The sequence below is a fragment of the Hippocampus bargibanti genome, linkage group LG05, assembly GCF_051943395.1.
Source record: "Hippocampus bargibanti isolate YZ-2025 linkage group LG05, ASM5194339v1, whole genome shotgun sequence".
Taxonomy (NCBI): Eukaryota; Metazoa; Chordata; class Actinopteri; order Syngnathiformes; family Syngnathidae; genus Hippocampus; species Hippocampus bargibanti.
In genome coordinates, this window is record NC_142738.1 from 28,782,333 (window position 1) to 28,850,896 (window position 68,564).

Consider the following 68,564-nt stretch of genomic DNA (forward strand, 5'->3'; position numbering starts at 1 on the left):
TTCTTTAACTTGGAAAAATCTAAATCTAAAAAACAAACCATTGACACATTAAAAATTGAAAACACAATTGTTTCAGACTACCACAAAATCTCCTCTTTCTGCTCAAAATTCTATGGTAACCTATACACTTCTAACCATATGCAAGCAGAGCCAGTGTCAATTTTAGAATCCATTACGTCCAATAAAACTATTAATATTTATGAGAAAAACGATGTGATCAACCAATCAATCTAATTGAAGTGCAGGATGCAACTAAGCAGCTCAAGATGAATAAAATCTTCTGGAGACGATGGGCTTACTTCAGAATTGTATACAACATTTTCTGACCCTTTGGCTCCTTTCCTGCTCAATGTTTTTTTTCTGAAAGCATCTCAAAAGGCTCCCTCCCCTGTTCACTCTCTCAAGGTCTTATATCTCTCATTCCAAAACCAAAAAAAGACACATCATCTCAAGACGAAAGATAAGGAAGGCTTCTACAAAGAAGTTATCGATGCCTTTCTTCAGAAGGAGCGGCGCTGGACTTCATTTACAAGTAAAGGTAACACGATAACGTTTTTTTTTTTTAATTATTTTTATCTATGCTACAGTTTGTATATATAAAAAATATTGACATGCCATTTTAAACAAAACACGTTAACTGTTGCCAATCAAATGGTGAATAAGCTACTCTGTAGAGTTCATATGTTTGTAAATCTGACTATGATGACGTCTGTGCCTCACCAGCCATGAACCTCACCGCACGTCACTGGTCCCAAATATACCATGGGAAAAGGTTTGGCCCCTTCCATATACATTTTTCATCACAAACAAACAAAGAGAAATAACCTACAAACTTTTGCACCATTGCTATCCTGTTAAACATAAGATACGGTCCCTACAGGATATATCTTGCACATTTTGTGAAGCTGAGCCTGAAACTGCAACTCACCTCTTCTGGGCTTGCCCCGAAACTACTCGCTTCTGGAAACACTTTGTCAAATATGTTCAATGTAAAATCATTTCTCTGTTCATATTTCATTACAAAGACATGCTGTTTGGATATTACAACAAGACTAACGATAAATATTTAATTATTTATTTTTCTTGCCAAACATCATATTCATAAATCTGAATTTTGTGGGAGGAAACCCCTATTTGTAATATTTCAAAATGAAATGAAACTATATCAGAAAACAATTCAACCATCTGCCAATCCAAACACTATCAAAACACATGATTTGTTGATGAAATATGGCACAGGATGATGTGCTTGCCGAATCACCTGGTGTTCCCCCCTCTTTTTTGTCAATTTCACTATGTTGTGCAGACTCAATGAAATGTTAAAACCCCTGGCACTCCACCCCGCTCTTTCTCTCTCTCTTCCTTCTATTTTTTTTACTTTTCTCTTCTTTTTCCTTTTTGTATAATTATTATCTGTCAGTAACTCCTGTGCGATCAGGTATTGTCTCTTACGCGATTATGTCACCTAATGTATGTTGCCAACTGTTTACAAAATGTTAAGTATGCAGAAAGATTTGTTGAGACACACCTCTGATTTACTTCTAGAAGCTCCACGAGCTATTCAAAACCAGTGGTTTTGTTTGCTTTTGTTGTGTTGTGTTTGCAGTGTTGTTTGTTTCCATTACTTTGTTTGTTCGCATGCCATTTGAAAAAAATAAAATAAAATAACAAATCAGCGTCTTTGAGGGAACTCACGATGCTATTACTCAATTAGCCACTAGAGAGCAGTAGGCGAGATTACCACGTGTAAAAATACATCCAAACGTTTTCAAAAATGGCAACAATCGGCAAAAAAGGAAAATTGACTGCGAGTGACGACGCTTCGTGATATGCATACTTGAAATGAACCAAGAGATGCTAAGAAATTGAAATTAAAATAAAGAGCAAACGGCAGACTAAAATGCATTTCAATAGTTTTCCCATTTGTCATTAATGAACTAACCAATTTAATTAATTAATTAATTAATGTATTCATTCATTATTCGTTGTATCCCCATTTGGGTCACGGGGGGTGCTGGACATTTTATTTTATTTGCGACAAACAATCAGATCTGGCCTGAGTGAAGGTTCTTTGGTAAGGTCAGTGGAGTTTTCCAGGGGGAAAATTAGCACCAACAAACTGACAAAACAACCAGGACCACTTCTCTTCTTCTAAAAAGTCCACAGTGAAGCAATTAAAGATTTATCAAGAAAAACACACACACACACACACACACACACACACATACATCATTCGTAGAGCACGGAAATGGGACTCTTCCCAATCGGTTCTCATTGACCAATTAGGTGTGACACCGCAGGTTGTTGTCCAAGACCTTTTGTCTCTCAACAAAAGTGCCTCTTCATGGCTGGCTGAATGTCGGTCATACTGTCTGGCTTTGGAACCGACCCAGGAAATGTGTTGAATGCAGGATGAAACACAGAGGGCGAGACAAAGGAAAAGCTCAGTGGGTCATAAAAGAGAACACAAATTGCTCTAAATTATTTTCCTCTATTCCAAACACTCAAAATCAGGGGTGGGCAATACGTGGCTCGCAAGCTTTCACATGACAAGCGTAGAAAATTACTTGGCGGCGGCGCTACGATTCAAACAACAGCACTGAGATAATATAAGATAAGAAAACCTTTATTGGTGTCACAAGGAAGACATTTCCAATTCACAACAGAAAAGTTACGAAAGGAATATTTAGAAGAAGAAAATATAGGAGCTCCTGTAAAGGCAGCACCATCTTGAAGTCATAATAACAAAATATTACAACAAGACATCGGAAAAAAGTACAGCAGAATTTACAATGTCAGCCTATCATTAATCTCATAACTTGATGTGGGGTGTGTCAGGAAAGGGATCTGCATCAATGAACCTACATATAAACGCTCCCCACCTTACGAACGAGGTACGTTCCAAGCGGTCATTCGTAAGGTGTATTTGTTCGAAAGTTGCTTCAGTGCTATATTTTGTATGGAAGGTAGGTCTAAGTCAAACACTGAACGGGGAAGTATAAAACACAGATGCTCTAACAGTCGTAAAATGAATTCACACCTACTAGCCTGCCACTGGAGGTTCAATGACATTTCTACATGGCTGTCATCGAATCCATCCTGTGTTCTTCTATCACCGTTTGGATCGGGGCTGCCACAAAAATGGTGGTCTTCAATGGACAGTTAGGATGGCAGAAAAATCATTGGCATGACCTTACCCACTCTCGAGGAGGTGCACACTGCAAGAATCCAAACAAGGGCACTGAAAATCTTACTGGACCCTGCGCACCCTGCACACCACCTTTTCCAGCCACTGCCCTCAGGCAGGAACTACCGATCCATGCACACCAAATCGAGCAGCAATTAAACAGCTTCTTCCCCCAAGCCATTAACTCTCCAAACAGTAACCCTGTCAAGTTGTGTTGGTTTTTTGAGCTCTCCCCCTAACTTGAAAAGGGTTTTGACTGTGTTGACCGGGATTACACTGGGACTTCACTCTTTAACTCCAATGATGAGACAGATTTCTCCTTTCTTCTTCCTCTTTTAATTTGGACGTAATCGTCTCTTTTCTCATTGAAAAGACAATTGCAGATTGCAAGGTGAAAAACCTTTGAAGAAGGTAAAACACAAACGGCAATTAGGTTTACATTTTGAAGGCAGTCTCTTAACAGGCTGGTTTTGACATTAAACCACCAAATCAAATCATCAAATAAACGGTCACAATAACAGGTTCTCTCACCGTCAGCCACCCTGGTCTTTACACAGTTGAACTCCACTGCACCAGGCAAACTCCTAGAGCAGTACTTGAACCGAACGCTGAGCAGTGTAGCAACTGACTATTTTAAGGAGTGGTTTCTTCTGGTGAGAGCCTTCCTGATTACTGAATGGCTTTCACCTGCTGGCACATTTGTTTTTATTCCAGTTCTCTCCTCTGGGGCGAAAAATGGTGCCAAACTCATCTTTAGGGTGCTCACACTTTTACACCATACGAGCTACTTATAAAAATTACCAAGTCAAAATGATCTACCCACGACAAAAATGCAAAACATAATTATTTTCAAATGTTTTAAGGATTCTTTGTATGTACAATGTATGTTGATGTACCTTGCATAACTCATCTCATCTTCCGTACCGCTTATTCCTCATTAGGGTCGCGGGGGTTGCTGGAGCCTATCTCAGCTGTCTTCGGGCACGAGGCGGGGAACACCCTGAATTGGTTGCCAGCCAATCGCAGGGCACACAAAGACATACAACAGTCACTCTCACACTCACACCTAGGGACAATTTGGAGTGGTCAATCTGCATGCATGTTTTTGGAGTGTGGGAGGAAACCGGAGGACCCGGAGAAAACCCACGCGGGTCCGGGGAGAACATGCAAACTCCACACAGGGATGCCGGACCGGGACGCAAACCGGCGACCTCTGCACTGTGAAGCCGGTGTGCTAACCACTCGACTACCGGGCCACCCCTTGCATAACTGAATAAGCCAATATTGCACAACACACATAATAACTACATATACATAACATAATAAATAACTATTAACATTTTTTGTAATTACCTGAGTTTACTTTGATGACTTGCACTGAATTGAATCAGCCAGGGATGCATAGTCCGGACCGTAGCTGCTGACAGCCAGCCTCAAGCACATTTCCAAATGTTCATCATTCATGGTGGAACGGTATTTGGATCCGCTTTCTCACTCATTTTGATCACCATATGTTTTAGGAAGGGCTTAAAATCTGAGGTAATTCGCTGACTAGCTTGTAAATTTTGCTGCGTTTAGCGCCGTTGTTTACGCATGCACGGCGACCTAAAGGTAAAAATTCAGTTCTGAATGGTTGCCCTGTATGTCAATCAAGTGACGGGACGTTTGATAGGCTGACAAATGTTTTTTTACTGTCACGCTGCGATCGACCAGTACTACCTCCGCGATCGACCAGTAGATCGCGATGGACGTAATGAGCACCCCTGGACTACAGCTTCGGCCATATTTGTAGTTTACCAAGACACTCAACTTTGGACTGCAGCTTTGGCCATATTTGTAGTTTGCCAAGACAAACCCAAATAGAACTGTATAGTGCCTCAATTTTTCTTATGATGATGATACGAGTGCAGCGTGTTCTACCGGAGACAAATTCCTTGTGTGTTCTACATACTTGGCAATAAAGATGATTCTGATTCTGTAGTACAACGACACATATCCTTGGGTTTTCAGGAAGCCATTTCTGAAGCTGCTGGCAGCCATTACTTTTTGTGATGCATGGAGTCCTTCTGGATCGTCCACTGGGAACAGGGATTGCCTCTCCACCCACATACTCTACACAGCCAATCGTAAACGAGCTTGGCACCTCCTCCTCATAGCCTCAACTGGGACGCAGCCAATTGTAAGCGAGCTCAGTGGATTGGGGCCTGAACTCATTGGCAACACTTCAGCATAGCTAGGCGCTGATTGGCCAGCCTTGTTGTCTGTCGCGTAAACATCCAGCCCCTGAAACCTCAAATGAGTCTGTGTGCGTGCGCAAAGCACAGTACGCAGCCAATCACAAGCAAGCTCGGCCGGAAAAGTACAAAATCTAACTTGCAGCATCTCCGTCAACCACAATGTCAAGGACAAGTTCTACAGAGCTCCGGACACAATCCTGCACAAAACTCCGGCCACGGATAAGCTCGCAGTCATGGGAGATGGGCATGGAACACCTTGATGTCATTGACCAACCTGGAGTGGGAAAGAGGAACATCAACGGCCTTCGGCTCCTCTCCCTCTGTGCAGAACATCAGCTGGTATTTAACTAAAACCCTCTTCCAAATGAAAAACAGGGTTAAGACCACCTGGAAGCACCCCCGTTCCAAATATTGGCATTTCCTTGACTATGTGATTGTTCACCAAAAGGACATACAGGATGTCGTCATCACCCATGCCATGCCTGGACCTGTGTTGGACCACCTTATGGTCAGATCCAAATTCCTTAGGAGTATTAAAGGTTTTCTGATTTCTTTCTGATGAGGGTACATCCCCGTCCTTGAAGGGCCGCTCCCAACAAAAGGCTCCGCTGTGCAGGATTGAACAGCCCCACCATCAAAGCCAATCTTTAACGTTTTCTTGCTGAAAACCACGACAAGATCCCCAGGACCCGGTTTACTGACTATTTACAGCCTCGGAAGTGCTTGGCCAGTCAAGGAGACGACACCAGGATTGGTTCGATTCAAATTTAGATGAGATACGGACTCTTCTAAAAGCAAAACATGAGTCCCACAAAACTGTCCTGTCCCACATCTCTCACCGAGAAAGCACTCTTTACTGCAGCAAGGGCCTTTGTAACTGGCAGGTATCTTGTCATTGGTTGCCATGACAACAAAAATATAATTTATTTGGACTTGTTGTTCTGTAAAAGTGTTTAACGTTTCTATGCGAACCTTTATATGTGTATGTTTCTTAAAAACGTCTTCGATACTTTATATAGTTTTGTCATTATCACTTCCGCTTCTGTGTCATGTGTCTTCGATTAACGAGAGCAAGGCGAGACAGACAGAATGTGACTGATGCTAGAGAGAGACAGAAGCAGAGCAACTGCTAGATAGAGAACAACAGTCTAAAGTCTATGTCAACGTTTATCTACTTTCGGTTAATACGGTGCACACGGTACTTTATTAATTTCCTTATTGACTGAATGTTTTGTCGAACTTATTGTAATGTCATTTCAATGTCCTTTTTAGTTTTCACAGTGTTCCAAGTGTTTCAAAATAAACGTTATGACATCAGTACGAAGTGTCATCCTTGACCGGGGTAGATACAGCCTTCATTGAGCTTCGCAAAGCCTTTGACAACATGAAACTGTGAGTTGCTGTGGAAACACCTCTCCAAACTTGGGGTACCACCCAAGTTTCTCTGCATCCTCCAGCAGCTGCATGATGCGATGCAAGCCAGAGTACTCTTCAGATAACTTCTGTCAGAGCTGTTCAAGGTGAACGCTGGGGTGAAACAGGGCTGTGTGTTGGCTCCAGTGCTCTTTAACATCCTCCTCTCTGCCGTCACATGCCTATATCTCCAAGGGATCAGACATGAAGATGGTATCTGAGTGGATTACCGCCTCAATGGAAACCTCTTCAACATCAGACGGCTCCAGGCCCACACAAATACTCTATGCCAATCCAGTCCACTCTATGCAAGTCCAATCAAGTCCAACAAATGGCGTTGTTGGCCCCTCAATCCCCCTCCTCACCCCTCTACAAACCCCCCCACACCCCAACCTCCCCATCCTTGGAGCAAGCGTCGTCATTTAAATGATGGACAGCTACGTGTGTGTGTGTGTGTGTGTGTGTGTGTGTGTGTGTGTGTGTGTGTGTGCTTGTGCGCACATGTATGCGTGTGTGTATTAAATTTTGACAGGAAGAGGTAGGGAAAAATGAAAAGACAGATAAAGTTGTGAAAAGTTTAACTTTATTCATACATATGTGTGCGAGTCATTTCCCCTCCAAAAACAAATGGTGGTCTTTTTAAATACAGTATATACAGTAAAGTCTCGTTATATCGATATTCAAGGGAGTCCGAAAAAATATCGATATAACCGGGACTATCGATATATCCGACCCTGTTTGCATGTAATTTTCTCCGTGCGTGCATAGAAATAGTATCGATATAACCGGGACTATCGATATATCCGATATCGATATAAAGAGACTTTACTGTATATATTTTGTATTTGATAACTAAATGGCCAACTCTATACATATAAGACACTTGATCAGTTATCATTGATCAGTTATCGAATGTTAATAATAAAAGCCAGAGCTGTCACTGCGTTGATCCAAAGCAATGGTAGGGAGGGAGTTACATTATCCAAAGACTTAAGACTGAAGTGGTCACTTATACTTCATTTGTCCAATTGATTTAGAAAAAAATGCTCAACTCAAGGAACTTTGATGCAGTTTAGCTTTTACATTTTTATTTTGGCTTAGCATGCAACATTTGTGTAGTGAAGCTTCATTTCATGGAGAATAACTTGTAGCTCAGCTCCCGATATTTTCCCAAATGCGTGCCCAACTGTACAGATTTTCATCGTTTTGTTGTTTGTTTTCTCTAAAATATCTCTCAGTATGCATGTTCTGGCATCTGTTTGTAATAAATGCACAAGATCTGATATCAGAAGCCCCATAAAATTATTGATTAAAAAGGTATTTGAACAACTGACACTAGTCATATCTCACCCTTGTTTAGTCTGTTTCTATTGATCTTTGTAGAGTTTTAACTGAAAATATATCTAACAGGTATGACTTATGTCAGTTGTTCTTTTTGTCCTCATGTCTTACATTAAATAAGTAAAACTACCTGAGTAGTTCAACTTCAAGGCAAATGCTATAATGCCATAAATGTGGGATGACACGAAACTGCTCCAAAATGTGTCATCTGATGTCTTTACTTTGATGGTCACCTGCACATTTTTCAGACTTTAAAATAATGAGCTTGGATTTTTTCAGAGTACTGTACCATATTTTCCAGTGTATAAGGCGCACCCAAAAGCCTTATACACTAATACGCCGTTGCGCCTTTATGTAAAGTAATGTTGTGCCACAACAGGTATCGCAATTACTGTCAGCAGCCACCGACTCAATTTCTCCCTGTAGAAGAAGTTGGGTGTGGTTCATGCTGGGGGATATATATATATATATATATATATATATATATATATATATAACAGGATTTCATTTCATTTCAGTAATCTCTTAAAACTACTTTGCAGTATGGAATTATTTTCTAGATTTTGCCATAATCGTCCATTTTTGGCACAATGATTAGAAATGGGAAAGTGTGCGTTTTTTTTCCCTAGTTTTTTTTAATTAGTGTGTCAAGAAACACAATACCTTTAATTGTGAAAATTTTAAGGCCAAAATATTCCATGAAAACCTTCTTTAAAAGATAAACATATTAAAGAAGGAAGATTGGTAATATCTGAAAATTCTATTGATTATTGTATTGTGATATTATAACATATTAAGTAACTGACATTCCCTTTATTGCAGCAATGGATAAATAATGTAACCACAGCCTGTACTGTAGTGCCGTATAATGCGGTGTGCCTTATACAGGTAACATCCGACTTACGACCGGCGTGACATATGACCACCCGTACTTACGACGATGACCGCCAGACCCTATGTTTTTTATTTTAATTCTACACCTGGCACTGCAACGCACTAGCAGCCTGGCAATGCATACGACAATTTTGGCCAGCCAGCCAGCATCTCACTCTCGCACAGCAATTGACCGTGTGATGGCACCGGAGGGGCGAGTGTCCACCTACGCGGCCAGGACTAGAGCCGAGGCGGGTCGGGCGTCAGCGCTCGGGATTGCCGCGACGAAAACGCCACGGCGGGCCCACAGCCGGAGCCGCCGCCTCTTTGAGACAGTTTGTTCCGCTTCGGGGCAAGGTGGCGGGTCAGGCGCGTCTGTGCCGCAGACGGCCTCGGAGAGCGGGGTAAGGCCGAGGAGAGGGCAACCGGTAGAACATCGGCAACTCAGACCCACGCCAGCCCGCCCCTGTGACATCCAAATCAGGTCGTTTGCAAATCATTTAGCTCCGAATCTCTATTCAACATTTTGAACGGATTTTGACTTACGACCGCTTGGTCGGAATGGAACCCAGTCGTAAGTCGGATGTTACCTGTACAATATATGGAAGACTTTTTTAAACAACTCACTCGATGAGGGTTCGCTTTTTAGTCCTATGCCTCTTATACACCGGAAAATATGGTATGTCTTTTCCCATTTTTGGACAATTGTTACATATTACCAAACAGTGGCTGATGAAACGAGCAGCATTTTTCTCTTTCAAGGAAGCTAGGTGACAGTGATACCATCGGAAATACACGAAAAGAAAGAGCACATGGTGGGGTTTCTCAATTTTACATGTTCTGATCCAAGTGGACAGATTTTAAATCTGCAGGACACTTGATGGTGAAAACGGTGTGAGATGTGTTTTGTCGTTGCACCAGTTTGGCAACGGCATCACCCAGATCAAGGTGATTCAGGTATCCAGGGGGCATTGTCTCTGTTGTAGCAACACCTGTGTCAATCTTTATCTGCCAAGACAAAAAAAGACAATTTTCATCACACACGACAAAAGAAGAATGCAACACATGAATTATTGACTGGAAATAAATAAAGGGTATTGGGAGAACGTTTTGATCGGGATGATCACTGGGATTTACTTAGCCTATGTTTACTGAATGGCCAATTTACTAATTTGGCATGTTTGTTTAAACTGATGTTTTTGGATTGGATTTGCCTTGGGATCTGGATTCGCCCTTATTAGTCTCACATTGGAGAAATTTAAATTTCACAGCAGCAAAGTGATTTTTACGTACTCATTCACATTACACAAAGAAACACAACTTCTAATTTGAACAATATGCATCCATGAAGTGACACGCAGGCACTATACTAACAAACAAATAAATAAACAAACTGTTTTTATTTGAGAAACTTAATTTAAGCAGCTCGTCAGTTATACCACTAAATTGCTATATTGAAATGCCATCTGTCCTATTTGAATTGAAAAAACTGAATTGATCAAATTGAAATGCCCAAAAGTACTCTGTTATATTTTTTTTCTGTGAGGCTATGAATGTCTCACTTGGTAGAGTTTGCAGGGTGAGTCTTGATACTCTTCTCGTAGGACATGGCAGAAGGCCAAGGTACTGGCAGCTCCTACAGTCAAGAAACCAGTACCATGCATCAGAAGCTTTTCTCCTGCTCCCCCTATGATGCAGAACATACATTTGCATGTAAAACAATGTGCTCAGGAGATCCAGCTCGGGAGTGATAACATTGTTGACATAGACTGTAATCACAAGACTTTTGGAGTACATCATTTTTTACAAGGTGGCATTTCAGATTAAGAAAAGTGGGCATCATACATTTACCTCTTAGTTATTGTCTTCATTTATCTGGAAATTGTTTCTTTCTATCCTTCAGCACTTGCAAGCTAATCTATACATTGATGATGCAACAACCAGAGCCATTGGCACTGCTCACAGTATCGAGTTCAACGGTACTTGAACACAGACGTGCCACAACTCATAAAACTATCTTTTAATCTAATAAGATACTCCCTTATAAAACAAGCATTCTCACCTGTGATAAATGTGTAGCTACATTTGGAATCATCTCTCACCAAAGGATAGAAGGCCTTCCATGACACAAATGTACTAAAAAGTAAAGATTCCATAACCTAGACATTCACAAAGAAAAATTAGACATTTGTTATGACGTAAGAATGCCCAACAATAATATTAAATCTCAAACATCCGATAGACATGTCACGTTTTGCGAGGTGGTGATGGCGGGTGCGAATCCCAAAAAGCAGGCAGGAGGGAGCAGGAGGTTGTTTGACAAATTGTATTAAAATAAAGGTCAGCAGGAACAAAATGTAAAACATCAAAATGATCTGAACAGAAAAAAGTATCAAAAGAAAACCAAGTGTAAAAGTCCGCCAAGGTTAAACAAACACATGCACAGCATACAATGCATGCAATTGCAGACAAAGCATGCAACAAACAATGAACCGACCCCGGATGGTCGTGCCGGGAGTCCTTTTAAGTGTCACTGATTAAAACGACCAGCAGCTGCGAGGCTGCAGGCAGGGCTGACGTCGCTACCCGTTGGTCGCCAATCCGAATGTGGCAGTCCGCCACTGATCGGGACGACCAGCACCTGTGCAGGTGCAGGTGGGGCCGACAGCGCCACCCGTTGGTCGCCAACCAGATCATGACAAGACAAGGGTTGCCCAACCCTTTTTGACTGAAACTTTTTAAGTAGCCAACCTGCTGCAATGGACCTTTTTTTTTTTACAATATATACAATAATCAATCATAGGGGTCGGGTGCAGTGTGACCTGGGTGGCAAACAAAGGCCGACAATCAGGCGGTCCAGTCCTCGGCTATAGAAGCTAGCTATAGGGATGTGGAATGTCACCTCTCAAGCAGGTTTGGGCAACCTCATTGCGCCCCGGGTCAGTGTCTGTACAATGGGGTTCACACTGGTAGACGAGGCAGTTAACCTCTGTCTGCCTTTCGGTGGAGTGGATGGGTCCTGATTATTTTTTTGTGTGTACCTACCCAACAGCAGCTCAGTGTATCCACTGTTTTAGAGTATGCAGAGGGTGTGTTGGAGAGTACCCCTGCTGGAGACTCCCTTATTTTGTTGGGGGACTTTAATGCTCACGTGGGGAATGATAGTGAGACCTGGAAGGGTGTAATTAGAAGGAACGCCCCCTGCCCCACCCTCCGATCAGAAATGGACCTCTGTGCTCATCACGGATTCTCCAGAACGAACACCTTGTTCAGATATAAGGGCGTCCATATGAGCACTTGGCAGCGGGACACCCATTGGGCGCAGTTCCATGATTGACTTTGAGGTTATATCATCAGATTTGCGGTAGCATCATTTGCACACTCGGCTGAATAGAGGGGCGAAGCTGTCGACTAAACACCACCTGATGGTGAGTAGGCTCCGATGATGATGGAAGATTCCAGTCCGACCTCGCAGCCCCGAACGTGTTGTGAGGTTATTTTGGGAGTGTCTGGCGGATCCCCTGTCAGACCACCTCCAGTAGAGCTTTCCCCATGTCCTGGGGGAGGTGCGGAACATTGAGTCCCAACGAATCATGTTCCATGCCTCTATTGTTGAGACGACCAATCTCAATTGTGGCCATGAGGTGTGTTTCAACTACAGAGGGATCACACTCCTCGGCCTCGCAGCTAAAGTCTATTGAGGGGTGATAGAGCGGAGTGTTAGTTGGGAAGTCAACCCTTAGATTGAGGAGCAGTCTGGTTTTCATCCTGGCTGTGGAAAAGTGGAACAGCTCTACACAGTTAGCAGAATCCCTGAGGGTATGGAAACTTGCTGTCAAGATGCCAAAAGAAATGTGATATAATTTTGTTTTTGGTGGATTTTGGATAGAAGAAAGGTGCGAATTTCTCTCCATCCAAAACAGTAGTGTCAGGCGACCACTAATTGTTTCCGAACAGGTAACTGCAACCATCTGGAAATTGCCAATTGTCAGTTGGATGCGATTGGCCGGAAACCACCTTTAAAGTCGGAATGAGGAAGTCACTGCGAGGGAGAAGGGATAGTCTGGAGGGCGGTGCTATCCGTGGTCTGCTGAAAACTATCATCTGTTGCGACTTCAAATAAAGAAAGCTAGAAATCTCTTTGCTGGATCTAGCGGAATTAACTTTTTATCCTTTTACCACCGGGCTTGCTGTCTCGCCGCATAACACTCGCCTATCTAGTCTCCATGTGCTTCTTGGACTTTTAGACGGCATGTGGCTCTGTCCCTCAGGGAGTTGTGTGGGGGGTGGTTTGTGGGTACAAGGTAACCCTAAAAGGGGCTGTTCGGTTCCAATAACAGCAAAGTCAGCGTTTGGGTTGCAATCGCAGCAATAAGTCGGAAGTGTTTCCAGTGAGGGTTTTTTGTCTTTTTTTTCGTCGCAGATTCTGCTCTTAACCCTTATGGACAGAATTTATAGGCACAGCTAAAGCATTGAGCGGTCCGCTTTGGAGGCCTGAGTCTTGCTTCTCCGATTTTTGCAGATCATGTGGTACTGTTGACTTCTTCAAGCAGGGCTCTCCAACCCCCACTTGTAGCATTTTGCATCCAAATGTGAAGAGGTTGGGATGAAAATTAGCATCTTCATATCTGAAACAATGGTCCGCAGTCGGAAAAGGGTGGAGTTGCATCTCCGGGCCGAGGAGGACATCTTTCCCCAAGTGGAAGAGTTTAAGTACCTTGAGGTTTTGTTCACAAGTGAGGGCAGGAGGGAGTGAGAGACCGATAGGTGTATCCGTGCAGTGTCTGCTGTGATGTGGACTCCGTATCGGAATATCGTGGTAAAGAAGGAGCTGAGCCAAAGGGCAAAGTTCTCACTTGATTGGTCGATCTACGTTCCTACCCTCATCTATGGTCACGGGCTAGGGGTTGTGACTGAAAGACCGAGATGCCAAATTTCAATCTGACTGTATAATTTTGTATTACCTCACTTTATGTGCTGCTCTATCCAATATCATGACAGATTGGATTGGATTGGATATGCCTTTATTAGTCTCACAGTGGATTGAATTGGTGAACGGGCTTTAGCGTACATTAATGCAAAATATAATTGGATTTTGTTCAATCATTCATGCCAGACATGCATGTGTCCACTCCAGTGCCAGGGTTTTTGTCATTGTCACTTGAATTCCAGGACCTGCAGAATATTGAGTTTTAGGAGTACATAAATATTCAGTACAGCGTTAGAAACCTTAGACTCTCTTCTTTGATCAGAAAAAAAGAGTTAATTCCTAAATTATATGGGTCTGGAGTTATTTGATCTTGTTGTCCAAAATACAAATCAATACATACATATTGTTTATATGGGGGTTAAACAACAGCTGACGCTGGAACAAAGCGCTAACATGGAAAGAACGGAAATACTGCCCCTTGTGGAAAATAAAAAAAACATTACCAGAGACCATGGTCAGCTCTTTAGAGGCACCCGAGCATGATAAAACAAACCCCCAATAAACACAGGAATGGCGCTCTACGTCATATTTTCAATTCACAAATACATTCGTGAATGGCAGGGAATGAGTTAATAACTTCTTCTTTTCCTTTCGGCTTTTCCCTCCAAGGGGTCGCCATAGTGAATCAGTGTCCTCCATCTTCAGAGGTTTGATTCACATGTTTGTTTTGGCCAAGCTTTTATGTCGGATGCCCTTCCTGAACTAAATAATACTAATACTAATACTAATACTAATACTAATACTAATACTACTACTACTACTACTAATAATAATAATAATAACAACAATAAAAAAGCCATCCATAACCTTGCCCCTCCCTATCTTTCTGACCTGCTTCAAATCTCTGTTCCCTCTCGGTCCCTCAGATCTTCATCCTCCCTTCACCTCTATGTGCCCTCTGCCCGTCTCACCACGATGGGAGGCAGAGCTTTCAGCCGCTCTGCTCCCAAACTCTGGAATTCTCTTCCACCCAATATCCGCAATATTGACTCCCTCCCTATTTTCAAGGCTCACCTTAAAACCCACTTGTTTAAAATTGATTTCAATGTATAGTTCTATCTGCTATTTTATTATGTATCATTTTACTTATGGTTTTATTGTTATGTGCTTTGTTTTATTGTTTTTGTTGTAAAGTGTCCTTGGGTGTTTTGAAAGGCGCTTGAAATAAAATGTATTATTATTACCCCATGGACACAGGAAAATATTTTAATGACATGTTCACTGAGCAGACCATGATGAACCACTCAAAAGCAATTGACTGGTTAAACATTCCTGCTATCGAAAATACAATTAATACTCTGAAATAGTCACAAATATAGTTTTTTAAGCACTTTCACTGCGTGTACATACCCAGTGTAGCTCTTTGAGGGTCTGGTTATGTGGAGGGCCTCCCTGCCACCAACTGAACCCCAAAGAGGAAATGACATCTGTTATCTTCCCCACCTTTTTGAGAAGGTCTTGTTTCGCCTGCTCCACTCCAACCTCTGAGCCTGACAGACAAATTCAGAGCATTTTTATAGAATAGTAGTCCTCATGGGGTACAGTGATTTGAACAACTCCAGAACACTTTCACACGCTTTGGATTATGCTAACAACCAGAGCTGTAACAAAGAGAGGCTGGAAAAAAAGATACAAAGACTACATCCCCCATTTTTTAGCTCGGGTTCTATACCAAAGGCCAGAATGCTTGAGGGTGCAGTATCCTTGCAATTCACAGCACGGCACTTTTCTGGACTGAAATATCCAATGTTGTTCCCAGGATCTGTTGCAACCACTCATCTATCTAGTTTGGGGGTCACTGCCCCGACTGCTTTCTCGTGTTCCTTCTTTCTGATGTTTCACTTGGGACCGCTACATCCACTACAACGCGTTTCCTCTGCCTTATATCTATGAGCACGATATCTGGTTGTTCGCCATTACATTGTCAATCTGGATCTGGAAGTCCCACAAGATCTTTGCTCGGTCATATTCCACCACCTTTGGAGATATTTCCCATTTTGACCTTGGGGTTTCCATTCCAGACTCTCGCACGGATGTTTTGGCAGACTATGCCAGCAACATGGTTATGGCGTTCCATGTTAGCTTTCCCTACCACCATCTTACACCCTGCAATTATGTGTTTGATTATATCTGGTCCCTCTTTGCACAACCTACACCTTGGATCTTGTCTGGTGTCTTATATCTGGGCCTCTATCGGTCTGGTGTTCAGGGCCTGCACCTGAGAACCCAGATGTGCTGTTGTTTAGACCAGCCCTCTCGAGCCAGTGATAGGACTTCTTGAGATCAGCCATTTTTGTTGTGGTTCGGTGGTGCATCCTGTGTAAGGACTTGTCCTCCCATCATGGTCCCTACTCCAGCACCTCTTGTGGCGACACTTGCAGCTCGGCTACGACGAGGCCACCGGCTTCTCGCTCCGCTGCCTGGGCAAGAACGGCGTGTTCGTGGACGGAGTGCTCCAGCGGAAAGTCTTCCCCGACAGTGAGCTCCGCCCGTAGCCTTGTAGCTTAGCATTCGAGGCTAACAAACGTGATAGTTGACATTTCCCGAACATTCTCGTTCATGTGTACATTGAAAGTTATGTCGGTTTTGACACCGCCCTACCCACTTTCAAGGACTTGTACACTGCAAGAATCCAAACTAGGGCGCGGAAAATCCGACTGGATCCTCCGCACCCTGCCCACCACCTTTTCCAGCTACTTACCTCAGGCAGGCGCTATCGATCCATGCGCACCAAACCCAGCAGACATTTAAACAGCTTCTTTCCCCAAGCCATTAACTCTTTGAACAGTAGCCCAAATGGAACTGTATAGTGCCTCATTGCAATTTTTTGATGATGATACTAGTGCAGCGTGTTCTACCGGAAACAAATTCCTTGTGTGTTCTACATACTTGGCAATAAAGATGATTCTGATTCGGACGCTGATTTATCGTTGGGAGTTATTTTGAGTACTTTTCATGCTATTCGTGCTTTTTTGTGTATTTTTTATGACTGTTATAAATGTTGTGAAGCACTTTGTGGTTTTACCTGTTATTAGTGCTATATAAATAATGCTTACTTACTTTCTCACCTATTCCCCATTGTCGAAGACATTCTCTTAGACTTAGAACAGACGTGTGCATTTGTGAACAGCAGTACGGTTTCATGCCAAAAAAAGAGTATGACAGATGGAATGTTTGCTTTTGCGGATAAAGAAGTAGAGAGAAGGTCAGAGGGAACGGCATTGTGTCTTAGTAGATCTGGAGAAAGCGGATGACAGGGTGCCCAGAGAAGAACAGAGAATTGCATGAGGAAGTCTGAGGTGACAGACAATAATGTCAAGACATGTACAATGACTGTAAAACAGTTGTGAGGTGTTCAGTCAGTGTGACGGATGAATTAATGGTGGAGGTGGGACTTCACCAGGGGTCAGTTTTGAGCCCCTTCTGATTCGCTATAGTGAGGGACAGGCTGACAGACAAAGTTAGAAAGAAATCTCCATGGACGATGATGTTTGCAGATGACATGGTGATCTGTCGCGAGAGCAGGGGACATCTGGAAGAGAAACAAGAGAGGTGGAGTTTTGCCCTGGAAAGGAGAGTAATGAAGATCAGTCGCAGGGAAGAGGCAATACATGTGTATGAATGATAAGGACCTAATATGTTTGTGTAAGGTCTCAGTCGTACAGGAGTGGTCCATCGATGAAAAGGTTTCTTCAGCCGTCATCTGTACTTTTTTGAAGGTGTCGGACGTTTCGCATCTTATCCAAGATGCTTCTTCAGCGAATTAAAGTCTTACTGGTAGTATCGGCCCTAAATATATATCTCTAATGTCCAGACATGGCGGCGCCGGACACTGCTATGATAGGTCCCTACTCTCAGGTTGGGAGGAGCAGAGGACCACTCCCTGCAGCCCCACCGATTGTTCCTACATTCCTGACTAACGACTGGCCTGATTGCCCCACTCCCTCCGGAATCCCCTCATCAGCATTATTAATGTTGCCCAACCTGTTGCAATTGGCTGGCAATGAGTCTAGCCCAGGCATGGGCAAATTACGGCCCGCGGGCCACATGCTGCCCGTTAGGCTTTTTAATCCGGCCCGCCGAACCTGCCCAAATTATAGTAAAAACAGCGTCTGAAACTCATGACAAAAAGTTAGCGGACAACAGGGCAGATAACTGAAAAGTTGCCTGCTCCATCTTTCACAACCTGAAGCACAATGAGACAACTAATCACATTAAAAAACATTGTCAACATTGTACCTACTACAAATGCTACCTTGCTTAATTTACGGTAAATGCGCATGGCTAGATTTTGCTGCAGTAGTCGATTGTCATTGTGGTGCACAATGCAACGTTTGCATTGCTTCCTACAACATTATAAACATTATAAATTTGAGTTGGTTAAGCTTAAATATGAAACCTAATTTTAATTTAAAAATTAAGAAAACATTAGAGTAAACTGAAAGTACATCTTTTAAGTTCAGGCAAACTCATAACATTTAAGCTCAATCAAACTCATAACTTTTAAGTTCAGACAAACTCAGAAAATTTATTTACACTACTCAAACATTTTGAGTAAACTACTTGAACATTTTGAGTTAACTGTACTCAATCATTTTGAGTTAACTCTACTCAAACATTTTGAGTTAACTGTACTCAAAAATTTTGACGTAATCAGTTGCCATATAAATTTTGAGTACTTTCAACTTGTTGGGTTTTACAGTGTAGTTGTCTTGGTGCAACACACAACGATTCACCATGGCGTTATTTATGTGTTTGCCTTCTAATTTCGCCATCAACACGAAGTTTTCAGACCAAACAAAGTACCCAAAATGCATTGTGTGTCCCTTTCTCGGTCAGTGGCGGTCCAAACGTGACGTCACATGGGGATCGTCATCAACTCAAAAACAAGACTTAGTGAATATTCAGCACAAGTCTTAGAACGTAAACTATAGCTATATGCTGTGGAATCTTTGTAAAATACGCTCAGTCAAAGTCATTTGAAGTGATTTTATAAATTATGGACATAACTTGTCGGGAGGCATCGGTTGTCCTTTAATGCTTTAGGTTTAGTATTTCCGGCCCAAACACTCCCTCCAAATGCTCCTGGCCAGGCCCCTCTGTCAATTTTTAGAACCCAATGCGGCCCGCGAGCCCACCGACTGCCAAAAGGCTCTATCATTTTCGCGACCCCTTCTTGAGGGTATGCGGATTAGATAATCGATGGATGAATAGATGGATGGATTGTACTCTTCTTAAGTACTTAAAGGACAACCGACATCACTTTTTTGTTTCCTAACTGACATCAGAAAAACGTTTTATAGCATCTAAAATACCCAAAACACGCAGGATGATATTTTTTATCAAATGCAAAACACCAATAAAAATGACTTAAAGTGTCCAAAATCTGCAAACAAATTGAGCTGCTAATTGAGAATTTTCAGAAAGTCCCGCCCCCAGTTCGTGACGTCACGTCAAGATGTCTTGCCTTCCTCGAGAATCAAAACAATGGCTTCAGATTCGGATAATATGCTTTCTTGTTACACATCCAGTTATGAATATGATTCAAAGAGTTCTAACGAGGAAAATATAAATGTTTGCAATCGATTAAAGAAGGTCTTCCGGGTCATTTTGAGGCAACAAGACTGATGTGTAGCGTCACAGAAAATGCAGATGGCACCAGAGAATTGCAGAAAATTGCGCCCAAGCTCCGTTGGAAATGGGTTTATTTTTCAGCTTGGAATTTTTGTCAAAGAATATCAAAGAGTTGTCTTGGTGTAACATACAACAATTCACCATTGCGTTATTTATGTTTTCCTTCTAATTTCACCATCAACACGGATCAACACGAAGTTGTCAGACCAAACAAAGTACCGCAAAATGCATTGAGGTGATGCAAGGTATGTCCTTTCTCGGTCAGGGGCGTTCCTTCAGTGACGTAGGGTGAGGACTCGTCACCAACTCAAAAACAAGACTTCCGGAATATTCAGCGCAAGTCTTAAAACGTAAAATATAGCTGTATGCGGTGGAATCTTTGTAAAATACGCTCAGTAGAAGTCATTTGAAGCGATTTTACAAATTATGGACACAACTTGTCCAGACGTCGGTTTTTGTCATGGTCACTCGAATTTTAGGACCCATATATATTGAGTATATATGAATATTGAGTTTTAGGACTACATAAACATTCAATACAGAGTTAGAAACCTTAGACTCTCTACTTTAATTCTTAGGTTCTGGAGTTATATGATCTTGAAATGTGGGAAGCTATCCAAAATACAATTCATACCTATTGGTTTATATAGAGCTTTAACAACAGCTGAAGCCGGAGCAAAGTGCTAACATGGAAAAAAGGGCCATGCTCCCCCCTTGTGGAAATGAAAAAACATTGCCAGAGGCCATGGCCAGCGCTTTATCGGCACACAAACAAGATAAAAACAAAACTCGAAAAAATTCCGGAATGGCGCTCTACGTCATATTTTCAATTCCCAAATAAGTTCGGCAATGGCAGTGAGTGAGTTAATGTTCTGATTTTCATTAAAAATGTATTTGGAGTCAATTGGCCAGACAAGGTCCAGTCGTAGCATAATGGTTTTAACCTGATAGCACTGGGATAGGTTTTGGACTTCTCATCACATCTGGACACTGGGTTTGCAGTACATGAGCTCATCATCGGCTGTAAAATGGACTTTTATTGTTGAGTTGATATGTGGCAACAGTCTAATAACGTCACAATTTGACAAGAACGTTTCACTGATGTTAGTTTACTGCATTCAGCTCAGTTCAATCCACCGCTGTTTTCTGTCAGACTTTTACTGTCATTTGTCACCTAAGCCTTGTTCATGCTTCTTGTAGTAATCATACTGCTCGGCCTCCCTGCACTTCCGCAAGTATCACTACTTGGCAGACTTGGCTTGCTTGACATTTAGTGGGGACTCAACTTGACGAGCAAGATTTTTTTTTCTCAGTAATTTACTTGAAACTTGAAGGGTAAGACTAAGGAATGGAACAGAGAGAACATGATTTCCCCACATCTCTTGTTCTTCTACATGAATGTGAATCTTTTGTAGCACAAAGTAACCAAAAATACCTATTTTCGGTGTATAAGGCATACTTAAAGTCTTGATTTTCTTCAAAAGATGACCCTGCACCTTATACGCAGGTGTGCCTCATATGTGAAGTAATATTGAGCCACAACAGGTCTTGCAACTACTGTCAGTCACCACCAACAAGTTTAGAACAGTTAGTGAGTTGAAAAAAACTTGAGTTGAAAAACAGCTATCAAGATATTTGTATTTCGAATCAAGGCTTCGGATAGATAAATTTGCCACCTGAAGACAATTGGGAAAGGCTCGAGCATGCCTTTCTCTCCTACATGCGCTGCTGAAAAGCCATCAAAATATTTGTATTCCTTTGAACTCAAAGGTCCGCATAGATCAGCTGTGTCTTCTCAATTCACTGCAAGCATATTTTTTTTGTGCTTCAAAAGAGTGAAAATTTGCTTAATTTGTATTTTGTATGTATATTCTGGCCTGACGATTGGTTGGTAAGCAGTCCAGAGTGTACCCTGCCTGTTGCCTGAAGAAAGGCTTGAGCATAACTGTGACCCTCGTGGCATCAGAAAATGGAAGGATGTAGTTTCTGAAGACTTCTGTTTTAATTTTTTCAGTCCAACCATCCTTAAGTCAAAGTCAAAGTCAGCTTTATTGTCAAATATGCTCATATGTATGACATACAGCACAGATGAAATTAATGTCCTCTCGGACCGAGCGTGCAAGGCACTTATAATGTGGCTAAAAAAGACAGACAATTGACAACAGACAATACATGTAATTTCTGAATGTAAAGTGAGGTAGTGTCTTCCATCCATTTTCCAATCCACTTTATCCTTACACGGTTCACGAGCGTGCTGGAGCATATCCCAGTTGTCTTTGGGCACATTGAATTGGTTGCCAGTAAATAAAGAGACGAACAACAATCTGCGCTCACACTCACACCGAGGGATACTTTTGAGTGTTCAATCAGCCTGCCATGCATGGTTTTGGAATGTGGGCGGAAAACAAAGTACCATACTCAGATAATATCCACACAGGACTGGGGAGAACATGCAAATTCCACACAGGATATACACAGCCAGGATCAAATCCACAACCTCTGCACTAAGAGGTAACGCATTAACCACTAGAACATGGGTCTCAAACTACGGTCCTCAAGTGCCGCTTTCCTGCTTGTTTTTCATCTCTCCCTGCTGCAAAACACCTGATTCAAATGATCAGCTCATCAGCAAGCCATGCAGAGGCCTGATAACGGCCATGGTCATTTCAATCAGGTGTGTTGCAGCAGGCAGAGATGGAAAACATGGAAAAAAAGCAGGAAAGCGCCCCTCGAGGACCGGAGTTTGAGACCCATGCACTAGAGCAGGGGTGCTCACACTTTTTCAGCATACGAGCTACTTATAAAAACTACCAAGTCAAAATGATCTACCCACGACAAAAATGCAAAACCTAATTATTTTCAAATGTTTTAAGGAACGGTGATGGAAGAACACAGGATGGATTCGATGACAGCCGTGTAGAAATGTTGCAGCACCTCCTGTGGCAGGCCATGCTTCTTTAGCAGCCTCAGGAAGTACATTCTCTGTTGGGCCTTTTTCAGGATAGAGTTGGTGTTGACCTCCCACTTCATGTCCTGGGAGACTGTGATTCCCAGGAACTTGAAGGTCTCAACGGTTGACACCAGGGAGTTGGATAGTGTGAGGGGTAGCTGTGGTGATGGATGTTTCCTGAAGTCCACGATCATCTCAACTGTCTTGAGCGTGTTCAGCTCCAGGTTGTGACGGCTGCACCAGAGCTCCAACTGCTCCACTTGTTGTCGTGGACCCTCCGCACCCTGCCCACCACCTTTTCCAGCTACTCCCCTCAGGCAGGCGCTACCGATCCATGCGCACCAAATCCAGCAGACATTTAAACAGCTTCTTCCCCCAAGCCATTAACTCTTTGAACTCTTTCAACAGTAGCCAAAATGGAACTGTATAGTGCCACTTAGCAGTTTTTTTTGACAACGATACTAGTGCAGCGTGTTCTACCGGAAACAAATTCATTGTGTGTTCTACATACTTGGCAATAAAGATGGTTCTGATTCTGATTCTGATTCTTTGTATGTACAATGTATGTTAATGTACCTTGCATAACTGAATGAGCCAATATTGCACAACACACATAATAACTACATATACATAACATAATAAATAACTATTAACATTTTTTTGTAATTACCTGAGTTTACTTTGATGACTTGCACTGAATTGAATCAGCCAGGGATGCATAGTCCGGACACTAGCTGCTGACAGCCAGCCTCAAGCACATTTCCAAATGTTCATCATTCATGGTGGAACGGTATTTGGACCCGCTTTCTCACTCATTTTGATCACCATATGTTTTAGCAAGGGCTTAAAATCTGAGGTAATTCGCTGACTAGCTTGTAAATTGTGCTGCGTTTAGCGCCGTTGTTTACGCATGCACGGCGACCTAAAGGTAAAAATTCTGTTCTGAATGGTTGCCCTGTATGTCAATCAAGTGACGGGACGTTTGATAGGCTGACAAATGTTTTTTTACTGTCACGCTGCGATCGACCAGTACTACCTCCGCGATCGACCAGTAGATCGCGATCGACGTAATGAGCACCCCTGCACTAGAGTGTTGGACCACCCACAAGTTTCAGTTTTGCCCTTTATTCATAAAGTGATCTATATACACTGTGAAACCGAACAGTACTACTGACTGAAAGTCATTGAGGTCAGTCAACTCAAAAGCCGATTTTTTGTTTCAAAAACTCAAACGTTTTGAGATTTTGAATGAGTCCTGCGTTTTTAATTTGCAGTAAATCAATACTTTTGAGTTCATGGCAATCGTTTACTCAAACATTTTGAGTTCACGGCAGGAAGCTGCGTGATGACGTCACTGCGTGCTCTCATTGGACGCCATTTGAATTCTCAACGGCTGAATCTGGCAGAGACCGACGGATTATTTATTTTAAATTAGGGTGGAAAGACAAACAATCGTATTTAATATCAATATCATCCACCGCTCGAGCCAAGGACTTCTAATGTTACGAGCTCTTCTGTGGTAAGTAGGATTTTTTTCTTAAACGTCTCTTGTTTGTAGAAAGACACAGCAGTGTTAGGAGAATTGTACCGCGCAGGTTTGTTTGGGCGGTGGTGGTAAAGAGTTTGATGGTTCTCTTTATTTGTAAGTAGGTTCATTGTCAGATCTCCCAGGCAGGTGACGCGCAGAGCTTGATCGTGGCGTGGAGTCAAGCAAGTCGTGCCGTGATGTCCGTCCGACGCCCGACGCGTGCCTGTGCGGGTCTTTGCAAGTCTCTTTGAGTCTGTGAGTCCGAGATGAGTCTGCCCCGTGGTTCGCCCAATCTCTCTGTCCCGCGACAGCTCCTTTTATACCATTTTCAAGCGTGTGCTATGCGTCAGGGTGAGACGCACATCAAGGAGATCAAGGAATTGAAAGACATGAAAGGGTTGAAAGGCGCACTTCAAAATCATACACACGTGTGACGCCACAGGGCTCCCCTCCTGGATCCGAAGTCGGTGAAAGTGATGAAGGAAAAAGAAATAAAAACAAGTCATTCTGCGACATGGTGAGGCCAGGCAAGATGACGGTCACCGGGGATGGCAGGCGTCGGTGGGGTGGTTGCCGAGGAAGTTTCGTGGTGCCTGAAGTCGTTGTACGGGAGCACGGCAAAGAGTGCTCTACGACTGCCAGTTTGAGTCGATCGATGAGGGATTGTGAGGACGAAGAAGCGTGGGGTTGCTCATGCTGCCGGGCACGGACAGGCCGGTCATCGCCGACGGTGGCGATGATCGCGCTACCTTGGCGCTCTGCAGGACGCTGAGGAAGAACGCTGACGTCGGAGGCCGAGTCGGCCATGAAGCGTCTTCCCGAAGTCCGATCGTGGACATAAGCGATGTCCGACGATGTCCGATCGTGGACATATACGATGTCCGATCGTGGACATAAGCGATGTCCGACGATGTCCGATCGTGGACATATACGATGCAGCTAGTTGCAGAGTCGCCAGGCGAATTGGACGATGTTGGCCATCAGGGTGCGGCAGGTTTCACGATGGGGTCGGGGCGCCCACGGGTGGTGGCGGCCCATCGGGAGCTCGGCTCGAGGGGTCTTGCTGTGAAGATGCCGGGATCACGGGCAGCTGGGAAATCTGGTTCTTTCCATTTGGAGAGTTGATTGGGCTGAGGAGGACGGAAAAAAAATCCTCCTGGCTGGCTCGCCAATAAAGAGCTTGATGGTTCTCTTTATTTGTAAGTAGGTTCGTTGTCAGATCTCCCAGGCAGGTGACGCGCAGAGCTTGATCGTGGCGTGGAGTCGAGCAAGTCGTGCCGCGATGTCCGTCCGACGCCCGGCGCGTGCCTGTGCGGGTCTTTGCAAGTCTCTTTGACTCTGTGAGTCCGAGATGAGTCTGCCCCGTAGTTCGCCCAATCTCTCTGTCCCGCGACAGCTCCTTTTATACCATTTTCAAGCGTGTGCTATGCGTCAGGGTGAGACGCACATCAAGGAGATCAAGGAATTGAAAGACATGAAAGGTTTGAAAGGCGCACTTCAAAATCATACTCACGTGTGACGCCGCAGTGGAGTAACAACTATCACAAGGTGATAAAAAGTTATGTTTGTGTCAGCGAAGGTCTGAGAATAATCGTCAAATGGGTGTTAAATTAAGTTTTATATGAACTTCAAACGTTATAAGCAGGTTGGTGCTTTGAGTTACCGTATTTTCACGACCATAAGGCGCATATAAACGTCTCAGATTTTTTTCAAAATGTGCAGTGCGCCCTGTAGTGCAGTGCGCCGAATGTGCGGACGTATTAGTGTATTAGCGTAGGAGCGTTTTGACTGTCACCATCCGACACAGAGCAGTAACGCTAGCGGAGGAAATGGAAATTGAACATTTCCGAAGAGGTCCTTCTTGGTGCTGGCGTTTTATGAAACGGTGCCATTTTTCCATCCGCACCAGAACTACGGTTGCGCAGCAACAGCCGGCGGATTATTCAGAAAAGTTGGCGAACTTCCGGTCCTACTGCGAGAAGCACATCGCCGACAAGCGCATCCAGCCGAGCCACAAAGCCGAAAAGGGCTGGATGGACGAGGATATGATGAAGGAGTGGCTGAGGCAGGTGTATGTAAGGAGACCGGGAGGTTTTTTCCACACATCACCGTCACTTCTGATTTGTGAGTCTATGCGAGCGCATCTCACAGACAATGTCAAGCAGAAAGTGAAGCGGATGAACGCTACGCTTGCTGTGATTCCGGGTGGGTTGACCAAGGAACTCCAACCGCTGGACATCGGTATGAACTGGCCGTTCAAAGTGAGGCTAGAGCGGCGTGGGAGCGATAGATGACCGAAGGAGACCACAGCTTCACGAAGAGTGGTAGGCAGCGCCGGGCGAGTTACGCCACAGTTTGCAAATGGATTGTGGATGCTTAGGCTAACGTGTCTGCTGGCACGGTGGTTCGAGCTTTCGGAAAAGCCGGCATTATTTCCGAGGAGCTGCACGGCACAGAAAGTAACTGACAGTGAGGAAAGCGAACCTGCCATGTTGGATTTAGCGCAACTGTTCGATTCTGTTACCGGTAATGTGCTTGTTTTTACCATGCCGACGCCTATTGAGCGATGATTACAAAATGTTCTTACTTTGTCATTAATAAATAAAGCACTACCAAACTCAGTTTTGCTCCCGATCTGTTTTTTAAATACGCCTGTATGTTGTGTAAGGCGGACGCCCGTATGGCAGTAGAGGATATGTACCGGTATATAAAACTTGCGTCCTTTCATCCGGTGCGCCCAATGTGTGTGTTAAATACAGAAATGGCACACATAAATGAGACAGCGCCTTTTCACACGGTGCGCTCTTTGGTCGTGAAAATACGGTAACTTTGTTTTAAATGGCAGCACAATAAATCATGCAAATTCAACGTGCAACAGTTGTGCTGCCGTTTTAAGAAGGCACTAAGTAAATATAATGCTAGCCAAATAAAATATCACTCTGTACAATTGGTGTAGTTTTAAATGGTCTCATTCATGTGTAAACATACAACTTTTTAAATGTATTTTTGAAACTGCAATCACCATTTTTCAAACTGCAAACACCTGACTGGCTTGATGGCATCATTTAATCTGGTAAATTTGATTATTTATTCAATTTAAAAAGTAAACATGGATCAGGGTGTTTTATTAAATTAAATGATTACATTTGTTGTCTGTTTTTTCTATTCAACCTTTTAGCCCCAGGGTGGAAATTGAGTAACACCACCATTATCTAAGGTATGTTTACATTTTTATTAATGCTACATGATTAATTACCCGAATCATATTAAAAATAATACATGTATGTATTTTTTTATATTGAACAGAATTTTACCTAAACTTAATTCTCCATAGGTCTCCATAGGCCACTGTCTTGGGTTTGAGATGCTGAAGACAAGTACTGCAATGTTAAGATCCTGTCGCTTTCCCCAAATTAAAACTTGGCTTTTATCTCCTCTTGCTTTTGATAAAGAACAGCATGATATACATGAGACGCAGTCTAGCCCTTCGAGCTCTCCATGCATACCTACGAGAAGATGACTCACAGTTCTTCAAAACATGCAATGTATGTATTGCCTGACTTAACACAAATGTCTATTGATGTGTTTTGCAGTGGGAAGAGGATCCAGACATTGAAAACATTCCTGTCGCACTTCTCTCCGTGACAACTAGCGCCATCTTGTTTAACCCCAACAGCGTTTCTGTTGTGATAGAAGATGGCATTATTGTGAGATGTCTTCCCAGGTTGGCTGATACACACCTCCTCTTGTTTGGTTTAATGTATGCACTACATTTAGATTCTCCAAAAAAATTAATCCACACATTCACCTTTATTCAGAAAATACTGCTGTGTCTTGATGATAACAGACCACTCAAACCTCGCCTGCTAAGTTTGAAAAATGCTTTGTTCCGCAATATTGAAGGCCTCCAATATTACGGAACAAAGCAACACTGGATAAGTAATTTCATAGCTTTACTCTGCTTTGTATACCTAAACATTGATGTACTGTTTGTGACTGATTTTCTATTCATAATTTGATGTGGATTTCACCAAAATGTCTTTTTTCATTTCATGAATACTGTTTGTTTTTAGTAAGTTTTACTTTGATTTGCACCTTATAACGAGTACATTGAAATGTATTCTCTTGTAATTATTCAAGTATATGCTTGTCAGAGAATTTATTTTTTAACAGAACAGCAGAGTATAATTTGTTGTTTTTTTCTGTTTTGTTTTGTTGTTGTGTTTATTTCACATCTTTATCACGATGTTGTGTTAATTACTAAAAAAGAACTGCTCAGGGGTTTATTTGTTGTTTTGGTACGTGGACATGCTGTGCATTTGATACTGTTATCATGAATGTTTTATCAAAGGTTGTTTTAAACGTTAATAAAAAATGTGCGCTAAAACAGACATGTGATGTGGGTTTTTGTTTTTAGACATAGAAGGCAAATATAAGTACAGTATACATGAATATTTTTTTTCATGTAACATTATAAATTTGAGTTGGTTACGCTTAAATATGGAACCTAATTTTAACTTAAAAATTAAGACAACAAGAAAACATTAGAGTAAACTGAAAGTACATTTTTTAAGTTCATTCAAACTCATAACATTTATGTCCAAACAAACTCATAACATTTAAGTTCAGTCAAACTCATAAAATGTATTTCCACTACTCAAAAATTTTGAGTAAACTGTACTCAAAAATTTTGAGTAAACTGTACTCAAAAATTTTGACGTAATCAGTTGCCATAAAAATTTTGAGTACTTTCAACTTGTTGGGTTTTACAGTGTAGTATAAAAATGTACAGGTATGTGATTTATTTGTATTCCACTTTTCTCATAATTCATTTATTTGCCCATAAACGTTACTCTATGTACTAAAATTTACTTTATGACTTTAGGAGTATCAGTTCTGTATTTGCATTTTTAGTAAAAACCAAATCTTGCAGCAAAAACATCAACAAATAAGGATGGGTTGACTTGAAAAATCATTTGCATAACTCACCCACATCCCCTACAATTGTGATGAGGCTGTCCTTCGTGTTGGCTGAGATGAATGATGTGAGTCTCTCCAGCCGGGTGCTATCTCTCGAGATCACCGCAACTTTGAAACCTACAGTAATTAACAGTGAATACACATTCTCAAATCAACTTCATATTGAGAGCACTTTTAACAAACAACAATGGGTATGCAAAATTCTGTAAAGTAATAAGTCCAATTAAAATGGACAGGACATTCCCCCTCTTGAGTTTTTAATTCTCTGTTGTCGAATGATCTACATGACAGTAGCCATTCATTGATGAAAGAGTGGATCATGATTGAGTCCACTGACCAGAATGTGGGCGCTCAAGTGATCTTGTGATGACAACATGCTGTACATGACTTGACTTGTGTTCTAGGAGTGGAAGTCCCTGGAAAGCACTTTGGAGTTAAAATTTCTTGATGAAAAGTGTGATAAATGCTTTTGACCTTTTTAAAGTAAAATGACAAACTTCAAATCCTAGCAGGAAATGTTAACTTGTAATGAGGATCTTTAACTACACTGTGTGCGGCATTATGGGGCATTTCTCCACTGCAAGACTAATAAAGGCAAATCCAATCATACTAATCATGAATCCTGGTGTAAAAATGTCAGTTCCCAAACAAAATGTCCATTCCCAAAGATCTTGTACAACTGCTACCAACTGTACTGACATAAATCATTTTGTTTGCGGTTACGTAGTGTGGATCTGATGTGGCTTGTCTTCAGCATTTTTTGGGCCACGATATTCATCAAAGAAGAAGAATATGTGCTTGGTGGGTGATCTTTGTCAGCAGCACGCACGTACCAGCACTGATTTTGGTTGGGAGGAATGTCGGCGCCATTTGACTGTCGGGGCTGGACAGCCTTAATGTGCTTGTGTTTTTTGAACCCATAATGGGCAGCATTTTTCACAGACCCATTTTGTTCAGAGGAAATGTTGATTTTGTTGGACAGTCAGCAGCTATATGGATGAATAACTTGTTAAACCGATAATAAGGAGTGTCCGCGCAGCGATCAGATGTGTATATCGAACTGGCAGTCGACACTTGGAATTAAAAGAGATAGATTTAAATGGTACAGGGTATGTGAAATAATCTCTTTTTTCATGAATGGGCGCTATAGCTTCTTGTTTGATTTCAAACTTAGCTTGCAGCAGATGTGTGAAAATGTTCAGCAAGACGTCACTGATCCACGGGGGAAAGGAAGTGTACAGTATGGAGAAAAAGTGGTTAAGATTGTATGACTATGTCTTAAATGTTGTGTTGAATTACTTGGTGATTTTATTTTTACCATTCTGTTGATGGTGGTGCGGGTACCCGCATCATCTTCTCTCTCTCCTGTGGTTGCACGGTGGTTGAGAGGAAAGAAAATCTGTGTTGTGTGTTGCACATAGAGCATATTTGGCAATAAAGCTGACTTGATTTGAATTGACCCGACTGGATCATTGCTCTACCACAATAAATGGCAATTGAAACAACGAAAAAAACCCTCAAAGAGGTAAATCTTCACCTAATATTGGAATGAATGTCATTCATCATCAGCTGTGTCTAAAGCAGGGGTGCTCATTACGTCGATCGCGATCTACTGGTCGATCGCGGAGGTATCCTGTTTTTTTTTACTGTCACGCTGCGATCGACCAGTAATACCTCCGCGATCGACCAGTAGATCGCGATCGACGTAGTGGAGCGGCATTTTCGGACTGTTCATGGAAAATACGACATTGACGTCCCCCCGAAAAGCCAGCTGAGAAAGAGAACGGTGGACGAACTAAAATCCCAGTTGTCCGGACAGCAGTCATTTTTCACTCAACATACTTCAAAAGCGAAAGCCGCCACAGAAGCATTGTTCCGGGTGAGTCACGCCATCGTTAAAAACAATAAGTCCTTCCAAGACGGAGAGATGGTAAAAGAAGCATTAGTTGAAGCAGCTGACTCCTTGTTCAGAGACAAATGTGGAAAGACATCGGAGATTGTGAGGTTTCTCACTGCTGAAGTCCAGGACTCATGGACAGTTCTGTAACTTACTCACACAGGAAAAGTACCCCAACATGAGGAAATGTGCTACCTCCTTGACTGCATTATTCGGCTCCACTTATTTATGTGCGTCAGCCTTTTCCTACATGAAGATCATTAAGTCCAAATACCGTTCCACCATGAATGATGAACATTTGGAAATGTGCTTGAAGCTGGCGTCAGCAGCTACTGTCCGGACTATGCATCCCTGGCTGATTCAATTAAGTGCAAGATATCAAAGTAAACTCAGGTAATTACAAAAAATGTTAATAGTTATTTATTATGTTATGTATATGTAGTTATTATGTGTGTTGTGCAATATTGGCTTATTCAGTTATGCAAGGTACATCAACATACATTGTACATACAAAGAATCCTTAAAATATTTGAAAATAATTATGTTTTGCATTTTTGTCGTAGGTAGATCATTTTGACTTGGTTGTTTTTATAAGTAGCTCGTATGCTGAAAAAGTGTGAGCACCCCTGGTCTAAAGCCTAAAAACAGCACATTCATTATCTGATCCATTTATCCTCACAACGGTCACATAAGATGATCTACATTTCACACTCACAATTGCACCTTGACAATGTCCAATTAACCCACCATGCATGTTTTTGTAATGTGGGAGAAGACTGGAGTACCTAGATAAAACAGATACAGCTGCAGGGAGAAGAACCAAACTCTACTCAGGAAGGTCAGAGCCAGGAAACTAAACGTTTGACCTCTGTACTCTCAGGCAGGTGTGATAAGCAGTCGACCAGTGTGCTGTTCACTTATATACAGTCAAACCTCGGTTTTTGAACGACCACATTTTGATCAGAGATTTTTACGCCTCAGATTACGACCGAAAAATGGTTTTCACCTAAACTGAGCAAACCCAAAAATGTCAATCGACTCTTCTCAGCTTGCTTTCATGAGGAAAATACACTACCATGTGCAATGTTTATTGTGAGGAGGTTTGAAAAAAACAAAGATGTGTCTTCAAACAACTTTTAAAATGGACAGGGAGAGTGGTTGCCAAATATTTAATGGAAGGTTATTCAAGAGGGAAAGGCTGGCAAAGCAAAAGGCAGAATTCCCTCGGAATCTTGGTCCTCAGCACCTTCACTTATATCTGATGGGCAGATTTGGGGTACAAAAGTGATCTTCAGGAGATTGAATACTTTTTGTTCAGGGGTACATACATCTCACTTTAACCAGTATACCTGTGGAAGGAAATACTACAGCGTTTTTGGATGGGCAGCAAATAAAGTGAAAACAGCAGGGGTTCCAAAATAGAACCCTGTGAAACACCATATGGCAGAGGGGCAAAGCCATACTCAGACTAACCTAGACAAATACAAACATTAATGTCAGCGAGACTCAAACCAACCGAGACGAATACAAACATTTCTGTCAGCCAAATCGACTCAAGAGCGTGACCACTCATGACCAAATGGTGTTGCAAAGAAGCCAGCAGACTACTGTAGTCAACAGCATTTAATGTTGCGGTTAGATGCATAAAAACAAGACACGTGTAATCACCAGTGTCATTTGCCCGGGGATATTATTTTTAAAAAAATGTAACATGACTGACTCTGTGGTGTGCATCATCTTGAACCTTAACTTGAAAACCTAGAGCAACTACAAACAGCATGGAAAGGTGGTAAAAGCCAAGCACAATAACAGACAAAATTTGACATCTAAGCGTTAAGACAGAAAACTTGAAGCAGTATGTCATGAAAAAAAAATGAAAAGCAAAACATTAGGAACCAATGGAAAGAAACTAGAGTCAATGTTCCTGGCCGAACTAGAAGAAATAGAAATGGAATTTGCATACAGAATAACAAAGCAAAAGCCATAATTAACACCTAAATAGAGAAAAAAAGAGGTGGGAATGGCCTAAAGAAAAAGAATCTATCGATCATTGGATGAAAGTCATTAAGTATTGAATCGCAAATCTGCATTGGACAAGTTGATGAAGCTTTCGTTTGGTACCGTTCGTTTGGCCAAAATAAAATCTGAAAATTCCCAGTCTTTAATGATACAAGGCTTAATATCAGGTCAACACACTACTACATCTTGAATGGTTTATGTAGACATTTGGACACTTAATTGAAAGGGTGTTTGGGGATGATGACATAATTTTTAAGATGCTTTCGTGTCTATCCATACAGCAAAAAAAATTTAAACACTATTGATCCAAAGACATAGAGTCAATATTCTAGAATGATCTTAATATTATCCAGATCTCAATCCAATTGAAAATCTTTGTTTTGAAGTTGAAAAAAACAGGTCCATATTAAGTCTCTCACTAGCAAAGTCGATCTGCCAATAGTAATCAAATAAAGAAGGAGTCATATTTATGAAGAGTACTGTTTATACTGTTTATGTCTATGACTCGGAGACTGTGACCTGTTGCAAAAAAAGTACTATTGGTTTTATAGAAATGTTTTAATGACCCCCACCGATGATTCAATGTTTGGTTTTTTTCCCTCAAATTTGAGTGACATGTTTTTCTCCTCTGCTTGGCCAACACCACAGGGTTCAAACTCAATGCCCGGGGGCCAGATCTGGCCTGCCATATTATTTGACCTGGCCCATGAAATTGAACACTTCAACTTCTACAACAATTGCTAAAATCCATATAAAAATACATCTACTTCGCACATGTAATAAATAGGCGAAGATATTGTAAGCATTTATTTTCTTACCAAAACCCTCATGACACTAACGATTGTTGAATGAGACATTATTATTGATATCTTTATATGTTCATTCATTCATCTTCCACTTTAGTCTCACGAGGGTAATGGGGGAAGTGCTGGAACCTATCCCTACAGTCCGCTACAGGCACGAGGCAGGGGACACCCTGAATTGGTTGCCAGCCAATCGTGGGGCACGCAGACAAAAAACCATCATCTCTCACAGTCACGCCTCAGGACAATTTAACTCAGGACCTTGAGTTAACATACGTGGACCAGGGGAGAATATGCAAGCTCCACACAGGGAGGCAGAGGGGGACTCTAACTCCCGACCATCTGCACTGTGAAGTCTGTATGCTAACCACTCGGCTACCGGGCCTCCCTATTTATGTGTTTTCATTGTCAAAACGGCCCTCGAAGGTAAACGATCACTACAATGTAACCAACCCAGAACTGTTGCAGCTGTGAATCGCAACAGAAAAACAAAGCAAAATGTATGATGTTTGTAATTGAAAATAAATTGTAAACTGTAGCTTATATTAAAATAATGTGTTTTGAATCACAAACGGACTAACAAAACATTGCTAATACCTTCCATTTTTTTGCCGATTAGTCACATAGGGTTCGATCCAGATTTGTTTCCGACACTACACAATGTGATATTTGTGATATTTTTAATAAATGATGTACATTTCAAAACACTGTATAATAATTGTATTATATATTTAACATACTGTCATACACAATCAACGTAGAGTATAGTACAGAACAACAAGTCCAACTATGTATGCGTGTCGCTCTCCCAGTGGTCGAACTTACCTTTATCCAGTAGGGATTTCACTATTCCAGAGCCAACTGTCCCTGCTCCACCCAGAACCAACACAATTCTTTCTGACTTTGACATGACAGTTTAGTTGAACTTGCTTCCTGGGTCTGCTCAACAACCAAAGTTCGGAAATTATGTTGCTCATCGTAACAAGTTGCTTTTAAAAATGAGACCGCTTGCACCGAAGCCACGCCCCGTGTTGTGTCAACGATGAATGTACACGAGAGAAGCACGACTGTAAAAATGTCCCCGCCATCAAGTAGTTGTTGGGAGTTGACATTAACTTTTAGTTGCGTCGCTTTGTGTGCGACTATTAATGCATGTGATTTCATTAATTAATTTTATTTTATTTACTAATGGGTTTTATATTTTTTCCTCTTCGCACATATCACCTTTCGTTTCGAAATCATCTTCCAAGCTACATAAGACAGAGAAACCAAACGCACCTATTTCACACATGAAAAAAGTGTCACGTGACACGACATGTTTGCTTTCGCCTTGACATTCAAGTGGCTTAATGTGGTTCGACAGTTTGGCTGCAGCATCTTCTAATCGGCTATCGACAAACATCTGAAGAAACAAGCACAGGTGACTTTCCGTTTTTTTTATGCTAGCTACGTATGTCGATCAATGTGCTCCATTTCAAAACTGCGTGTTGGTATCGTGTAAGCATTCAGCATTGACACCGTCGAATTCAGTGTTAAGCTGTCGACATTCAGAAAATGCTCCTATTTTGAGGAGGGGGAATCTATGTCCCAAAATTACAAACCGGTCTCAATGAGAGTTCATGTTTAACTCGGCCTAATCTTGGTATACAAATACATAAAAACAACATGCTCACGCGCGTTGACAAAATAGCTAGTGTAATCAATCTTTAATTCCGATCTTTTACTTCCTGAATTGGAACCAGTCGCAATTGTTTCTGAGGGAGGGGAACCAGGCAAAATAATGTAGGTTGAAGTGCCACTGAACCAACATGGAGAAAGGCTTCCACCCTTCTTGAGTTCTTTCGATACTGCGACCAAGCCAGCCTACAACTCACCAAATCTAGTGAGTCGCCACTGCGATTGTGAAAGCTGCAGTACGGAAATCTGCAACCGCGCAAGCGGCGTTGGACACATTCAAAATAAAATAAAGTATAATAATGTATAACCAAAAAATGCCTGCACGCCAGTGACACGCAGACCTGATTCATTTTTCGCTATCAAATCTTTCTTGAAATGAATAGTTGTACACATTATTATTCTTCCCCCCCACCAAGTTTACTGCCCCCGCTTGCTTTCTTTGGTGCCATGATTTTGGGCTGAAACACAATGCAGAAATAACAGTTCGATTTGCGTAGATCTCAACCAAACCTTATTGAACAACACAAACACGACTGCTTTCTCTGGAACCCTACACGTCTGCTTTTTTGTTTATCTTTCTTGAACAATACTAACACGTCTGTTCAAAATGGGATGTGGAATGAGGAAGCATGACTTCCTCGTGTAAGGAGGGGGGGGGGTGGAGCATTAAAGCTTGCTCTGTTTGGTTAAAACACGATTGATGGTCGTAATCCTTAGGTATAAAAGACTCAAACTTTCTGGTCAAGTACAGATTTGGTCAGGAGCGAGACATTAGAAAACTGAGGTTTGACTGTGTATGTGACAGGTTGTAAAGTATCTTATTTCGTATTTTGGTTACATTCGCATAGTTATATTGGGTTACAAATGATATGTATCGAAAATGTTTATTTAAACAAGGAACGCATGCTTAGGTTAGTGTTTCGGGTCGGACCGATTTAGATCGTTGGACAGGAAGTTGTGCGCATACGTTTGCATTACATCCGGGCATTCGAAGTAAACCACTGTGGAGTCAAGGCGCATCACACTGCTTGTCTTGTGTTTTTTTTTTCTGGATCCCACAACACCGTATCTCCCTTACCATAGTGGAGAATGTTGCGCTCTCCATGTACAGCTCACACCTGTTTTTTAAGAGGCTGGGTACAACTTAAAGGACAACCGACACCATTTTTTTGTTTCCTAACTGATATCAGAAAAACGTTTTATGGCATCTAAAATACCCAAAACACGCAGACTGATATTTTTAGTCAAATGCAAAACACCAATAAAAATGAGTTAAAGTGTCCCAAAACTACAGTGGTACCTCGGTTCTCGAACGCCTCACAGTTCGAACAAATCGGAGTTCGAACAAAATATTCGAGATATTCTTGCTTCATAGTTCGAACACCAATCGGTGTTCGAACGCCAATACGACACGTGAGTGCGTACGCGAGGGTGGGGTGCTGAGCGGCGTACGGGTGTATCGCTCTCTCCGTGACCAACTATTGTCGCATGCGGACGTGCTGCGTTTTGCTCTAGCGTTTAATATAGGTGTACAAAGAGTTTTAGCCTCTAATCATGCCTCTAAAGAAAGTAAGTGCTGCTAAAAGTGACAAAAGAAAAGTAGTGAGTACAACTATTGGATTTAAGAAAGAAATAATCGCAAAATATGAAGGAGGTGTGCGAGTGTCTGATCTGGCTAGGCGTAGCATGGCGAAATCTACGATCAGTACGATATTAAAGAATAAGGAGGCTGTGAAATCTAGTAATGTGGCTGTGGGAGTGAGAGAAAGTGTCGTTGGATAGATATTTTAAGGGAAAAGAACATCCTGTAGCCGAGTCATCCGTAGCTGTCACGTTCCGAGCGAGAGTGACGGCAGCTGACTCTTCGGAACGTAGTGGAATGTTTGGGATCCCAAAGCAGGCGGCAGAGACGTACTACCCAAGCAGGATGTTTATTCACAAATAAAAGAAAACACAGCAAGTAAAAAGGCAGGGGGTGATCCGACCCGCTTACTACGCCAAAAAGCAAATGGCACACGAGGGTGCAAAATTACACAATCCCGGAAGATGACATAAATTTACGGGACGCAGGGAAAATACCTCGGACCGGATACACTCGCGCATCGAAGGAAGAGTCCAGGTACGGTGGCGAGTTGAGTCAGTCATCCGGCATTGGCAAGGTGATCGCGAACCGTATAAATGCCCGTGCCCGTCCGTGATTAGAGAATTGCCCCCCCCCCCCCCCTGACAACTCGCAAGTGACAGGAGAAAAGAGATTGTTTCGGTGTTCGAACAAATCGCTTTTCGAACAGGGTCCTGGAACGAATTATGGTCGAGAACCGAGGTATCACTGTACTTCAAAATGACCTCAGAGATAGCGAGTTTCAGAAGGTCCCACCACCTTGTCCGTGACGTCACTCCAGGACGTCTTGCCTTGCTGTAGAATCAAAACAATGGCTTCAGATTTGGAGAAGATGCTTTCTTGTTACTCATCCAGTTATGAATATGATTCAAATAGTTCTGAATAGGAAAGCATAAATGTTTGCAAATCGATTAAAGAAGTCCTTCCGTATCAATTCGAGCCGTCAGGACTCGAATGTAGCGTCCCAGAAAATGCACAAGCTGGCGCCCAAGCTCTGTTGGAAATGGGCTGATTTGTCTGCTGGGAATTTGTGTCAACTAGTATCAAATAGTAGTCTTAGTGCAACACACAACGATTCACCATCGCAATATTTATGTGTTTTCCTTCTAATTTCGCCAGCAACACGAAGTTTTCAGACCAAACAAAGTACCCAAAATGCATTGTGTGTCACTTTCTCAGTCAGGGGCGTTCGTGACGTGACGTCAGGAATCGTCACCAACTCGAAAACAAGACTTCCTGAATATTCAGTGCGAGTCTAAAAGCGTAAAATATAGCCATATGCAGTGGAATCTTTGTAAAATACGCTAAGTAGAAGTCATTTGAAGTGATTTTACAAATTATGGACACAACTTGTCCACAGGCTTCGGTTGTCCTTCAAATCTTATCTGAAGAAGTCGTTTTTGGTGATGCACATGATTCCACTGGGTGTTGTTTTTGGTCGTACAGCTCCTGGTCATGTTAGTTCTACAGATGCTCGGACAAATTACCATTATCTTACAATTTTTTAATGGACAGCCACAACACAAGTCCTCACTAAAGCTCGAAAAATGTACTTTGCAGTGGCATTCGAAGGATTGCACCTTGTAAACACAGTAACAGTGACAAAATGTGTGTTACTGTCACGAATGTGACTGTCCATGCAAGTCTAATGTAATCTTTTTATTCTCAGCTCGGAGCCAAAAATGCGACATTTAGTGGCTGCTTACGATCATGCATTAGAGCAGCAAATCCTGAGACGAGGTTCATACCTGGCATGCAGCAATGAGGAGCTATGGAAGCAGGTGGAGGAGTTGCTAAGCAACAAAAATGCTCAAGAAACACACTGCTTGAGTCTAGATCCGCTGAAGATTATGGAGGAGTCACTCCAAGTGGAAGCTGCATTAGCAAAAGCACCCAAAACAAATAGCGACAAGCAAGTGAAAGCAAGAAGAGGACTCTGTGGCCTTGCCAAGGCTTTTGAGACTTTGGAGCAAGCAGCTTTGAACCTGTACCTTGGACCCTGGAGGGAAGAATACAAAGTTGTCAAGGTGAGATGATTTTTAAAAAATGATTTGTGAGAACCTGAATAACTAATAAGGTATTTAATTGTGAGGGGGCAGCGTGTAATTCATGTTGGGTTTTCTTGCCTCCAGATGTACTCCGGCATGTTCACACACTACATCAAACCGGTGCTGTCCTCGGCACAGATTGAGAAACTGTTTGGCTTGCTTGGATACCAACGTTCAACACGGCGGGAGCAGCTTCATCTCCAGCTGCACACACTGAGCCCATTGATTTTGGAGGATCTCCTCCGTCTGTCATGCGCCTTTTATCTGGCACGGTGTGAGTGTCGGCTCCTTTTAACGGCCCTGGAGAATCATGGTGGTGACCCCGAATGGGAGCTATGTCTGGTCAGAGGACGACTGCGAGGATATGTCCTGCCGGTATGTTAGAAAGAATTCTGCATTGGTACATTCATCATTTTAATATCTCGATCCTGTTGACCGGTCACGATCTACAGTCCACAGTATCGTCAAAGGGTTCAGAGAATCTGGAAAACTCACCGTACTTTCAAGTTTTTATATCTGTGATCTGAATCTCTTGCTTTGGCCACATTATTATTCCTGCAGGGTATCTAATCACTGGCAGGGCATAGCTGTTTATTGCCCGGGTCTTGTACTTGCCATTGAGCTGGTTTCTGAGGACTTGCCTCACCCACTGGAGGTATTTGGCCATAGCCGCTTTCCTTGTTGCCAGTTTGAGGTTGCCATTGGCTTGTGGTATACCGAGGTACTTGTAGCTGTTTTCAATGTGTTCTATTGTTCCTTCAGGGAGTGATACCCCTTCAGTGTGGACTACCTTGCCCCTCTTAGTCACCATCCGACTACATTTCTCCAGCCTGAATGACATCCCGATGTCACTGCTGTAGATCCTGGTGATGTGGATCAAGGAGTCTATGTCCCCTTCGCTCTTAGCATACGGCTTTGTCATTCATGTAGAGGAGGTGACTGTGTATACACACACACACACACACACACACACACACACACACACACACACACACACACACACACACACACACACACACACACACACACACACACACACACACACATATATATATATATATATATATATATATATATATATATATATATATATATATATATATATATATATATATATATATATATATAAAATCCTCGTCTCTGGGTGGTGTCTGTCCCCCATTTCAGCTCGGGTCCTCTACCAGAGGCCAGGAAGCTTTAGGCTTCTGCGCAGTATCCGTGCTGTTCCCAGCACTGTGCTTTTCTGGACCGAGATGACCGATGTCGTTCCCGGGGTCTGTTGCAACCAGTCGTCCAGTTTGGGGGTCACTGCCCCGAGTGCTCCGACCACCACAGGCACGACTGTCACCTTGACCTTCCAGGCTCTCTCCAGCTCCTCTCTGAGCCCTTGGTATTTCTCGATTTTCTCATGTTCCTTCTTTCCGATGTTTCCATTACTCGGGACCGCTACATCCACGACAACGGCTTTCCTTTCCCCTTTATCTATGAGCACGATATCTGGTTGGTTGACCATTACCATCTTGTCAGTCTGTATCTGGAAGTCCCACAGGATCATTCTCCACCACCTTGGGAGGTGTTTCCCAATTTGACCTTGGGGTTTCCAGTCCATACTCCGCACAGATGTTTCGGCAGACTATGCCAGCCACCTGGTTATGGCGCTCCGTGTAGGCTTTCCCTGCCAGCATCTTACACCCTGCAGTTATGTGTTGGATTGTCTCAGGTGCCTCTTTGCACAGCCTACACCTTGGGTCTTGTCTGGTGTGGTATATCCCTGCCTCGATGGCTCTGGTGTTCAGGGCCTGCTCTTGGGCAGCCAGGACGAATGCCTTTGTGCTGTCCTTTAGGCCAGCCCTCGCTAGCCACTGATAGAACTTCTTGAGATCAAGGCGGCTCGGAAAGATGTGAGTCAATTGACGGAGACCCAGAGAGGTGTGAATAAAAGGCAAATACCCAAGAGGTACATGCAGATAACCATACCTGAAGCACTCGAAACTGCCAAACAAAGGCTCCAGGCCTTGTCAAGTCGCCTAAAGAGGTACACGAAAGAGAATGAGGCCAGAAGAATAAACAGGCTGTTCGCAACACAACCTGCGAAAGTGTACGCTCAGTGGCAGGGTTCTAACAGCAGAGCCGACCCTCCAAGGCTGGAAACTGAAAGATACTGGAAAGGCATAAGGGAGAAGGAGGTCGCACATAACAGCAGTGCAAAATGGCTGGTGACTCTGAAAGAGGAGCACAGCAACATTAGTCTACCGAAACATCTGTGCGGAGTATGGACTGGAAACCCCAAGGTCAAAATGGGAAACACCTCCCAAGGTGGTGGAGAATGACCGAGCAAAGATACTGTGGGACTTCCAGATACAGACTGACAAGATGGTAATGGCCAACCAACCAGATATCGTGGTCATGGATAAAGGGGAAAGGAAAGCCGTTGTCGTGGATGTAGCGGTCCCGAGTGATGGAAACATCAGAAAGAAGGAACATGAGAAACTCGAGAAATACCAAGGGCTCAGAGAGGAGCTAGCGAGAGCCTGGAAGGTAAAGGTGACAGTCGTGCCTGTGGTGGTCGGAGCACTCGGGGCAGTGACCCCAAAACTCGACGAGTGGTTGCAACATATCCCGGGAACAACATCGAATATCTCGGTCCAGAAAAGCGCAGTGCTGGGAACAGCACGGATACTGCGCAGAACCCTCAAGCTTCTTGGCCTCTGGTAGAGGACCCGAGCTAAAAAAAAAATGGGGGACAGACACCACCCATGAGGGGTGAGGTGAGGATATATATATATATATATATATATATATATATATATATATATATATATATATATATATATATATATATATGTATATATGTATATATATATATGTGTATATATATATATGTGTATATATATATATATATATATATGTATATATGTATATATATATATGTGTATATATATATGTATATATATATATATATATATATATATATATATATATATATGTATATGTATATATGTGTATATATATGTATATATGTATATATGTATATATATGTATATATATATATATATATATATATATATATATATATATATATATATATATATATATATATATATATATATATATATATATATATATATATATATATATATATGTGTATATATATATATATATATATGTATATATATATATGTATATATATATATATATATATATATATATATATATATATGTGTATATATATATATATATATATGTATATATATATATGTATATATATATATATATATATATATATGTGTATATATATATATATATATATGTATATATATATATGTATATATATATATATATATATATATATATATATATGTGTATATATATATATATATATATATGTATATATATATATATATATATATATATATATGTATATATATATATATATATATATATATATATATATATGTATATATATATATATATATATATATATATATATATATATATATATATATATATATATATATATATATATATATATATATATATATATATATATGTATATGTTGTGTGTGTGTGTGTGTGTGTGTATGGATGGATGGCGTTGGTACCCCTTTTGGATTGGCAACTCGAAATCTGATTGGTTCGAGCAACAGTTTGATGAACACATTTTATGCGACAGGGCCCACAAAACTGATTGTGAAGGCGTGCAGGTAGATTTCTGACCCTGGTAACAAATGATGGCTGATATGTGATTGGTTAAATGCTTAAATATGAAAACATCTGGAAGCAGTGCAACTTGGGAAATGTATTGAGAGGAAGCTGAAAGACAATTTGAAATTAATAAGAATCCATGGACTAAAAATAATAAACATCAGTCTGTATTCAGACTTGTTTAGGCCAGCAGAGAAAGCCTTGCTGGTGACGGGCCGCCACTGTGTATACGTACAGTATATGTGTTATTATTCTTATTTCTCTCTCTCGCTCTCAACCTTTTGCTTTTGGTAACAGCTGTGCAGTCAACTTGCAGTAACTTCACTTATGGTGTATAAAAGTCGCAGATTTGTTTTAAATGGCTCACCGTCCGCCCAGATCACATCACAATCAGTACTAGTTTGATGGTGCTGGTTGTCAATTTAAAATGTTTCTGTTTACCAGTTTTGTTTTGTAATTTGATTTAGCGTACATTTTTAGCAAAACAGTTCCTTCATGTAGGTGCTTAGTGAGTTTTTCTTTTTACCCCAATGAGTCCAAATTAAATTGGACTCTTTTAAAAACAATTTGTTTTGTCCATCTCTCCAGGTTGCATTGGACAACACTAAGAGGACAATGGGATTCAAGCAGCCACTGATGTCTGAGTCTGATGAAGAATCAGACGTGGATCTGTATACAGACAAGCAGGTCAATGAGAGGCAAAAAGGGATGCTTGTGCCTAATGATGACAGTTCCAGCTCATTAGCGTGGGGTCCACTGCCTGTTAAATTGTACCACAATGGATCACTGTCCTCATCATCCCAAGCCATGAACGAATGTGTTTCTGTTTCAACACTAAGCTGCCAGGTTACCAGTAAGTCTGAATCAGAACCGTTCAGGAGCTCCTCAGCCAGAGTGAGCCAACCCAGCAATGCCAGTGGGAAGATAACTACTGATCCACCACCTTACGGCCGACAGGCGGATAGGGTGGGGATGGGAAAGAATGAGGATGAAAGCCACCACCTTTGCAGTTCTCTCCAATCGCCTAACCTCTACTTGAACCAGTGTAGTGAATGCAACAGTGCCCAAAATATCTCCAGTGCCATGCTTCAGCATGACTCACCGGGAGGTCACTCACTGCTGTTGCCTGCCGACATGAAAGAATCAGCAGCTCTCTCACCTCCCGGCCAAAATGTCAGGCCACAAGCTTTGAATTTATCATCAACTCTCAGCAGCAGTGCTGCGTCAATGTCCTCTTTAGCTTTATGTGATAACCCGAAACCACTGATTCCCATTTATCATCCCATAAATGATCATGACTGCTGCAACCTCAGACACCTTGATTCCTAGGTTGTATATCTCCACTGCACTTGTTTTCCCCACTTGTCTACCTGCACACATTGAAAACACTGGGAAAGTGCTTCTTTGGGAGCACATGTTCCAGAAAGCCCTTGGTTTTGTGGAAATTTCAATTGTGGGTGTAGCAATTCTCTCTTATGTGGCCAGACTCTTGACATCGTCTGTGTAATTGCAGCGTCTGAAACCCGTGACAAAAAGTTACCGGACACCAGGACAGACAATTCTGAAAAGTTGCCTGCCTGGCCTTAAAGTTGCCTGCCCAATTTTTCACAACTTGAAACACAATAAGATGACTAATCGCAAAAAAAAACATTGTTGCAAAGTAATAAGGAATAATAATCAGAATATATAACAGAACAACACTTTAAAATTAAGTAATTGATGTACCTACCACAAATGCTCCCTTGCTTAATTTGTTGTAAATATCCTTTGCTGATGATTTTGGCCCAGTTGTCGTTTGTCCATTCACTTCCCGGCAGGTTGCAGAGTGCAATATTTGCGTTGCGTCGTCTGCTGCAAGCTACGTAAACTCTTCTTTCCACGATGCTCTCAATGTACGTTTACGTTTTGGAGCGTCATAAATTTTGTTAGCTTCTTTTGAGTCTCTCTTCTGGGGCTGAGGTTTTGGCTTGATTCCTCACCACTTATCCATGTTTCTTGTGTTTTCTGTGCATCTACTTTTGAAAATGATATGCAAATGCATGACCAGATAACGCTCGGGGAAGTCCGGGCGCAAAGTTATTCGGTGCAGGCTTCTGATTGACTGCCGAGTATGCCAATTGCCAAACGAACTGAAATTAAAAATTAGCAAACAAACCGAAATTCCGAAATTTCAAAACAAACAAATATTTCGAAATCTGAATAAAGCCAACGTTTGATTTGGAAAAAAAACCTTAGTTTTTTTTTTTCCTGGAAAAAGTTGTCGGCCACCCGGGCAGAGAGGTTCTGGAAGTTGTACGCCCGTCGCAACAGTTAGACACCTCGGGCATCCGGGCAGACGTTATTTCAAACACTGGTAATTCATCAGAACTCATCAGACATAGCTTATTCTAATCACGGTGCCGAAAATATGCAGTTGGGGGGGGGGGGGCACAATGAAAATGATGTTCAAATGACTTCACCTCGACTTAATTTTAAAAAATTGTCAATTTTACACAGTCTCCATATTTGTTTTTGGCATGGACTCTGAGGCCCCTTGAATTTTTGGTTCGTTGTCATGCAAACTGGTTTTGTTGTTTGCACCCATTCTATTTCATTCACGGTGATGAGAACAAGGCACTGCAGAGCTGTAAAATAGTATTTTCTCTCTTCTTGAATTATGTGTTCTTTAAAAAAAAATCACATCCAAATGTTTCAATTCAGCAAGCCACTTTTAGTGTCACACAGCAATCATCCCCCCCCCCAAAAAAAAAATACAAAATGCCATTTCTAAATGCCAATTTAATTTACTGTACAGTGGTACCTCGGTTCTCGAACGCCTCACAGTTCGAACAAATCGGTGTTCGAACAAAATATTCGAGATATTCTTGCATCGTATTTCGAACAACAATCGGTGTTCGAACGCCGGTACCACGCGTGAGTGCTTACGCGAGGGTGGGATGCCGTGCGGCGCATGGGTGTATCGCTCTGTTCGTGACCAACTGTTGTCGCTAGCGGACCTGCTGCGTTTTGCTCTCGCATTTAAACAGGTGTACGAAGAGTTTTAGCCCCTAATCATGCCTCCAAAGAAAGTAAGTGCTCCTCCAAGTGAAAAAAGAAAAGTCGTGCCAACAACTATTGCATTTAAGAAAGAAATAATAGCGAAATATGAAGGAGGTGCGCGAGTGTCTGATCTGGCTAGGGAATTTAGCATGGCGAAATCTACGATCAGTACAATATTAAAAAATAAGGAGGCTGTGAAATCTGGTGATGTGGCTATGTGGGTGAGTACTATAAGCAAGCAAAGGCAACAAGTTTTGGAAGAGGTTGAAAAACTTTTGATGATTTTCATAAATGAAAAACTGGGGCGGCCCGGTAGTAGAGTGGTTAGCACACCGGCTTCACAGTGCAGAGGTCGCCGGTTCGCGTCCCGGTCCGGCCTCCCTGTGTGGAGTTTGCATGTTCCCCCCGACCCGCGTGGGTTTTCTCCGGGTCCTCCGGTTTCCTCCCACACTCCAAAAACATGCATGGCAGGCAGATTGACCACTCCAAATTGTCCCTAGGTGTGAGTGTGAGAGTGACTGTTGTATGTCTTTGTGTGCCCTGCGATTGGCTGGCAACCAATTCAGGGTGTCCCCCGCCTCGTACCCGAAGACAGCTGAGATAGGTTCCAGCAACCCCCGCGACCCTAATGAGGAATAAGCGGTACGGAAAATGAGATGAGAAGTGGCATCCACAACGTTGTTCGCCATGGGGAGGCATCGAGTTCGGACAAGACTGCAGCGGAAAAATTCAAGACGGACTTTGCCAGTTTCGTTGAACAAGAAAATTATCTTCCCCAGCAGATTTTTAATTGTGATGAAACCGGTCTTTTCTGGAAAAAAAATCCCATGGAGGACATACATTACATGCGAGGAGAAGTCTATGCCAGGCAACAAGCCAATGAAAGACCGCTTCACGCTTTTACTGTCTGGCAACGCAAGCGGGGATTGTAAAATCAAGCCTCCACTTGTGTATCATTCGGAGAATCCGAGGGCATTTAAGGCCAACAACATCATGAAAAGCAAATTGCCTGTTATGTGGAGGACAAACTCCAAGGCTTGGCTAACGAGGCAATTTTGCACCGAGTGGGTACATGAAGTTTTTGGCCCAGAAGTTAAAAAAAAAATTGGAGAAGAATTTGCCACTACGCTGCCTTTTGTTGATGGATAATGCCCCTGCACATCCTCCAGGTTTGGAGGACGACTTGATGCCTCCAAATACCACCCCGTTACTTTCCACCCATGGACCAGCAAGTTATTGCCAAAAAGCTCTACACGAAATATCTCTTCCAAAGGTGCTTTGAAGTCACAAATGACACTGAACTGACCCTGCGCGATTTTTGGAAGCACCATTTCAACATCGTGCACTGCATCAACCTCATCCGTAAAGCATGGGACGCTGTGACCTATCGGACGACGAATTGTGCTTGGAGGAAGTTATGGTCCAAGTGTGTCACCGAGCGAGAATTCGAGGTTTTCGGTGTTGCAGGGACCAGCACGAGTGCTCCTGTTGAGGAGGAGGAGCAACCCAACTTCGTTGATGACATTGTGTCTTTGGACAAGAGCTTGGGCTTGGAGATTGACAACGAAGATGTGGAGGAACTCCTGGACGAACATCAAGCCGAGCTCACCACAGAAGAACTCCTCCACCTTCAGAATGAGCAGAAGAAAAAAGTGGAGGAAGAGATGTCCTCTTTGAAGGAGGATGCAAGAAAGGATGCCCCGACGTCCAAGATTAAAGAAATGTGCAGCAAATGGACCGAGTTACAGAATTTCGTCGAACTCCACCACCCTGATAAAGCTGCAGCCACCAGAGTCATCAATGACTTTAACGACACTGTCATGAACCACTTCCGAAAAGTGGTAAAAAGAAGGCAGAAGCAAGTGTCGTTGGATCGATGTTTTAAGAGAAAAGAACATCCTGTAGCCGAGTCATCCGTTGCAAAGAGATTTGAACGTGTGAGCACCCCTGAGACAGAAGAGCTCCCCCGAAGTTTTTATGGAAGGGGACTCTTCTTACAAACAATAAATTTCCTTCCTCCGCCACCTGCGCCTTCTGCTGAGGTAGAAGGCGCAGGTGGGGTCCACTGCCTGTTAAATTGTACCACAATGGATCACCACAAAGGTAAAAAAAAAATCCTATTCATAATTCTTTTCTTTACGAACGCACGATTAGCCTGGGTTACATTTATGTTTATGTTATTAATGTCTGCCATTTTGCTTAACATTTTCTGAGATATACATTGATTTGTATGTGTTGGTCAGCATTTTAACGTGCAATTTCATGCATAAAATAATGTATAAAATACTGTACTAAAAAGGTAAACATTCAGGGTGTTGGAACGCATTAAAACGATTTATATTATTTGTAATGGGAAAAATGGTTTCGGAGTTTGAACAAATCGGTTTTTGAACAGGGTTCTGGAACGGATTATGGTCGAGAACCGAGGTGCCACTGTATTTAAAAAAAAAAAAAAACTACCTGTCCCCGTGTGAAAAAGTAACTGCTCAGGGTAGGATGGGGCAGTTACTTCACAAACTGACTAATGACATTTTGGAGAAAGTCTAGCTCAACTACAAAGACCACATTTGTTGAGTCAAGAACTCACAGTCGGAGTAGGCTACAAGTTAGCAATTGAGTTATTGAAGTAAGTCAGCCTGGAAAAGATTATTAGCCGTGATGTGCGGGGGTCTGAGGCTGTTTTGCTAGCTCACAATCAGGACAAATTGCTGTGATTGATGGGACAATTAATTCTGCTGTTTTACCCAAAAATCCTGAAGGACAGTGACATTCAATGTGCGCCCTCAAACTCAAGCGCTCTTGGATCGTACAGCAGGACGGTGATTCGGAATACACCAGCAAATGCACCTCTGAATGGCTAAACAATGTCCAACAACAAAATTAGGGGTTTGGAGTGGCCAAGTCAAAGTCCGGATTTGAAGACATGCACATTTTTAGCATGCATCCCTTCTCCAATGGTGAAAGGACCATTTGATCCTCTTTCATCTACAACTGTTCTAAACAACAAACAGTATGCAGAGAAGTGGTTAAGATTGAATGACTCTGAGGTCTGTGTCTATGTGTTGTATTATTTTGTTGTTATTATGATTCAGAGATTCCGCCACAAGAGTGCCTGCCTTTACAGCAGCCCCTATACTTTTTGTTCTTCTACTTTCTTTCTTAACTTAGCTGCTGGGATGCTGTCATTGGGGATTTTTTTAATTGTGAGATGAATAAAGGTGTTATTATTCTTATTAAGAAAGCTGGATGTGTTGTCTGTCTCCTGATGCCTTCCCATGAAAATTCATCTGCCATTTTGAACCACTGAGTTCTAAAGGTAAGGTATTCGTTTCGTCTGAACCAATTCTTAGCTTTTCCTTTAAATGGTGCTTCACAATATCTGTACGTGTGCATGTTGTCTGGGGGAGGGGGTGCAGTGATGAGGTGAAGCGTGGCGCAGTCGTGAAATTAAAGGGGCCTGTAATAGGAGAGTGCCAGTCGTCAGTCTGAGCGGGAATGTCATGGTGAGATGGGAGGACTGAAAATTAACCGCAGGTGGTGAATTCCATTCATTTTGGCCGTATCGGCTGTCGTGATAAAGTGGAAGAGTAGAGCCTTGATACAGGGAGCGCAACAACACGCAACATAGCTTTACTCACGCTGTCGCCGGATAGCTGCTTTTCGTGAATCCAAATTAACAGAAGTTTTTCAACTTCTTCGATTGCCCGAGACCGTCGCTTTAAGAGCATGGAAACACCTTTTGCAACAGACGCACCTTTGATGGCTTCTTTGATGCGAAGGATGGTAGCAATGGTGGACTTAGCATAGCCGCGCTCTGTCGCTAAATCACACAAACGCACACGTCGTTCGTGTTTTTCAATTATCTCCTTCTCAGCGACGGTGATTTTATTGTGTTTCTTCTTGGGCTGAACACGAGCCTGTGGTGGTTTTTTTTCGGTGCCATAATCGTAAAAGTATAAGCAAAAAGCTGCAAGGAGGCGATGGACGTGTGCATTCAATGAGAGGGGGTGTGCAAAGTAGCGTCGGCTGGAGCGCTGTTCGGTTGCCGAAGATCACTCCGCCAGAGCCGAAGGTCGTGTGCTTCCATGTTTTTCCGCAGAAGATTATGTATTTATTTATACACACTTCCACCGAAGTGCGCAAGATGAAAATAGTTCTTATTATGAGGCTTAATATTCATAAATTTGACGTTCGTATGATAAGGCGTTCGTAAGTTGAGGTCTCACTGTACAGTAATACCTCGGTTCTCGACCATAATTCGTTCCAGGACCCTGTTCGAACACCGAAACCATCTCTTTGCTCCTGTCACTTGCGAGTTGACAGCGGGGGGCGGGGCTGCCTCTCCCGGCCGTTCTCCACCTGCTGTCAATTCTCTAATCATGGACACGGGGCATTTATACGGTTCGCGATCACCTCGCCAATGCCGGATGATTGACTCACCTCGCCACCGTACCTGGACTCTTCCTTCGATACGCGAGTGTATCCGGTCCGAGGTATTTTCCCTGCGTCCCGTAAATTTATGTCATCTTCCGGAATTGCGTAATTTTGCACCCTTGTGTGCCATTTGCTTTTTGGCGTAGTAAGCGGGTCGGATCACCCCCTGCCTTCTTACTCGCTGTGTTTTCTTTTATTTGTGAATAAATATTCTGCTTGGGTAGTACGTCTCTGCCGCCTGCTTTGGGATCACAAACATTCCACTACGTTCCGACCAACAGTTGGTCACGGAGAGAGCGATACACCCGTACGCCGCTCAGCACCCAACCCTCGCGTACGCACTCACGCGTCGTATTGCCGTTCGAACACAGATTGTTGTTCGAACTACGAAGCAAGAATTTCTCGAATATTTTGTTCGGACTCCGATTTGTTCGAACTGTGAGACGTTCGAAAACCGAGGTTCCACTGTACTGATAAGGTGATACCGGTCGAAGTGGGGTAATCAGGCCAGTTGTTAGTCAGAACAATAGGAACAATCAGTGGAGCTGCAAGGAGTAGTCCTCTGCTCCCCTCAACCTGAGAACAGGGACCTATAGCAGAGTCATAGAGGAGCCATGTCTGGACAGTAGGGATATATATATATATATATATATATATATATATATATATATATATATATATATATATATATATATAAAGTCTCGTTATATATATAGTCCGAAAAAATATGGATATAACCGGGACTATCGATATATCCGACCCTGTTTGCATGTAATTTTCTCCGTGCGTATAGAAATATATATATAGGGCCTAAACTACCAGTAAGACTTTAGTTTGCTGACGAAGTTTCTTGGACAAGAACCGAAACGTCCGACACCTTATAAGAAGTACAGATGACGGCTGAGGAAACCTTTTCATCGATGGACCACTCCTGTACGACTGAGAGCTTACACAGACGTAAGGTTGTGGATAGTTATTGACTGAGGCAAAATCAATGTGACAAAAATGTGTCCATAAATTCCATCAAAGTATTCACAACAAGGCGGCCCTATGATCAACTGATTAGCGTACCATCCTCAAAGTCCCGAGGCGCAGGATTTGATGGGGAGAGTTTGGACTCTCCCCATGTCTCTGTGGGTTTTCTCCAAGTACTCCAGTTTCCTCCCACATTCCAAAAACACTCATGGCAGGTGAATGAAACCCATCAAATGTTCCTTTAGTGTGATTGTGATGGTTGTTAGTCTCAGCGTGCCCCGCAATTGGCTGGCAACCGGTTGAGAGTGTCCCTTAGCGACTGCCCAAAGGCAGCTGGGATTGGCTCCCCTCTTGAGGCTGAGCAGATCACAAAATGGATGGCAAGTGCAAAAAAGAGTGCAAAAAACTGTCTTAAACGAAAAAGCCACTGACACAAATTGCTGCATGCACATCAAACTTGTAACAATAAATTCACTTTCAAACTTTCAAATATTGAAAGCACTCCTTGCCAGTCTTGTTGCTCAAGCGTCTCGCGCATCGAGTGTTTATCCATTCCTGCGCATAGATGGAAATTGATTACCGGAAATCTGATACTTTGCAAGGGAATGAGTGTACACAGAGCTGATTAAAGTTTTATGCTTGCATCTAATGTTTGTTTCCATCAGAGAACAGACTAAAAACATGTTTTGGTCTTTTCTATTCATTGTATTCCTGCCAGTTGATATTGATGAAAGTCTTGCAGTCCATGTGATCAATGTAAAGCACCCCATTCAAGTGGTCCATCTCGTGCTGGAGGATTCGAGCTGGCCAACCGCTACCCTGCCAAGTCGCATCTTCTCCGTTTTCATTCAAACCTACGGGGGAGCAAACATTGGAAAAAATGTTTTCTCAGATTTTTTAGATGAGATTCACAACAACATTGTGATCTAAAATGACGTACCTGATACTTCCACAGAAAGGTAACGTGGGACTATGGCAGAAAAGCCACATATGCTTTCACAGGCTTCTTGAAAGAGCACTTTCTGCCAATCCAGCACCCTCAGCTGGGGGTTGACAAATATTGTCAATGGTTGGACAGAGAGTCCACGAACTTTTCTAGAGACGGGTGAACTCTCATCCAAAAGCTTCTGCGGGTACTCCAAGGCCAGGATTCTAAGTGGCACCCCGATCTGAGGAGCGCTAATGCCAACACACTCAAATTTACGCATGACTTTGACCAATGTGTTTATTACCTTTTGGACCTCAGGTCCTTTAATAGCTGCTGGATCAACCACTACAGCTTTTGATCGCAGCACCGGGTCACCCACTTGACATATGTGGTGGTAGGGGGGGCTGGGAGGGGATATAATCTTGTGTTTAAGGTACTGAAAGTAGGAACGCACCTTGACATCCGTACAATAAGAGTTTGCATAGGGTGGGTGTATCTTTGGGAAAGTGTGTGGAAAATGAGTGGGAAGGGCGGCCCAATGTCTCAAACTCGTGTGGCAAAGCTGAACTATTGAAGAACATCGGGCCATCGTGAGTCCAAAGCCAAGAAAGTCAGGAAAATATTCACTGCCCTGCAATGATACACAGGAAGTGATTTAGAAAGATGCAGTCTTTTAATGTCAGGCAAAGAACATATTACATATCAACATTGTAGAATATCTGATAATGTGATAACAAACCATCTCTTTCCAATGTTACCCATTCAAGATTTCAGAATGAATCAATTGACAATTAATTGATCGGCAAATTAATTAACATTTATGTTGATCATTGCAGTTGAAATTGCTCTCAAAAGTGATCACTTCCGGCCCTTTTCCATCATGCTTGTGCTCATGCGAGCTCTGAGCCAGTGCCCAGTTTATCAAAAGTTCTTTCTTTTTCCACTACGGAAATTGACTCTAATTCTAACTCGAAGCTGGTGCTTAAGCTATATTAGCATTTCCTGATCTCATTTTACTGACTGATATATACTACAAACAGTTGTAATTGATTTTGTTAAGTTACATAGCAGATGCTAACAGCACATTACAGTAAAGTCTCGTTATATCGATAACGGATATATCGTTAGTCCCGGTTATATCGATACTATTTCTATGCACGCACGGAGAAAATTACATGCAAACAGGGTCGGATATATCGATAGTCCCGGTTATATCGATATTTTTTCGGACTCCCTTGAATATCGATACATACCTGCCAACTTTTAAACCAGAAAAGCCTAGTGATATGCAGGAGTCCAGGGGCCATAGGCCCCGGTCGGTCCAGGGGTGCTTTGCCCCCTGAAGCCAAATGATTTTTAACATTACAGATACTTCAGGCTAAATCACCATAATCAGGCTAAACCACCATACAACTGTTGATCAATGTTAAATATATACTTGTGAAAAAAATACATACATTTCAATTTGTCAATCATGAAAATATCATGTTTGCTACTATTTTAAGAAAACAAAACAGAAATATTGTACTATCAAGCAAACATAAAAAAAAATCTATTACAGTAAAGTCTCGTTATATCGATATCGGATATATCGATAGTCCCGGTTATATCGATACTATTTCTATGCACGCACGGAGAAAATTACATGCAAACAGGGTCGGATATATCGATAGTCCCGGTTATATCGATATTTTTTCGGACTCCCTTGAATATCGATATAACGAGACTTTACTGTATTTCAAAAGTGCAATGAATTGTAAGTCATTGTTAGTAACTTCAAATATGCACATCTAACCTATATTCCATTGACAAAAATAGCTATCAAGAAACTCCTGACCTGCCAACTAATATGTTTCCCTGTACTGGTATTGTATACGTTTTATCATTTCAAATAATGTACGGCACACTACAACTTTTATGCATGTTTTTTTTTATTGTGAACCAATCTTACAAAGACCATTTGGTCCATCCAGTTCGTCTCATCTGCTGGTAGCCAACGACAATGCTGCCACCTGGTTTGCCGCCATGATTGCCACGGCAAACCAGCAAAAGTAATCCTCAATCTTAATTATGTATATTTTTATCGCTGTGTATGGTCGGGTTGATATATAACGTGCACAGTAAGCTTTCCGCATTTCCGCTTCTTAGAGTTTTTTATCATTTCAAATAATTTACGGCGTTTTACCACTTTTATACGGGAATTGCAATCATTCATACGGGCAGCTGTTAGCCAACGTTGACGCGAGTTTGAGTTTAACTCAAAGTCACGTAATTTTCAAATTTTCTTGATCGAAGTGTAACTTCTGTAAAGGCTTGGGAGTGTTCCTCATGAAACGACTGTAGTTTTCTTTTATTTTTTCTTTCTTTCTTTTCTTTTACTTTTCACACTTTTTATTGATTTTTCTCAGGCAGATGCCATTACACGACAAGGCTAAGAACGATGCTCACCCTTGAGTCTCGATTGCAGGAATGAGCCGTCACTCTGGATTCCAGGAAAGACTCGTACTACGCGCATGCGCAATTCATCTAAAGAAAGCTAAAGATGGCACTGTGTCGATCACCTGTTCTCGTGTTTTGAATGAACGTTGAGTACTTACTATTTTGACAATTTTTGATTTATTGTGTTTTTTTGAAAAAGGTCATTTCCATTTTCAACCCGTATCCCGGAAAGGGATCATAAAAACCGTAGTTTTTACGGCAAAATCGGAGTAGTTGGCAGGTATGCGTACACAGACGAACAACCATCTGCAGTCACATAAAACAATTTAGATTGTCCCATTAGCATGTTTTTGTATTGTGAGAAGAAACTGGAGCACCTGAAAAAAACCCAGCCAGGCAAAGAGTGAACAAACAAGGATGGCCAAACCCCGTACCTCTGCACTGTGAGGTCAATACTTTAACCAGTTGACCACCACCCAATCTTTGATGTTGCATGTGAAGTCGACGTTCTCGCCACTCGATAACCAATCCACCCTGGATGCAACAGCATATCTATAATGAAAGTTCTGTGGTTGGACACCAGAGGTGGCCTTGTGTTCAGTCCACCCGATCTGACATCAAAAAATAAACTTTTTTTTGTGTGTCGAGGAGTGTGGGGGTTACAATGTACAAAGTCCAGCCCGGGGGCCAAATGTGGCCTCCGGTCAATTTTCATTCATAACGTCTGGGTCGCATGTAGAATTAATAAATTAGGCAGTAGTGCTGTTGCCTGTGCAGTAGTGCTGCCATCTAGAGGATATATTAGGAACAGCAAATTACTATACAGTGATACCTCGGTTTACGAACCCCTTGGCTTATGAACTTTTCGGTTTACGAACGTTAAATTTATGAAAATTTTACCTTGGTAGACAAACTTTACCTTGGCATACGAACTTTCTTCGTACACAGAGCTGCCTCAATGAGTGATGTGTCGTTCGCAAACGAGCCCGTTCTTCTAACCACAAAATGGCAGCCAATTGTTTTTGTCCTCTATTCTCCCCCCCAGTCTTCGGTTAAGCCACGTGATTGGTCAAGAACGCAGCAGTGAGGGGGAGGTTAAACATTAAAGAGACAGACAGACGACAGTGAGAGTTTCAACTTTGATAACTTTCAAAGGCAGACTGTAGACTGCAAGGTTAAAATATCCCATCAATCAGGCTCCACAAACAACTCACACAAGCCATCTGTACACTTGATGGAAAATAGCTATCACCCCAGCTAAACAGAACACAATTGATGTGGAACTAGATAGAATTATCACAGAGAAAGCACCTACAAGGGACCATTCCTCAAGATGGTGAAAGAAGGTTACGTTCCTCATCAAGTGTTTAATGCTGATGAAACCGGCCACTCCATTCCATCAATCCATTGACAACCATCACCAAGGTAAATAATACTTTATTATACAGTACATTTTATTTTTTTAATTATAATACCATAGCACATTTATTATACATACAATAAGGTATATTTTGTGTAGTTTTAAGGCTTAGAAAATTAGAAAGTAGAAAATTATGTTTTATAGGGACCTGGGAACGGATTATTTTCATTTTAATGGTTTCCTAAGGAAAATAAATTTTTGGGATACACACTTTTTGCCTTACACACTCTGTCTGGGAACCAATTAAGTTCGTAAGCCAAGGCATCACTGTATGAGTAATGGACTGAATCCCCTCAACCCCTCAATTTCCTTATATGGCTACAATATACAAAAGCAGGAACGTTGACTCTCAACGTCAATTGAATTTTGATATGCGTGTTTCAAATGAACCAAAACACGTGCTTAACATTGATGAAAAGGTTTCTTCAGTCGTCAACTGTACTTTTTTGAAGGTGTTGGACGTTTCGCTTCTTATCCAAGATGCTTCTCAGGTCTTACTGGTATTATCGGCCCTATATATATCCCTAATGTCCAGGCATGACGGCGCCGGACACTGCTATGATAAGTCCCTACTCTCAGGTTGGGGAGAGCAGAGGACCACTCCCTGAGGCCGCACCGATTGTTCCTATATTCCTGACTAACGACTGGCCTGATTGCGCCACTCCCTCCGGTATCACCTCATCAGCATTACTAATGTTGGCTAACCTATGTTGCCTAAGCAGGCTATTGTACGAACGATCCAAATTGAACCTCACCCCACCATATCGGTTTAATGAAGGATTTAGCTTTTTTTTTTATGAAAATTGCTTCTTTTACTCCCCTTTCAAACCACGTGACTTCTCTCTTTACATCTGTCCCCACCCCAGCAGCAGTCTCAGTGGTGAGGACGAGACTGCTGGCGGATGTTTCTTTGCATGAAAGAACCAAACTTAAATCAGACCACATCTGCCAATTATTGGAAATCTGCCTTAATACTACGTATTTTCAATTTAGGGAAAAATGTTACAAACAAATTCATGGTTGTGCTATGGGCTCACCAGTTTCACCCATAGTGGCTAATCTGTACATGGAAGAGATGGATAAACAGGCCCTCACATCCTTCCGGGGACAAAACCTAGACACTGGTTTAGATATGTGGACGATACTTTTGTCATAATTAAAAAACAAGAAATTAAATCCTTCACAGATCACCTTAACTCGGTAGACATCAACATAAAATTTACTCGCAAGGACATTAAAGAGAACCAACTAGCCTTTTTGGATTGTAAAGTAATTATAAAAGAGGACAGAGCGCTAAAAACAGAAGTCTTTAGGAAGGTTACACACACTGACCAATACTTAATTTTCGATTCGAACTATCCTCTACAACACAAACTAGGAGTTATCAGAGCCCTCCAGCATAGGGCTAAACTAATACCAACAAGCGTCAAAGGCAGAGAAAAGGAGTCAAAACATATCAGGAGAGCACTCACAAACTGTGGGAACCCTCAGTGGTCGTTTAACAAATGTCAGAAAGAAAGAATAGGGAATGAAACCAAAAATTCTGAAGATACAAAAAGGAGAGGAGTAGCAGTACCTTACATTGCAGGAGTTTCAGAAAAAAATTACAAAGAGTACTTTGGCAACACAAAATTCCTACTTATTTCAAACCGATAAACACTTTAAGGCAAAAATTAGTGCATCCAAAAGATAGGCTGCCAAATGAAAAACAAAGTAATGTAGTTTATTCAATACATTGTAAGAAGGAAAATTGTAAAGAGCAATACATTGGGGGAGACTAAACAAATTCTCAAAAAAAGACTATCAACATCGCAGGGATAATACTAGTGGGCCTCAATCGGCAGTACATATGTACATATGCAAAAGGTGCATATGAGGTTAAAATCTTAGCAAAACAACATAGATGGTTTGAAAGGGAAGTAAAAGAAGCAATTGTCATAAAAAAGCTAAATACTTCATTAAACTGATATGGTGGGGTGAGGTTCAATTTGGATCGTTCGTACAATAGCCTGCTTAGGCAACACAAGTTAGGCAACATTAGTAATGCTGATGAGGTGATACCGGAGGGAGTGGGGCAATCAGGCCAGTCATTAGTCAGGGATGTAGGAACAATCGGTGGGGCCGCAGGGAGTGGTCCTCTGCTCCCCCCAACCTGAGAGTAGGGACCTATCATAGCAGTGTCCGGCGCCGCCATGTCTGGACATTAGGTGTGTATATATATATATATATATATATATATATATATATATATATATATATATATATATATATATATATATATATATATATATATATATATATATAGGGCCGATACTACCAGTAAGACTTTAGTTCGCTGAAGAAGCATCTTGGATAAGAAGTGAATCGGATGTTTCACTAGGTCACTACTCTCAGGTAGTGACCAGGTAGCTGACGAAGCCTCTTGGATAGGAGGCGAAACGTCCGAAACCTTCAAAAAAGTACAGATGACGGCTGAAGAAACCTTTTCATCGATGGACCTCTCCTTTACGGCTGAGAGCTTACACAGACGTGCTTAACATTTACTTCATTTTCTATCTCAACTTCAGAACGCTTCTTTTTCCTAGTCTGAGACAGTTTTCATTCTCCCTGGGTGAATCGTCGTTACCAAATCGCGAAGAATTTGTTTCATAACATTATTTTGAATCCAAACCTTGACGTGGTCGCGTGATTTGGAGAACTTTTATTTTGAAGGTGGTCAACACCGCTTGCGAGAGGAAGATTACCGTAATACATAGTATTAACAACCTGGCTTGACTTCAATGTTGCTAGTGGAGACTGGCCTGACCGCTAAATTTATCGCTTAACGTTAGATTTTTGTTTTTCGTTTTGGCTGTATGTAGTTTTTGACGGCGTTGTGTCGGCGATTGAAAAATTCGACACAAAGTGTGGACCAAAAGTGTGTCACCACAAAAATAAACAACTGATTTAAAAAAAATGGCTGTACTTCGGCGAGGATAGAGTTTAATTCGCGCCGTTTCATCTTTTAGTGGCGAAATTCGACCACTTTTCGGAGCCCTGAACTACAGTCTTTTTAAACACACGCATCGTACCTGTTCTCTGAACAACTTGCTCCTTGAAAGACGAGACGCTACCGTATAGCGATGTGTCGTTCGCGAACGAACGAGCTGTTGGAGCAGGCTCTTTGAAGTGAACGACCGGAGCCGTTTTTGTTTTTGTTTTTTGTTTTTTTAATGGAGTGGACAAATGTAGACAATTAAAAAGCCACCATCTCAACGACCTGGCACCGTGTCTCCTGCTGACATCACGATGTCATCGGTTGGTTTATATATATATATATATATATATATAGATATATATATATATATGTATGAATGGGAAACACTTCCAAGGTAGTAGAGAATACAGACTGACAAGATGGTAATGGCCAACCAACCAGATATCGTGGTCATAGATAAAGGGCAAAGGAAAGCCGTTGTCATGGATGTAGCGGTCCCGAGTGATGGAAACATCAGAAAGAAGGAACATGAGAAAATCGAGAAATACCAAGGGCTCAGAGAGGAGTTGGAGAGAGCATGGAAGGTAAAGGTGACAGTCGTGCCTGTGGTGGTCGGAGCACTCGGGGCAGTGACCCCCAAACTGGACGACTGGTTGCAACAGATCTCGGGAACAACATTGGATATCTCGGTCCAGAAAAGCGCAGTACTGGGAACAGCACGGATACTGCGCAGAACCCTCAAGCTTCCTGGAGAACCCGAGATAAAATGGGGGACAGACCATGGTGGGTGAGACGAGGATTTTTATATATATATATATATATATATATATATATATATATATATATATATATATATATATATATATATATATATATATATATATATATCGATGAGAAGGTTTCTTCAGCCGTCATCTGTACAATTTTGAAGGTTTCGGACGTTTCGCCTCCTATCCAAGAGGCTTCGTCAGCGAACTAAAGTCTGACTGGTCGTATCGGCCCTATTTATATATCCCTAATGTCCAGACATGGTGGCGCCGGACACAGCTATGATAGGTCGACGAAGCCTCTTGGATAGGAGGCGAAACGTCCGAAACCTTCAAAATTGTACAGATGACGGACGGCTGAAGAAACCTTCTCATCGATGGACCACTCCTGTACGACTGAGAGCTTGCACAGACGTGTGTGTATATATATATATATATATATATATATATATATATATATATATATATATATATATATATATATATATATATATATATATATATATATATGTATATGTATATGTGTGTGTATATCAGTGGCGGTCCGTGCATTTCAGTGAAGTCCCGCTTAGTCCGACTTGAACAAATATCCCTCGTAATACCATAATTTATGACACAACGGCTGGAGATAACATTTACAAAAGCACACGCACGCAGTACTGGGCGTGGCATTACCTTAATCGTCTACAACACAGGCTATGTTCCGGAGCAATTACACATCAATAAATCTGCATCAGCATTTAGAACTTGTCACTATACGTGATACTGCAAACACTTAAAAATAAAAGTAAATTTAAAATCATTTGTCCACAAAGTTTTATGAAGTCCACCAAGAATATGCAATCTTTAACAAGATTTTACGCTAAATTACAAAATGTCAGTTATTATCAGAAAAACAACAAGACGTTCACAAAACGAACTATTTGTTGAAAATAAAAGTAAACAAATCTTTTTCATTTGTTCTTGAGAATAGGCTTACCTACATGCGACAGCGAGTTGTCCTCTCCTTCAGCCATTGTGGGTTAAAAAAGCGAATAGATATACTTGGTTTTTCTGCCAAAGTTTCCGGGTCTGATCTGTTGTCAGCTTGGTTGATTTGCATAGCGCTGCCTCCCCTGAGGGCTGAGATAAAGTGAGTATCCAATCACAGGACGCGTACGTCATGTTCAACGCGAGGCCCTCTAGCTGGCCTTACTGTGCCAACTCGTGATCTGATTGGCTATCGCAACTGTATATCAACTACATGTGCCCGTTCATGTACAGCGCACAGACGCCCTCACTGTTGATTCTGAAGGCATCAGTCAGATTTCATACAGCCTGGCGACACAAACTAGCTGAATTCTGATTGGATTAAAAACTCTGACCTAAAACTACAACACTGAAAGGAGCATAACCAAATGGATATAATATAACATCAAGAAAACAGTATGTAGAATAATTATATATATATTTAGAAAAAATACTTTTTTAATGAAATTGACTTTTATTATAATTATAATAATGATGTCTGATTATGTTAGGCCAGCAGAGAAGGCCTTGCTGGCCCTGACGACCCACCACTGATATATATATATATATATATATATATATATATATATATATATATATCAGTGACGTGCGGTGAGGTTCATGGCTGGTGAGGCACTGACGCTCGTTTCTACTTGAACGGTAAATGTGAAAATTCAGCGATTTTGAAAAAAATCCTAAAACGGTGAAGATAAATGGACAAGAACTTTAAAGTACAAATCACTAAATACATCTAACTGTTTAATTTATTTTTTCATTTGATATTTCCATGACAGCTTTCCATGATGACAGGTCCACTGAGTGCACGTCACTGATATATATATATATATATATATATATATATATATATATATATATATATATATATATATATACGAACGGCCCAACACACTTCTTATTCTTAATTTTTTTACAGTTCAATTGCCTCTGACACGTTTTTGTATATGTGTGTGTATATGTATGTGTATGTGTATGTGTATGTGAATGTGTACGTGTATGTGTATGTGTATGTGTATGTGTATGTGTATGTGTATGTGTATGTGCATGTGTATGTATATGAAACTTTGACCTCGATGCTGCTTTTTTCTTTTTGCTTTACAATTTATCATTTATTGTGCGATAATCAAAGCGTATTTATGTTGTTTTATTGTAAATAGTTAAAAGTTTAGGATTATACACAGAGATTGGAAGTTTTTGTTGGCTGTTGAGATCTTCAGCGCTCTCGCGATGCATTTGGGAGAATAGAGTCGAGATTGTCCTTCTTGTTTAGATCATACAAGTAGTATATTTATTTGCTGGAACGCAAAGAGCAGCCGCTGGTCTCATCGTCGTACGAGAAGTCTCTCACATACACACAATGGCTTTGATGCTGTCAAATCACGTGATGTCGCGTTGTGGCTGGGTTGCCAGATCAGCTCAGTATTACAGAATTTCAAAAAATGAGGATACAATACAACTTTCTTAACATTGGCCTTCTTTTGAGATGGGTCTTTGCTTTTGTACTTTATTTAATTTTTTTTGTAGGGCTTCATGTTTTATGTTCAGAAAAATATAAGTAAAGCCATATAAAATTCAAAAATATATTGTATGTCTTTTACATTAGTAATTCCTTTACATATAACTTTGCACTATTTTGGGAAGTAATTTTATTTAAGCAACAAAAAAATTGAGGATCCATTTCAGAGCCGTAAGAGCCAATTTAGTGAGCCGATTCAAATCATCCGGCTCTCTAAAAAGAGTTGGAATTCCCATCACGACAACCGTGGTTTAACCATTTCCGGGTTCATTATCTAGCATGCTTGCTAGCATTCGAGGAAGGTAGGTGGGAGGGAGGGAGCTATCCCATTCTCAATGTCCCAGTCCTGACTGAAAGGCGTTCGAAGCGAATGCCGTCAAAATCATGATACCGTCATCACGAAGCGAACTGACGATGTCTGTTTTCGACAATGTGCCCGTTGTTGTAGTTCGCCACAACACATATGCGTGTCCAGGAAACATTTTCCTTAAATACATTTACTGTATTTAAATTGTCAAATGTAATCGTTGCATGAATACTGCAATAATTAAAAATCACGTGGTCTTTCTTGAAGTCAATTTGAATAATTAAAATCCATGGGGTCGCCTGGTCGAGTGACATTTTGAAGTCGGTCAATGAACTGATGATCCCAAAATATTTGAGTCATTCATAATTGACACGTTAAGCTTCTTATCCTTTAGGCTTTTATCTTCAAGGGGTCGCCACAGCGAATTAGTGTCCTCCATCTTCAGAGGTTTGATTTGCATGTTTGTTTTGGCCGTACAACATTTCTGAATACCAGGCAAGAGAGCCATATTTGGACATGCGAGGAAAAACGGGACCACTTCCCTCTGCTCGTCACACGGTGTCATTGCAACCTTCTGCAAGATGAATTCAGATAAAAAAGACTAACAGACACACAATGGAGATTTTTTTTGCAATGACGACATTATTTCTTTTGACAATAAAAACATCAGCAGAAACGATTTTTTGATATTTTGATATATTTTTGTCTCGGAACACATAAAAAATAAAATAAAACAATCAAATGTGTTCACAACGGTCTTTCTTAACCACTGTTTCCACGTTGTGCATAGTGTAATGATATGAGCAAATCGTATTTGCATGTTCTACTAGTGATGCCTGGCTTTAGATCAAAGGAGCATGCGCGCTGCTGCGAGTCAGTCTGATGAGAGCCTACGAGAGCGACACATGTCAATTGCCTTCTCCCTCCAACCAACACAGCCGTCCTAATAAAGAACCTCAACTCTATCCAGAAGTTGTATCATTTACCGAACCCGCTTACACAAAGTAACACATGGTGTCAGAATTGGTCTGGAAGACAAGAGGACGATAAAAGGACTTGGAACGAAAGATTCCACGGAGGAAAGACATTGAGCACAACCCACGGCAGAAAACGGCAGAAATGGAAGCTTTACGTCCACCCACAGCTCTGCAGCTAACAGGTAACGTGGCTGAAAATTGGAAGAGATTTAAGCAACGTTTTGAACTGTATTTGTCTGCAATTGGAGCTGATGAAAGCCATTCAAAGATGAAAGCATCCATTTTTTGCACGTTGTGGGAGAGGAAGCTCTAGAGGTCTACAATAACTTCACATTTGATGCTGAGGATGACAAGATGAAGCTGTCAAAAATAATGCAAAGGTTTGAAGCTTACTGCATTCCGAAACGCAATGTGACGTTTGAAAGGCACAGATTCTTCACATGTGTACAGACAGTTGGAGAAACTATTGACCAATATGCAAATGAGCTGAGAAACAGATCAAAGACATGTGAGTTCGGTGGATTAACAGAATCACTGATCAAAGACAGAATAGTGTGTGGCATTACAGATAATAAACTGAGAGAAAGGCTACTCAGAGAATCAGATCTGGACCTGGAAAAAGCCTTAGCACTGTGTAGAGCCGCTGAGACTGTTAAATCACAGGCTAAAGAGTTGCTAAATGATTCTAGCTGCAACGTGGATGCAGTGGAAAGAAATGCACACAGATTCAACAAAAACAAGACTGCTGAGATCAAAGCAAGAGTGAGACAACCCAACAAAAATAGGATACTCAAACAAAAATCTTGTACTCGTTGTGGTACGCAACATCCCCCAAAGCAATGTCCAGCATATGGGAAAATATGTAAAAACTGCGACAAAGCAAATCACTATGCTCGTTGCTGCAGGAACCAAGACATGAAAGGCAAGGTAGATGCAGTAGATGATCATTATGAAGTGGAGGAACTTTATGTGAATGCTGTAAAAGATGAAAGAGAAGAAAGAGATTGGATCACTACGCTGAAAGTGAACAACATTCATCTAAAATTCAAATTGGATACTGGAGCCAATGTGAATGTCATTTCAGAGACTGATTTCATGAAGATCAGGCCGAGACCAAAAATACATAAAGCAAATATGAAAGTAACAGCTTACGCGGGTTCAGTCATACCAATGAAAGGAAAATGCATTGTGAATGTGACACATAAAGGCCAATTACATAAGCTATCTTTCATCATAGTTCCAAGGGATGTGCAGGGTCTACTAGGATTGTCGGCATGTGAGAGACTACACCTAGTGAAGAGAGTTTTTGTTGTGGATAGACAAAAAGAGACAGCATATGATCAACTGATGGAGCAGTACAAAGACTTGTTTCAAGGGTTAGGCTGCCTACCAGGAGAACACACAATCAGAGTGGACAAAAGTGTGCCACCAGTCATACATCCATGCAGGAAAGTCCCGTTTGCTCTTCAAAAGCAGCTAAAATCAGAATTGGACAACATGGAGAACAAGCATGTAATAAAGAAAATTGATGAGCCGACTGACTGGGTCAGTTCCCTTGTTGTCGTGGACAAAAAGAATGGAAAACTCAGAATATGCCTGGATCCCAGAGATCTAAACAGAGCCATCAAGAGAGAACACTTCAAGCTACCTACTCGTGAAGAGATTATGGCACAGTTTTCAAAGGCAAGGTATTTCAGCAAGCTAGATGCTTCTTCAGGATTTTGGCAAATGAAGCTGGATGAGCCAAGTTCCAAACTATGTACTTTCAACACTCCGTTTGGAAGATACAGATTCCTAAGACTACCTTTTGGAATTGCTTCAGCTCCTGAAGTTTATCACAAAACAATCAACATGATATATGAGCACTTGGAAGGAGTTGATACCTCGATGGATGACATAATCATTTGGGGTGCCACCAGAGTTCAACATGACGAGAGACTGAAAGCTGTGCTAGAAGCAACAAGAAAAGCAAACCTGAAGCTGAATAAAGAGAAATGTCAGCTAGGTACAACAGAATTGACATTTCTGGGAGATATCCTAAGCAGTGAAGGTATCAGACCAGACCCACGAAAAGTGTCTGCTATAGAAAACATGCCAAGGCCACAATGCAAAAAAGATGTGCAACGGTTTAATGGGATGATCACTTTCATGGGAAAATTTATACCCAACCTGTCAGAAAAGATGGCCCCACTGAGACAACTAACTGAGAAGAAGATAGAATGGCAATGGAATCATGAGCATGAAAGGGCATGGAATGAACTGAGGAAGCTGCTCACAGAGGAACCAGTACTGAAATTCTATGATCCAGAAAAACCAATCAAAATATCATCGGATGCATCACAGAGTGGGCTTGGTGCAGTACTTCTACAAAAACATGAAGGCTGGCAACCCGTAGCATATGCATCGCGTTCGATGACGGATCCGGAAACACGTTATGCACAAATTGAAAAAGAACTGCTCAGCATTACGTATGCCTGTGAGAGATTTCATCAATTTGTGTCAGGACAAGAAATCAGCGTGGAGACTGATCACAAGCCCTTAATAGCATTGTTTCAAAAGCCACTAAATGACTGTCCACTCCGTATACAGCGAATGATGATCAGGCTACAACGTTACTCACTGAAGGTCGCATACACCCCTGGAAAACTGATGTATACAGCTGACACTCTATCCAGAGCTGTTGACCCGAAGGAGCACTCGAAGGCTAAACTGGATGAAGAAGTCGAAGCTTACGTACACATGATCACCAGTGCATTGCCAGTTGCAGATGCAAAGATGGAGATTATACGGATGGAAACAAACAAGGATGAGACACTGAAACAATTGAAACAAATCATCAAAAATGGATGGCCCGAAGTGAAACAAAATTGTTCACCAGACGCAGCAGAATATTGGAACTACAGGATGGAGTTATCTGTAGTGGATGACATCATATACAAAGGCAGTAAGATTGTCATTCCAAAGACTTTGAGAAGTGAAATGCTCAAAAAGATCCATGAAGGACATCTTGGAATTGAAAAGTGCAAGAAAAGAGCACGACAACTGATGTTCTGGCCTAGAATGAATCAAGACATCACAGATCAAGTGTCGAGATGTACAATTTGCCTCAAATATCAAGCAAATCAACCGGCAGAGCCACTACACCCACACCAAGCACCAGAAAGACCATACCAGAAGGTGGGTGCTGACCTGTTTTCGTGTCAAGGTAAAGATTATCTTTTGGTCACAGACTACTACTCCCTGTATCCAGAAGTTTGCAGACTGCAAGCTACAACAGCAGAAGCAGTGATAACATGCATGAAGGCCATATTTGCTAGAAACGGGATTGCAAACCAAGTGTTTTCTGATAACGGTCCACAATTCGCCAATGAGAAGTTCAGAAAATTTGCAAAGGAGTGGGACTTTAAACACATAACCTCAAGTCCACATTTTCCACAATCCAATGGCTTGGTGGAAAGTTCTGTCAAGACTGTGAAAAGACTGATGTACAAGGCAACAGACAGTGGAACGGATTTCTACCAGAGCTTGCTGGTGTATCGCACAACGCCGCTCGAGTGTGGTATGTCCCCGGCCCAGCTACTCATGGGACGCGTGCTGAGATCCAACTTACCCATCCCGGAAAACTTGCTGAAGACAAAGGAAGGGGAGAAAGTGAGGAAGATCAAAGAACAACAGAAACAAAAACAAAAGTTCTACCATGACAGAGGAACACGGAACCTACCTGAACTACACACCGGTGACCAAGTACGGTACAAAGACAAAACAGACACATGGTCACAGAAAGGAACTGTTCTGCGTCAGGTCCAACCAAGGTCATACAACATTCAGACAGAGGAAGGTGCTGTTTTAAGAAGAAACCGCCGAGATCTTCTCAAAGAACCAACCATAGCAAGTCAACGAACAGAGACTGTAACAGAGACTGTTGTAACACCTCTAAATCCAGGACATGCTATCCGTAAATCCTCAAGGAAAGTGAAACCACCTGAGAGACTGATTGAAACCATTTAACATGTTTTTCTAAGTGATCATGGTGGAAAAAAAAAATGATGTGAATGTTTCATTTATAGTTGCAAAATTTAGAAATACGTTATTCAAGTTTAAGGTTGCTAATTACTGACATAATTAAATTCATTACATTTGTTAAAAGTAAAGAATTCCATTAAGAAAGGGAGATGTAATGATATGAGCAAATCGTATTTGCATGTTCTACTAGTGATGCCTGGCTTTAGATCAAAGGAGCATGCGCGCTGCTGCGAGTCAGTCTGATGAGAGCCTACGAGAGCGACACATGTCAATTGCCTTCTCCCTCCAACCAACACAGCCGTCCTAATAAAGAACCTCAACTCTATCCAGAAGTTGTATCATTTACCGAACCCGCTTACACAAAGTAACACACATAGATCCTCTTTGCTATTAATTGCAAATGTCCACTGGCTTGTCTCCTGCATCCCTGGACAGCTTAGGTGTCAAACTCAGGTCCTGAAGGTTCAAGTGCTGCATGTTTTCCAAGTCTCCCTGTTGCAACACACCTGATTCAAAAGAAAGGGTTCAATGTCAGGCTCCCCAAGATATTGCTGATAATCTCATCATTTGAAACTGGTGTGTTGCAACAAGGAGACTTAGAAAACATGCATGAAATTGATTTATTGGTTTGAAGGTTTTGGTTTCAAAATAGTGTGTAACGGGGGATATTACCAGTGTCTGAAACTCATGACAAAAAGTTAGCGGACACCAGGGCAGACAACTCTGAAAAGTTGCCTGCCCGGCCAAAAGGTTGGCTGCCCCATTTTTCCCAACTTGAAATCAATAAGACGACTAATCGCAAAAAAAAAGAAAACATTGTTGCAAAGTATTAA

General features: G+C 41.7%; 3 protein-coding genes across 8 annotated transcripts; 1 reads left to right on the forward strand and 2 right to left on the reverse strand.

The window, feature by feature from the left end:
- Positions 1–7,908: 7,908 nt before the first annotated feature.
- Positions 7,909–34,839, reverse strand: LOC148898411 (uncharacterized). Its single transcript, XM_088997618.1, has 6 exons — positions 34,678–34,839; positions 29,143–29,250; positions 15,392–15,531; positions 11,114–11,210; positions 10,614–10,738; positions 7,909–10,059 (listed from the first exon to the last, which is right to left on the reverse strand). Exons 1-6 carry the CDS (start codon positions 34,760–34,762, stop codon positions 9,883–9,885), a joined length of 732 nt encoding a protein of 243 aa, XP_088853744.1. The 5' UTR covers positions 34,763–34,839; the 3' UTR covers positions 7,909–9,882.
- A 119-nt stretch (positions 34,840–34,958) lies between these two features.
- Positions 34,959–47,977, forward strand: spata2l (spermatogenesis associated 2-like). 2 transcript variants are annotated; one of them, XR_016115122.1, is made up of 6 exons: positions 34,959–35,272; positions 38,820–39,177; positions 39,283–39,573; positions 39,760–39,853; positions 39,961–40,133; positions 43,492–43,627. XR_016115122.1 is itself a non-coding variant. In XM_088997614.1 (4 exons), the coding sequence occupies exons 2-4, from the start codon at positions 38,833–38,835 to the stop codon at positions 44,230–44,232; spliced, it is 1,377 nt and encodes a 458-aa protein (XP_088853740.1). In that variant the 5' UTR covers positions 34,966–35,272; positions 38,820–38,832; the 3' UTR covers positions 44,233–47,977. The 2 variants fall into 2 exon arrangements, 1 of the variants encoding a protein (XP_088853740.1); XM_088997614.1 differs by lacking the exons at positions 39,760–39,853; positions 39,961–40,133 and having other exon boundaries at positions 34,966–35,272; positions 43,492–47,977.
- A 3,980-nt stretch (positions 47,978–51,957) lies between these two features.
- pdf (peptide deformylase, mitochondrial) lies at positions 51,958–59,274 on the reverse strand. 5 transcript variants are annotated; one of them, XM_088997604.1, is made up of 5 exons: positions 59,210–59,225; positions 55,638–55,764; positions 55,153–55,252; positions 52,292–52,910; positions 51,958–52,205 (listed from the first exon to the last, which is right to left on the reverse strand). In XM_088997604.1, the coding sequence occupies exons 4-5, from the start codon at positions 52,866–52,868 to the stop codon at positions 52,048–52,050; spliced, it is 735 nt and encodes a 244-aa protein (XP_088853730.1). In that variant the 5' UTR covers positions 52,869–52,910; positions 55,153–55,252; positions 55,638–55,764; positions 59,210–59,225; the 3' UTR covers positions 51,958–52,047. The 5 variants fall into 5 exon arrangements, with proteins under 5 accessions (XP_088853730.1, XP_088853727.1, XP_088853729.1 ...); XM_088997601.1 differs by lacking the exon at positions 55,638–55,764 and having other exon boundaries at positions 55,153–55,270; positions 59,210–59,274; XM_088997603.1 differs by lacking the exon at positions 55,638–55,764 and having other exon boundaries at positions 59,210–59,247.
- Positions 59,275–68,564: the final 9,290 nt, after the last annotated feature.

What these genes read in the sequence shown, in the direction of transcription:
- pdf (XM_088997601.1), bottom strand. Translation starts at nt 52,868, where the DNA reads ATGGCCCGATGTTCTTCAATAGTTCAGCTTTGCCACACGAGTTTGAGA. An exon ending in CCTTTCTGTGGAAGTATCAG is followed by an intron (nt 52,206 to 52,291) that starts GTACGTCATTTT and finishes GCTCCCCCGTAG; the next exon opens with GTTTGAATGAAAACGGAGAA.
- spata2l (XM_088997614.1), top strand. Translation starts at nt 38,833, where the DNA reads ATGCGACATTTAGTGGCTGCTTACGATCATGCATTAGAGCAGCAAATC. An exon ending in AAGAATACAAAGTTGTCAAG is followed by an intron (nt 39,178 to 39,282) that starts GTGAGATGATTT and finishes TCTTGCCTCCAG; the next exon opens with ATGTACTCCGGCATGTTCAC. An exon ending in TGCGAGGATATGTCCTGCCG is followed by an intron (nt 39,574 to 43,491) that starts GTATGTTAGAAA and finishes CCATCTCTCCAG; the next exon opens with GTTGCATTGGACAACACTAA.
- LOC148898411 (XM_088997618.1), bottom strand. Translation starts at nt 34,762, where the DNA reads ATGTCAAAGTCAGAAAGAATTGTGTTGGTTCTGGGTGGAGCAGGGACA. An exon ending in GAAATCCCTACTGGATAAAG is followed by an intron (nt 29,251 to 34,677) that starts GTAAGTTCGACC and finishes TAATTACTGTAG; the next exon opens with GTTTCAAAGTTGCGGTGATC. An exon ending in CCCTCAAAGAGCTACACTGG is followed by an intron (nt 11,211 to 15,391) that starts GTATGTACACGC and finishes GTGAATGTCTAG; the next exon opens with GTTATGGAATCTTTACTTTT.